The 72,089-nt window shown below is 33.7% G+C and overlaps 4 protein-coding genes across 13 annotated transcripts; 1 reads left to right on the top strand and 3 right to left on the bottom strand.

The window, feature by feature from the left end:
* The first annotated feature begins 6,521 nt into the window (after window positions 1-6,521).
* On the top strand, window positions 6,522-12,941 carry LOC112697431 (cyclic nucleotide-gated ion channel 1). Of its 10 annotated transcripts, none has more exons than XM_072197555.1 (9): window positions 6,580-6,923; window positions 7,175-7,241; window positions 7,365-7,513; window positions 7,803-8,370; window positions 8,545-8,757; window positions 10,127-10,422; window positions 10,845-10,956; window positions 11,477-11,713; window positions 12,085-12,941. In XM_072197555.1, exons 3-9 carry the CDS (start codon window positions 7,485-7,487, stop codon window positions 12,781-12,783), a joined length of 2,154 nt encoding a protein of 717 aa, XP_072053656.1. In that variant the 5' UTR covers window positions 6,580-6,923; window positions 7,175-7,241; window positions 7,365-7,484; the 3' UTR covers window positions 12,784-12,941. The 10 variants fall into 10 exon arrangements, with proteins under 10 accessions (XP_072053655.1, XP_025606391.1, XP_072053660.1 ...); XM_072197557.1 differs by having other exon boundaries at window positions 6,674-6,923; window positions 7,427-7,513; XM_072197554.1 differs by lacking the exon at window positions 7,175-7,241 and having other exon boundaries at window positions 6,522-6,923; window positions 7,427-7,513.
* A 14,983-nt stretch (window positions 12,942-27,924) lies between these two features.
* LOC112697429 (bidirectional sugar transporter SWEET1) lies at window positions 27,925-31,296 on the bottom strand. The gene is made up of 6 exons (XM_025750605.3): window positions 30,979-31,296; window positions 30,847-30,883; window positions 30,659-30,754; window positions 29,586-29,865; window positions 28,364-28,483; window positions 27,925-28,275 (listed from the first exon to the last, which is right to left on the bottom strand). Exons 1-6 carry the CDS (start codon window positions 31,013-31,015, stop codon window positions 28,111-28,113), a joined length of 735 nt encoding a protein of 244 aa, XP_025606390.1. The 5' UTR covers window positions 31,016-31,296; the 3' UTR covers window positions 27,925-28,110.
* Window positions 31,297-33,025: 1,729 nt separating this feature from the next.
* LOC112698294 (protein RADIALIS-like 2) lies at window positions 33,026-34,614 on the bottom strand. The gene is made up of 2 exons (XM_025751602.2): window positions 34,307-34,614; window positions 33,026-33,254 (listed from the first exon to the last, which is right to left on the bottom strand). Exon 1 carries the CDS (start codon window positions 34,562-34,564, stop codon window positions 34,319-34,321), a length of 246 nt encoding a protein of 81 aa, XP_025607387.1. The 5' UTR covers window positions 34,565-34,614; the 3' UTR covers window positions 33,026-33,254; window positions 34,307-34,318.
* Window positions 34,615-48,464: 13,850 nt separating this feature from the next.
* On the bottom strand, window positions 48,465-49,287 carry LOC112698293 (protein RADIALIS-like 3). The gene is made up of 2 exons (XM_025751601.2): window positions 48,957-49,287; window positions 48,465-48,727 (listed from the first exon to the last, which is right to left on the bottom strand). Exon 1 carries the CDS (start codon window positions 49,210-49,212, stop codon window positions 48,967-48,969), a length of 246 nt encoding a protein of 81 aa, XP_025607386.1. The 5' UTR covers window positions 49,213-49,287; the 3' UTR covers window positions 48,465-48,727; window positions 48,957-48,966.
* Between the last annotated feature and the right edge of the window lie 22,802 nt (window positions 49,288-72,089).

Below are 72,089 nucleotides of genomic sequence, written 5' to 3'. Positions count from 1 at the left end.
CGCCATGGAAAGCTCTAAATCACGCGCATGCATCAGGTATGCGCACACGTCGCTCCTCGTTGTCATCTCCTTTAATTCTTGTGCTGCAGAAATTCCATCAAATCCAGCTGAATGCTACCTAAAATAAACAGATTTGCACAAGACTCAAAGTAGCATCCATAGTGGCTAAAAGATAATTAATTCTTGATTAAACTTAACAAATTAAATGTAAATTCACTAGAAAAAGATAAGAAAGATGCTCACACATCAGTGATCAATTCCTTCTCAATCATGTGAGTAGATCTATGGCGGATTGTGAATAGTTGAATTCTAATCTCTTAGTGATTCAATTTCTCTTATTAAAAACAATTGCCAATCTCTTGATCTAATTGCTCATGAGAAGAGATAAAGATCAATTGCTAATCCAAATGCCACACAATTCCTAGGATTTCAATTCAAGGTGGTTACATCTCACGTACCAAACCAAGAATATATCAATCAAGAGAATCATGAGAGGATAAACTCCAAACTGAATTTTATGACTTCTTTCTGAAGTTCATCACACAATTCAAGTAGATTCAATCCTTCTCTCGAGAGTAATTGAATCTATGAAGCCTAAGAGTTTCCCCTTAGATAAACAAATTTGAATTGAGAAGAAAAGAAGATATATTAATTCATTCAAACAAACAGAGCTCCTCCCTTAGTGAAAATGAGGTTTAGTGACTCATAGCTCCAAGTACAAAACTAAAATTCAAAACTGAAAATTAAACTAAGTACCAAAAATGAAAAGAAAAGGAAAGATACAAGCTAGATGAAAGTAAAAGTAATGTAAAGTATATTCCCCCCAAAAGGTGGAGTAAAAGTCCCCTCAAATACAAAACTCTTTCCTATGTATACTAGTCCTTTGGCTCTTTGAAAGGTCTTCATTCATGCTTTCCGGATTAGGAAGTGGGCTTTGTTGGACTTGAGACTTAAATTTGGACGTCTTCACTTGTGCGTGCACATGTCTGCTTGTGCATACGCATGCCAGCAATAATTCCCTTTGTGCGTGTGCGTCCATCACCCTTCGCGTGCGCATAGTAGCAAAAATCCTCCTTGTGCGTATGCACACTAGGTCGTGCGTACGCACACTAGGTCGTGCGTACGTAAATTAACAAAATTTTTCGAGCTACTTATCTGGCATGCTATTGGCAAGCATGCCTTCATACTTCCAAGTTGGCAATGTGTTTGTATTATCCCAGGGCTGATTTTGTAAAGGTGTTGCTAACTTGGTTTTCCAAGTTAGCAACATGTTCCTCTACTCCCAGGAGCCAAAATTTGCAAAGGCTTTGCTAACTTGGATTTCCAAGTTAGCAACGTGTTCATATGTTTCATGGGGCCAAAATTTTAAAGGCATTGCTAACTTGGAAAACCAAGTTAGCAACGTGTTCAATGCCCAAATTTGAAAGATACATTGGCAACTTGCAAGCATGAGTTAGTGACTCCTTCATTGTATTTCCATGAGTTAGAATCATTGGCGTTGTTAACTTGAATCTTAAGTTGCTAACGCCTTCATAAACTTTGCTCTCCAACTTCCATATTGAAGTAAGGAAGACGTTGCTAACTTGGAAAATCAAGTTGCCAACGCCTTCACATTTTTTTATCACCATCCTCCTATGTTGCATTAAGGAAGGCGTTGCTAACTTGAGAAATCAAGTTGCCAACGCCTTCACACTTTGATCACCATCCTCCCATGTTTGAAAATAGAAGGCGTTGCTAACTTAGAAAACTAAGTTAGCAACGTGTTCATAGTTGAAATAGAGGAAGTAGTGATGCTACATTAGGAAGGCGTTGCTAACTTGGAAAACCAAGTTAGCAACGTGTTTATAGTTGGAGTAGTGAAGGCGTTGCTAACTTGAGTTTTCAAGTTGGCAACATCTTCAATCTTTATGCAAGGAAGGCGTTGGCAACGCCCAAACTTGAGTTGGCAACGCCTTCAATGGTCTTCTCTTTGCTCCAGGGCTCTTTGCTCCACCTATCATTAACCAAAGAACTTGCATCAAAGTTTTGCCATTCTATGCAATCAATTTTAAGAGATTCATTCATACCAATTCATTTATAAGTTCTTTGAATTACTTGCATGAATTTGGCTAAAGTTTACCTAGTTCTTGGTACTTTAATGTATGGGGATAAAACTGATCAAAGTGCTTGTTTATTTCAAAGAAAATGAATAAAATTAAGCTAAAACTAACTAAACTAACTAGCTAGTTTAAGAAGTGGTAGAATTGTTACCATGTCTAAAGAAGTTTCAAACGAAAATGCAAAAATAAGTAATGATGTCCTAATAACTGATACACAAATTTCTGTAAATTTGATTCCACATGCAGAGTATAATTCTGGGGAGAATATAATGTTGCAGTTATTGGTGCAAGTGCTGGTGGTAGTGGGCAAAATCCACGCCCTAGGATCACCCCAGCATAGAATCAACCGCAAGTACCCGCAAGTTGGCCTCCATTTGTTCTTCTTCCTAGTTGTACGTTTGCTGTGAGTAGTTACACATTTTCAGTCAGATTTGAAAATGCGCCAGGTATGATTTCTAACCAACATTCTTTTTCATATCTTGATGTTAGTCGAGATTACCAAGTGGGCTCTTCGTCGAATAATTTAGGATTGATGGCTGAGTTTCGACAATATATTGATAAAAGCCATCATGATTTAGTCAACCTGTTAACTCACCAGGTGACTAATATTCTGAATCCTATCCTGGCTGACAATGAGTCAAAATATGATCGACTCGTTATACAAGTCGAAAGAATTGTCCGAATTGTCGATTATGATGAGGGCAGCCTATTCCCCAAGATTTGGTAGTAAACCGGGAAAACGAGGAGAATGTAGTTAATAATCCCGAAAGGGAAGAAAATATCTCTTATCTCGTTCGACGAGATCAAAATGTTGATGAAGTTTTGAATAGACTTCACACACAGTGTGGATATCGTTACCAGGTGTAAGGATTATCGAGGATGCCCTCAATAGAATGGGTATCAATATGGGTCTCATGTATCGATCATATTTTATTTTTTCTTTCCCTGCTGTAGTACAAATGACAGAAGTGCCAATGGGTGTAATAAATCTCAAAATAATTACAAAAGTTATAGGAGAGGCTGGAGAGTCAACTGTCAAGCATATAGCTCGCTATATGGTCGAATTAGAAAATTTGGCAAATAATGAAAATCTGAGAATGAAATTTTTTCCTGCTTCATTAACAAAAAATGCTTTCAATTTATTTTCAAATTTAAGACCCAATTCAGTTTTGACATGGGCACAATTGAAAAATGCTTTTCATGCTCAATTCTATAGGACAAAGTTGAATGTCTCGTTGACAGATTTGCTTGCAATAAAACGGGACGATAGAAAATCGATAAATAACTATATAATTCGATTAAAAAATAGTCATAAAAAGGTCTTGGCTTTTATATGCGTCAAAAATTACTTTATGTGCATATTCCTGATTTAGCCCATTTGACTGAGAGAGTTCGACAAATTAAAAAAATAAAAGAAGAAAAGAAGAAAGAAAGAGAAATGGTTGAGTATGAGTTTGTCAAAAACAATATTTAATTATGATAAGTATTTTTGCTTGTACATATTGGAACCCGTTGGAAGGAGTTACGTACTCTATTAAATTATGTTCAAGTATGTCTATAAAAGATGTTTTCAAAAAGTGGTTCTTGGCAGTTGTTAGATATAACTGTGAAAAAGATAAAAAAAATCTTTATCCAATTTTGAAATTATGTAAAATCATTATCAATTTTAAAAAAGAAAAAGCTTCTCTGTTTAATTTTGAAATTGTGAAGGTGGAAATTAAAAAAAAATCATGGATCATATCATGATATTTTTGAATCATCAAATATGACAAATTCTTTGACCACAATGATCCGAGAAGGAAAAAGGAAATTACCATGATTTAGATAATATGTTGTCATAAAAAATTCAATGAAGTATCGAAAATGAGTACGACTGAAAATATTCAACAAAATGTCGAAAATCCAATAGTTCGACAAACAGCCACTTTGCCTCAAGATGTCGAAAATAAATACTTGGGGCATTTCTTATATAGAAGAAAATTTTTCTTCGATAAATTAAAAAAAATATTATCCTTGACTCTTCAAGAATGGCATGATGCTTTCCTAATATTTTGTCATGCACTACGTGAAAATATTTGTGAAAATTTGTACAATATATGAGATTGATAAAGCCATTGAAGATCAATTTCGAAAAAGAAGAGCTATTGGGGTTGGATGGATCAAGAATTGGCAAGAGTTTAGTGATTGAGAAAATGAGAGAATATCAAACAGCAACAGATTTGATGCAGTTATTTTGGTCGAGGCCGTAATAGAAATACCATTTTTCGAGATCGAATTGGTGGTAACCATGGACAATTGCGTCGAGTTAATGCGGGTGTTCCTTTTACTTCCCAACGAGGGGAAAAATCTTCTCCTTTGAATCGAATTGTCTTTCTAGGGACAAAGCAGTTGAAACTCCATTCCTAAAAATGAATTCAACTATGTTGATGATAAATATTTTGAGGAAGAAGATGAAAAAATGGTTGGTATCCTCATAAAAAAATATTGAATAACTCTTTCTTCTAGTCAGAAAAATAAATACTTAGGGGGCATTTGTTATATCGAAAAATAATATTTCCGATAAAGATGTTATTAAATTCTTTGATAAGTGAATGTTCGACAAGTTTAGCCCTCGATCATTGCTAAGTGCCTAAATAATATTTCGATCAACCTCCACATATATGTTACAATTAACTTTGGATTGAAGCCAATTAGGTACTCCGTTAGGTACTCTCTATTAGTCGATTAATTCAAGTGTGGAAATCGAAAAGACAGACTCGACGGAGGTCAACTATGTCGAAGAAGAGGTCAGCAAGTCTTAAGATATCGAGGTTAAGGCTCGATAAGTACTTTTCGAAGAACATAGATAAGTCTTATCGAAAAAGAGTTATAAGTGAATATAATTGATGGCAGTTGTTCATATTATACAAAGAGTGGGAACAGATTGATGCACGTGGGAAATAGTGTCGAAGATGGTGGTCAGAAAACTGAATCAAAGGCAAAGTTTCAATCTCTAAAATGCGCGAACAGTTATTTAGCAAAGCTAACTGCTAGAACGACGTATCAGCAAATAATTGGACGGATTAACCTATAAATTAACAAGACTAGATGAAGAAAGGTTGAAATCTTTTCAGAGAAAACACTCACTCAATCACATTCCCAGCGATGTCGGTCAAGAGTTTTTTACTTTTCATTTAAATTCCCTACAACTTTCTTTCTATGCAATTTATATTCTTTGCAATGTCCTTTCCTTTTCTTTAAATTAAGCAACTTTTACCCTTTTTCGTCTTTACATTTTAATTTTTCTAAACACTTTTTCTTTCTATAATTTAATTTCCTTTTTATTCAAGTTATTTAAGTTTTATTGTTCATTTTAAATTTCTGCAAAGTTTAGTTCATTCTTCTTCGTTATTGTCAATGGCATTGATTTTGATGCAAATAAAATTGGTACCCACAAAGAGGAGTATGTTTCGTTCCCAAACTATTAGATATCGAACCACTATCGATTTGCTAAAAATCGACAAAATAATTATAAAAATATTTTTTTTAAAGTGTGACTAAATAAACAAAATACACTTTTAACAGAAAAATCTTTATAAAAAGATATTTTTAGTATCTACATTTGAGTAGGTGCCTAAGTAAAAACCTGTATCCTACTCTTTCTTTTTTTCAAAATTTTAGAAGATTAAACAAGTGAAAGCACCCTTTGATTTTTGTATTTTAGAAGCTAAAAATTAAAAAGGTGAAATCGCATCTTTCATTGTCTCTTTTCTAAATATAATTTTTATATTTTTTAAAAAATTATAAAAATAATAATATTTTTAAATTCACACTTGTTGAATCTATATTAAAATTTACAGTAAATTTTTTTTCAATTCTTGACTATTTACTCAAATTTTTTTTTTATAATTCGAAAATTTATAATGAGTCCCAATAATTCAAGTAACTAATCTAAATAGTTTCTATAAACGATAATAGTCGATGTGTTAAGACTTAAGAGTCGCTTAATTCAATAATAGAGACTACTTAAACAAATTATTTAAATGATTGAGAATTAATTAGAGATTTTAAAATGTGAAAAAGAACCCATTGTTTTTCGAACAGTTAGGATCGAAAAAGGTCATTTATTCTAAAAATTTTAAACCACAAACTTCCAATCTTTTGTCAATATACAACAAAAATGCAATAGAAGACTAGAAGTAGACTCCACTATTATCATTATCAAACTATTTAATTTAGGTGGATACTACAATGAAGATGGCAAAAATATCTTCTCATGAAGATGTTTTGGTTAAAAGTGTGGTTTATTTATTTAGCCACACTTTAAACAAAAACAACACTTTTATAAATATCAAAATCTAACCATACAATCCATCATCCAAAGGTCAAAAAGAAATATACTCATATGAAGACAATTATGCCATCTTCATTGTAGTATCCACCTTTAATTTAATGTGCGGGGCCGTTGCCCACATATATGCTCTCTCTGACGTTCACACCCATTCATACGCATTACAGTATTACACACCATCCTACTCACTACTCACTAGTCACTACTCACTACATATACACTCTCCTTTCTCTTTTTTTCACCCACCCCACCCGTCCCTTCTCTGATTCCCTCTCACAAACTTGAGAATCAGAAAATCCATCTCGTGACTATGTAAGAGAAAAAAAACCCCCAAAAAACCGAAACCACTGACTGTCTCTCATTTCCTTATTACTTTCCTGGAACCTTCCCCTCTTGCATTCTCTCCCTCTCCCCTTCATGCAAATACCACCACAACTTCCACCAATTTCCCTTTCCCTTTTTCTATTTTACTAATAACTCAGATATTTGGTTCGGTAAGTTATCTTTAGTTTCTTCTTCTTCTTCTTCTTCTCTTCGTAACTAGTTTCAGAGTTCAGTCTTAATAACTGCTTTGTCCGTTTCCTTCATTTATTTCCCCTTCTTTCAGTTTGCTACTGCGCCGGGTACTTTAAACATGTCATTTTCTTCATGTTCTTCCTCTTTTGGTTATTTTTATCGATCAATTAATTTCTACAATGCTTATGTTAATGTTAAAGTTGTAATTTTTTTTTTCATTTTTTTGAAGATCCGGTACCAGCATTGACGAGAAAACACTCATTATTTGGAATTTCATATGCATTCACTCGTACACTGTATTCGCCTACTAGAAAATGTGTTCTCCATAAGATCACATTTGCTTGATGCCATTGATCATTTTACGAGTTTTAATAAGTTGGATCAATTTGATTAATTTTTAATTATATATTTGCTCATAGGTTTTCTTGTGCCTTATTTTGGTGGAATGATCTAATTGTGGTGGTTTCTGTGGTGCTTGAAGGAACTATTCAGTGAAATTTTCATCTTGATCTGCATTGTCTCTGAATTAGGCTGCAGAGATGAGAACTCAGCCAGACAAGTTTGTTAGGTTAGTTTGATGAAAACGTGTATTTTTTATGTTATGATGAGGATGATTCTGTATATGCTAATCTTAGAAGTATTATAGTTGCTATTGTAAGCATTCTTTACACTCATACTGTCTTAGTCACTGTTTCAGTCACCACTCACCATTCCTCATAAAAGTAATGTAAATTTTCCAATGTTTTCTTTTCAATTCCGAAATTTTAGTGTAGTATCAGAATTTCTCTATGACATTTTCATTGTCCCTTTGTTGTACATATTCTTATGAGGAATATTGTCATTTTTATGATGTCCAGGTTTCAGGACTGGAATTCAGACAAGGGTTCTGAGAGCAATTATCCTGTGATCAACATTGCACCTTCGCAGAGATTCAAAACTACATTAAATTCTATATCTGCAAAGTTTCAAAGGGGATTGGAATATGGTTTTCAAAGGATAAAGAGATTCAGTTCATCATTCAAGTCCTTTCTGTTCAGCCGTGCTTTTTCTAGTAACTTTAGTTCTAGAAAGAAAATCCTTGATCCACAGGGTCCGTTCCTTCAAAAATGGAACAAGATATTTGTATTGCTATGTGTTATTGCAGTATCACTGGATCCTTTGTTCTTTTATGTCCCTGTGATCGATGATGAGAAGAAATGTCTTTCACTGGACAACAAGATGGAGATTACAGCAACTGTTTTAAGAACTTTCTCCGATATCTTTTATATAGTCCACATGATTTTCCAGTTTCGTACTGGATTCATTGCTCCATCTTCTCGAGTGTTTGGAAGAGGTGTTTTGGTTGAGGATTCTTGGGCAATAGCAAAGCGATATCTAACATCTTATTTCTTAGTTGACATTCTTTCTGTTCTTCCCCTTCCACAGGTATGGAGGGTTCTCTTTAATTTATTGTACTTTGGATGCATTCCTTGATTTTCATCATCTGTATGCTGCTTTAGATCTCAGGGGATCTATGGGAATAGAATCAAAGTTTCATTGTGCTTACCATTGTCATCATGTATTTAAAGGTTATTGACTCAACTTGCTCAATATTTCTAGGTGGTGATTCTAATAGTCATTCCAGGGATGAGTGGCTACAAATCGCTGAATACAAAGAACTTGCTGAAATTTATTGTTTTCTTCCAATATATACCTCGAGTTTTTCGAATAATTCCATTATATAAAGAAGTTACAAGAACCTCTGGCATTCTCACTGAAACAGCTTGGGCTGGTGCTGTATTTAATCTCTTTCTTTACATGCTTGCAAGTCATGTGAGTTAATGATGCAGTTTTCTTTTTTCCTTTCTCGTATAGAAAATTACACTTAGTAATTTTAATTCCTAATATACGCAGTTTCTTGTTATCAGCATTCCCTTTTATGGATTTGCTATTTTCTCTTTTTCTTTTCTGTTTCTTTCTTAACTGTGAATATGCCATTTTGCATATGTGGTGATAGTTTATTTGGCCTAGAACAGTGTTGTTTTATTTTTTCAATGAAGAACCATTTTGTTGGTCACATATATCTGCACTTGTGGTGATGATGTGGCCTATACAAGCATGGGTTAGATGTACAAGATACAGATATTAGACTATTGGGTATTGGCATGCGTTTTTCTTGAATTTGTAGTGTTGTAGGGTTGTGCAAATTTTTTTGAGGATTTAAAGTTAGGGCTTGTCTTAAATGTGGGCCAGCTATAAAGGTGTATGGGGTATAGTATGATTTTTGTGCAACTCTTGTGCTGATTGGATTATAGTTAAAACCTTTTCTTTCCAATATAATTCTTTTATAGTTATTATGTATGAAGCATGTCGATGTTGGTATATTAAATTAATATACAACATGTTTAGATGTATTGATCTGACAATTTCTTTGTTAAATAGTGAGGGCAACTTTCTTATTTGTTTACCCCACAAACTGTAGCCAAACCATGTTAGTTTTCTGGTATCAGGTCCTATGAGGTTGGTATCAAGAAAATTCACTTAGAGAAGGAGCTCTGCATTCTCTTGGAATCATTTCAATAGTTAGTGTCTGTTAGGAACCAATGTATTCCATTCAGCAAGAAAAGAGGCAAATAGTGAAATGGACTTAGATATTGGGGAGAAGGGATATTTTTAACCAACTCTATTGAGTTTCATGGGAGTGAGGTGGTTAATATTAGGACTATATATGGGCTGTGGGAGAATTCCTTAGAGTAGTATTCAGATTTCAGACCCTTCAAAATTAGAGTCAGACTAGGTTGGCATTGTTACTTTTTCTTTCATTCCTTCAATGCACTATATACACTAACTAGACAGAGGGCAAGACCACACTGGTTTCTTCTCCACGTTCTTCAGTTTATATTGTACTATCGCTCTTTATCTTTTGTCGGATACCAGTTCTTACAGTGTCATATGTGATACACATCTTCAAAATTCTTCTTCGTAGTTTTGATATTGTGCCCTATTTGTTCATGCTTTTAAGGTCACTATGTATATTGTAGTTTAAAACTCTCAGGTCTGTGCCATTTAAGTTTGTTTCCTGATAATGCATTTTTAAATCTGACAGATTATTGTCTCATTTTTTAATAAAATATATAATGTTCATGAAATCTCAGAATAATATTGCCTGCATATCTAGCTAATCCTGTTCTTATCCTTTCAGGTTGTTGGTGCCTTTTGGTACTTGTTTTCTATAGAACGGGAAACCACATGCTGGCAAAAAGCCTGCAACCGAAGTAATGCAACATGTAATAAGGAGGACATGTATTGCAACAATCATCAAGGAGGGTTAAGCACAATTTCAACGTTTCTCAATGCTTCTTGCCCAATAAAGGAGACAAACACGACACTTTTTGATTTTGGGATATTCCTTGATGCCCTTCAATCTGGTGTTGTGGAGTCAAGAGACTTTCCACAAAAGTTTTTTTATTGTTTTTGGTGGGGCCTAAAAAGTTTGAGGTGCGATTCATTGATTCTTATTTCACTCTATATGGTAACTGTTCTGTGAAGTGTGATGTGAGATAAGATTTCCATACTGGTTGCGTCTTTAGGGATATAATTCTTCAGTTTAAATTTGCAATTCATGTACTTTGCAGATAAATGAGCATAACAAGCTATTTGACATTTCTGATTCTACCAACCCCCCGCGGGGGTTAAAAATGAATGGATGGAACTTTGAGAAAGATTATATCATCGAAAGCATTTTGTATCTTTTTAATGGCTTGATGAACGTAGAGGGTGTAGGGGGAGTGCTTGATATGACTATCTGATCACTTTTTCAAATTTTGGTGTGATGCACATCTTTCCAATGTTGTTGTTATCTGATCTTCTGTCATTTTTCCTCCATCCTTTTTTGGGGGAGATTGGTGCTTAAATTGCAGTTCTCTTGGTCAAAACCTGACGACAAGTACCTTTGTGTGGGAAATCTGCTTTGCAGTTTTCATTTCCATCGCTGGGTTGGTATTATTTTCATTCCTTATCGGGAATATGCAGGTTTGTAACAAATGTCTCTTGAGTTGTTTCTAATCATGCAAAGGTGGCACACACACTGTTTATTGATCTTGGATTTGGTAATAAATTGATATCCATAGGGCATAGGCACATGTAGCTACTGAAATCTGTTCCAAGTGTTTTTGGTAGTTACACTTTATTTATTTGTGTTTATGGCCAAGTAGTTTTCTTATAACTAGTAGAATTAAGATCTCCTGGTATTGGGAATTATTTGCAAAATAAGACATGCATTAACTTCCTTCCTAAATAATATCCATTTCTCCATTTATTACCCTATAATTTTGATTCCCTGGCCTTTTTATAGACATTTCTGCTGAGATGCTAAAAAACGAAACCAATAAAAATGTCTATTTATTTACTGAACTAACACATCATATCCATATACATGCAATAAAAATTTGACATTTAAGACATCTGTGTATTTGCAGTTTATTGTAAAAGTAAACAATTGGTGCTTGTGTATCTTGACTAATATTATGCAATTATACTTATTTTCTAACAGACATATTTGCAATCAACAACAACAAGATTAGAGGAGATGAGGGTGAAAAGGAGAGATGCAGAACAGTGGATGTCTCATAGACTCCTCCCTGACAGCCTTAGGCAGCGAATCAGACGATATGAGCAGTACAAATGGCAAGAAACCAGAGGTGTTGATGAGGATAACTTGATTTGCAATCTTCCAAAGGATTTGAGAAGGGACATTAAGCGCCATCTTTGCTTGGCTTTGCTGATGAGAGTAAGTTTCTCCACCTACTTTGTCATGTAATCTCATATGCAACTACAAAGATCTCTTTAAGATTGGATGACTGCATTAATTGCATGAAAATATTCATTTTAAATGCTCTTATTTTATTCCTCATGGTGATTTAATGCACCGATATAATAAGTTTGGTGTGAATATTGCTCCAATTTTACTTTGTGCAAGTGTTTCTTCCTTTCTGGAAAAGATCTATTGGTCATGACTGATTTTGGAATATCCCAAAATCTGATGGATTTATTGACAACTTAAAGTAAAAGGATAAACATCGCCTTTGGAGTATTCAATTAACAGTGTTCTGATAATATTGCTAGTACTAACTAGATATTTTATCTTGTATGATCTTTAAGGTGCCAATGTTTGAGAAAATGGATGAACAACTTTTGGATGCCATGTGTGATCGTCTTAAGCCAGTGCTTTACACGGAAGAAAGCTATATTGTCCGGGAAGGAGACCCTGTCGATGAGATGCTTTTCATAATGCGAGGCAGGTTATTGACAATGACAACCAACGGAGGAAGAACAGGCTTCTTTAATTCCGAGTATCTTAAAGCTGGTGACTTTTGCGGAGAAGAGCTTCTCACATGGGCTTTAGATCCTCATTCTTCATCCAACCTCCCCATCTCAACCAGGACTGTCCAAACACTTTCAGAAGTGGAAGCTTTCGCTCTAAAAGCCGATGACTTGAAGTTTGTGGCTTCTCAATTTAGGCGTCTTCACAGCAAGCAGCTACGCCACACTTTCCGGTTCTACTCGCAACAGTGGCGCACATGGGCCGCATGTTTCATTCAAGCGGCCTGGCGTCGCTATGCTAAAAAGAAGCTTGAAGAGTCTCTCGTTGAAGAAGAGAATAGGCTGAAAGATGCATTGGCAAAGGTAGGTGGTAGCTCACCAAGTCTAGGTGCCACCATATATGCTTCCAGGTTTGCTGCCAATGCACTTAGATTGTTGCGCCGTAACCGCACAAGGAAGACAAGGATGCCGGAGAGAATACCCCCCATGCTGCTTCAGAAGCCTGCGGAACCTGATTTTACTGATGAAGAGCAGTAAGCTTCTATATCTCTCGGTGATTTTTTCGTAAAGAAAATAACCAACGAGGCTGAATAGGAAACAAAAAATGAAAATGTAAGATAAATGTTTTTCAAGTTGTATATATAAATATTGGATTGGATTGTCAATAGAATTTTCATTTCCGTTGTAGCAGTTAATACATCTTTTTTATTTATTAAATATGTAGAATAATATTAAATGAGATTAGTTTAGATGATAAATTACTTAAATTCAAACTAAGAAGTCATGAACCTAAAATGAATTTATGTTTCTGATTGATAAGTGCGAGTTCATAGTTTAAAATAAACTAAACAAATAACAGTCGTAAATTATAGTATAACCCGTCCGAAAAATGCTTGCTTATTATATGGTTTTATGAATTCACGTTCTTTATTACTAGTTGGAATTAAATTAAAGCTAAATCATTAACTAGGTTAATCTAATTAGGAGGGTCATTGCACTTGAGCCATTAAGCCATTAAATCAACGTACCAAAAGCTAAATGGAGAAGAAGGCATTGCTAGCAAACTACACAGCGTGATCTGGCACTGGAAGGGACCAGAACGCATTCGGATCTTTCTCTGGTTAGTGTCTCACAATGCTATCCTCACCAACGTAGAAAGAAGGAAAAGACATCTCACCCTTCAGGTAACTTGTCCAAGATGCTCTTGTACCGATGAGACTACTCTACACGTCCTCCGAGACTGCCCATTTGCTGTGGGCATCTGGCTCCCATTCATCTGTGTAGCTGGCATAAACAACTTTCTTCTTAACCTGCATGATTGGCTTCTCCAGAACCTTACGTCGAATGATGAGTGGTGCTGCCTCTTTGGTGTTACCATCTCCTCCATTTGGTTCTTCAGAAACAAATTCATCTTCGAGGGCGACATGACATCTCTCTGTGTAAGAAGGGATCAAGTTAAAGCTCGGTTTGATGAGATTATCAAAGCCTCGAGGTCTGACCTTCTCAACTGTGCACCTCGGAACACTGAAAAACGTCTCATTATTTGGCAACCTCCGTTGAAAAATGTTACCAAACTCAATGTGGATGGATCTTACCTTTCTCAGCGTAGTAGTGCGGCTTGTGGAGGTATTTTCAGGAATCATCTTGGTCACTTTATTAAAGGTTTTACCTGTAATCTGGGAAGTTGTTCTATTATGCACGCTGAGCTATGGGGCATTGTTCGCGGTCTACAAATTGCTGTGGCCAACAATATCAGTTCCCTAGTTGTTGAGTCTGATTCTATTGCTGCTGTTAACTTCATTAAGAAAGGACATAATTCATCCCACCCGTGTGCCTCGCTTCTTGATGACATTATTGTCCTTGCCAGCCGCGTGCCACATATCTTTTGGTCTCACTGTCTCCGAGAAGCAAATTTTGTTGCCGACAACCTTGCCAAGAAGGGCCATGATCTTCCCTTTGGGCTTCATTTCTTTGAAATTGCTCCCCCAGATACAGCTATGATGATTATGCGTGACTTGTCTGGTTCTCCCATTTTAAGGGATTCTAGTTAGTTTCCTTTTTGGGGTGTTTGACCCCTTGTCATCTAAAAAAAAAAACTGCGATGGTAATTAAGATCATAATTACACTAGATATTAAAAAAGTAGAGATGAATAGTTATTAGAGAATTTAAGAACTTATTTGAATGCCATTAAGTTATTAAAAAAAATTATATTTTTTAGCGTATTTGGTAAAATTTTAATAATAAAAATAAAATTATTAAAAAATAAAAAATATTTTTATGAAAGTTATAATTTATATTTTTTTAATTTTTTATTTTAAAAAAATATTTTTAAGATAATAAATAAATAAAAAATATTTTTATATTATTATACCTAAACATAATTATTAGATAAAAAATATTTTTATTTGAAACATTTAAATATAAAATTATTTTTACTTTTCTAAAAAAAATTACTCAAAAAAAGAGGTTTTCGCATAAATTCACATAAAACAAATCGTAAGACATTAAGTGAATTTAAATTCTAGCACCTACTCTTGATTCATTGTTTCTTATACAATTTTCTACCTTTGTTATTTTTTACTTTTCAATTATTCATTTTATTGAATAAGTTCACTTGATAGTCATGGATTAATCAATATATTGTAAAAATAATATTTTAATAATAAACTTAAAAATTAGCAAAATGATTTAAACAATTTTAAAAATTTATGAATAAAATAATTCAATAAAATTGAGACTTATAATAAGTCAATAGATGTTTAGAATTTAGAAAGACCCGTAATCATTTTCATTAAACTCTGAGTTCTTACAAAGACGGAAGTCTCTATATATAGAAACTTACAAATAAGTCAAAAATTTATACAAATAATAAAAACAGGACATTTGGTAGATAAGAAAAAATCTTATCTCCTGTCACATCATTACAAAAGGACAAACAACTTTAAACAAACTATTATGATCTAGATACAGAGAGGATAAAGATAACAACTCCATTATTTACATAATTACTAGACACTTATAATTATTTGTTGACTACGGACCAGAATTTTAGTGATGAGCTCATGCTCCGAAATATCATCTGTGTTCCATATGTGGAGCAAATATGATCGTATCTTCTTGATGAAAATAGTAATCACCAAGTCGTTCATAAGCAGTAGTTAATTAGTTCTTCAGTAGTTAAAAGTGGATAGACTCTTGCATTTGCTTCTTTCTCATAATTGTAAGTACTTTGAGAAAGTGGTGGATTATCCAATGGGTTTGAATCTTGAGCGAGTGATGGGGTTAGAAAAGAGATGGATCCAGTAAAAAAATCAGTCTGAAATTGCCTTAACTCTTCTTGCATTGTTCTGGTCGTTCTCCAGGAACTAGAACTATCTTCTTCTTGGTAGAGAGAAAGTTCTTCAATAATTCCTGAGAGCGTATAAATATCAGGGTTATTGCAAAAAGTAAGATGTTTGGCAAGATTGTTGAGACATCTTTTTTCATCTGTGGGCCACATCTTTGAGTACCCTACTATATTGATATTGCATCTTGTATAGAGAATTTTTTGTTTGTAATGGAACTATTTCTTTAGGACAAAAGAGCAATAGAATTTCTGCTTCTTTTTATGAGGGATATTCCATATTCCCTGAGTCTCCAGTGCATTGTAAAGTTTTCCTCTCCATATTGGGATAGGGGCAAACATAGTCAGAACTTGTTCAATGAGTGATCCTGATAATTTTCTATCACAAAGCAGGTGATACATGACAACATCGAAAACAATTATGGCATAGTCATATTGAACAGAGAGTGCCCATATGAACTGTTGAGAATAAACACACAAATTAGAAGCTAGTTGGTTAGAGTAGTTAGATTAGTTGTATCAGTTAGCCACAAAAGGTGGAAAGTTTGTTAATTCTGTTTTCTCCACCTTAGCGGCCTAACTAAACTCCTCTGCTTTAGTGAGTATATATATATATATATATATATATATATATATACTCCATTGTAAGCGTGTGAATTCAATATCAATAAACAAAACTAGTTTTCTTCTTTACAGTGTGTGGTTAACAGCAAACTATTTTCTATTGATCTGAGCTCTTCCAGCTAGAGGTTCTGCTACTGTGAAACTCTAGTGTGTTCATACATTTCTCTTAACATGGTATCAAGAGCAAGGTTGTGAAAATCCATGGCATTTCTTCTTCCGAATTCAACTTTCACTATCAAGAATATCTTGGTTCCAATTCAAGACAAACTTAAAGAAAATAATTTCTCCACATGGCAGCAAGCTGTTCTTCTCACCCTTGAAACTCTCGAACTTGAAGATCACCTGGATCCCTAAAAAATTTCTCCTGAATTTGATTCAAAAGAACCTGTTCAAGAAAAGGCAGCAGCCGATTCAACAAAACAAGTCACCCTTACAAAACCATCAGCTTCTCCTTCAAGCAAGAAAGAATCAAGCAAGTTCAAAGAATGGAGGCAGAATGACAAAGCCCCCATGAACTGAATTTTGACCTCTATGTCAGTCACATTCAAGCATAAGGTGGTAAACTACAAACAATTTTATCAGGTATAGAATGTAATTCATTCATATTTCACTACATTCTCAAGAACCCTAATTCAAAGCCTTAAGACACAATTTCGATTTGTCAAGAAAACCTCAAGTGTTACTGAATATTTGGCTCTCATTCAAAAACTCGTGGATTCTCTTCTAGTCATTGGATATCCTCTCACCGAGGATGATCACATTCAAGCTATCCTAGATGGTCTCACAGAGGAATACCATGGATATGTCACTTCGGTAATGTCATGAATGTCAAACTTTACGGTTCAAGAAATTGAGTCCTTTTTACTTGGCTATGAAGATTTACTTGATAGATAAGAAACCTTATCAAGAAATTGTTTTGGCTAATCTAGCACAAACTCCTTCCACTCCCTGGTTTAATTTCAATAGAGGGACTGGTGGAAGAAGAGGGTGTGGAGGCAGGCTTGGCCGTGGTGGAAGATTTGGTGCTTAGCGACCACAGTGCCAGTTATGTGGCAAAACTGGCCATATGGTGCAGAACTGCTTCTTTAGATATGATTCTCAATACCAGAATTCAAACAACTCTTCACTCGCTACTCTTCATTACCATAATTCGACTACCTCAGCGTAGTTTGTTACACCGCCTCCACGACAAGTTCCTTACAGCAATTCGTTCCCACCACCACCCTCCTCATCCTTCCACCAAGGGCTTATTTTTCTACGAATTTGGCTCTCCCAGACACTGCATGGTACCCTGATTCAGGGGCTAGCCACCACCTAACTGCTGATCATGCTAACCTTCTCAATGCATCAGAAACTACGAATTGTCCAGAACAAGTCTTCGTTGGTAATGGCCATGGGATTCCTATTTTACACCATGGCTCATCTCTTCTATATGATAAATGTCGCAATATATATTTTAAATTGAATACTCTTTTACATGTTCCTAGTATCTCTCAAAGTTTATTAAGTGTTTCTCAATTAGCAAAGGATAATCATGTCTTTTTTGAATTTTGGCCTGATTTTTGTGTGATCCGTGATCAAGTACTCGGGAACATCTCCTTCAAGGAATGGCTACAGGAGGAATCTATTGTTTTTATCAATTAGTTATTCCAAAAAATAGAATACTTAAATCCACTGTTGAGAATTCTAAAGCCTCAGCCCATTCAGAAGTTTCACAAAATTATGTGCTTTCTTTCAATATTGTTGCTGCATGTAAAAATCAGAGTTGTAATGATTTTAATAAAGACATCATGATGAATAAAAATGATTCTAATATTTCTCTTAATTTTCCTCAATTTTCTGGCTTTACTTCTGATTCCCTGTCTGCTAAGCATGCTTCCTCTTCTACTGTTTTCAATCCTATTATTTCTAATGCTGCATTATGTACTTATTTGCCTAAATCTGCATCATCGACTATGAATTGTGCACTTAAAACTCACAATCATAGTAATGACAGTCTCATTCATACAAAAGAGACCTCTAGATATCTGCAAATTACTAACAATCCTATTGTATTTACCATTCAAATTAGGCCTATTTTATTTACTAAACTTTGGCAAAAGAGACTTGGACATAGTAATATAGGCACTGTTCAAAAAGTCATGTCCCAATGCAATCTTCCTTTCTCCAAATCTGATTCACCATACCAAGTCTGTGAATTTTGCACTATAGCCAAAATGCATCAGTTACCCTTTAAAGATTCTGATTCTATTTATACTAGTCCTTTAGAGCTAGTTTACCTTGATATTTGGGGGCCAGCTCCCTTTATCTCAAAGTCTAATTTTAGATATTATATATGTTTTGTCGATGCATGTACAAAATTCTCATCTATTTCTCTTTTTGTTAACAAATCACAGGCCCTTTTTGCTCTTCAAAATTACAAAACACTCATAGAAAATCAAACCAACATGAAACTAAAAAGCATTTAAAATGATCATGGCATGGAGTTTTTCTTAAAATCCTTTACATCATTCCTTCAAGAGTATAGTATTTCACACCGTCTATCATGCCCCTACACTCACCAACAACAAGGGAGTGTCAAGAGGAAGTATAGACATATAACTGAGACTAGTTTATCTCTTTTGGCTACTGCATCCATGCCCCTAGAATATTGGGATGCTACCTTCACTACTGCATGTTTTCTTATCAATAGGTTACCTATATCAAAGTTGAATTTTTATAGTCCTTATGAAGCACTCTTTCATAAACCACCAGATTATATATCCTTAAGAATTTTTTGATGTGCTTGCTATGACCATACAATAATAGGAAGTTCAATTTTAAATTTGAAATGTGTGTGTTTTTAGGCTATGATTCACATTATAAAGGCTACAAATGTCTCAGTCAGGATGGCAAGACTTTTATTTCTCGAAATGTACTCTTTGATGAACTTATTTTTCCTTTTCAGCAATGGAAAACTTCACCTCCCTCTAAACTGTCCTCACCCTATTTTCCTCATAACACCAGCTGGAGTCATTCCTTTGATCAGTCACTCTGACCTATCTGATTCTTCGTCTACCTCTCTTAGCCAACCTCCTTCTTCACCTGCTATACACTTATCTCACACTGTCAGCCCTCCAACCCTTTCCACTCATCTCTTATTTTTCTCTCCCTCAACTACTGTTAAATCTACATCAGCACTTGAGACTTGTTCAGGTTCCTCCATCTCTAGCCCACCTACTGCAACCAATACTCTCCCTATCTTTGGGATAGAGATTCATTTCCCTCCTACTACACATCCACCCCTTTCTACCAACACTCATCCCATGACCACTAGATAGGGGTGGAAACAGGCCAGGCTAGGTCAGGCTTTGCTCTTAACAGGCCTGGCCTGTCATACAGTTGATTGGCCTAAATCTGGCCTGCAGTCTGTTATAGGCTCTTTATAAAGTACTAGGTCTGGCCTGTTATTCAACCTGGCCTGGCCTGATATTTTTTTTTTACAAAAATAAAATATTATTTAAAAAAATTATTTTTTAATAAAAATAGTTATATGTAATATGTCATATATTTAATATTTATAAAAAATTTTAAATTTTTAACATATTTAAAATATACAAAAATATTTATAATAAAATATAATAAATTTAAAATATCTCATAATTTTATTATTAATAAATAATTATTTATATATTTAATTATATTTTAACAGGTCCAGGCAGGCCTGACAGGCCTATAAGGCTAATTAGTAAGCCTGGGCCTGGCCTATTGATGTATTAAAGTTTTTAAAAGAGCCTGAACCTGTACCTATTTTATAACAGGCCAAGCCAGACCAGGCCAAACACAGGTCAGGCTGCAGGCCCCTGACAGGCCGCCTGGCCTTTTTCCACCCTTACCACTAGACTAAAATTAGGTGCTATACAGCCTAAAAATCTAGTAGCCATTGCTGAAACTCCTGATTCTATTCACTCAAGTTTCAAAAAATACTAAACAGGCTCTCACTTGTCCTCATTGGAAGCAGGCTATGGACAATAAATTTGTAGTCCTGGCCAAATGTGGGACATGGTCCTTGGTTGATCCTCCACCCAATACAACCAGTGTTGGGTGCAAGTGGGTATATACTATCAAAAAGAATGCAGAGGGTAAGATTCTGAAGTATAAAGCAAGATTAGTTGCCAAAGGTTTTCATCAAGTGGAGCGAATTGACTTTGAAGAAATTCTTAGCCCTGTAGTAAGGCCAGTGTTAGTGCGAATCATCATCACTATTGCCCTCACCAATAATTGGTGCTTCAGACAGTTTGACTTTGATAATGCGTTCTTAAATAGAGTATTATCTGAAAATGTATATATGCAACAGCCAGCTGGGTATAATGAGAGGCAGCCGCTCAAAGTTTGCAAATTGCACAAGGCCATCCATGGTCTTAAGCAAGCCCCAAGGGCTTGGTATCATACTCTTGCTTCTACCTTACGAACCCTTGGATTTCAGAATACAACTTCTAATGTGGCATTGTTTATAAGAAACACAAATTCTGATGTCACTTACATGTTGATATATGTCGATGATATAATTGTTACAAGGTCCAATTCTACTGTAATTGATACTTTAATTAAACAGTTAAACTGTATTTTTCCTTTAAAAGATCTTGGTTTGTTTCACTTTTTTTAGGCCTTGAAGCTCATTATTTGCCTGAGCAGAAATTGTTACTTACTCAAACAAAGTATGCAAAGGATCTGCTACATCATGCAGGAATGCATAATTCCAATCCTATGCCTACACCTATGATGATATCTTCAAAGCTGAGTAAGAATAACTCAGACCTTTATGAAGATCCTAAGGGTTATAGGTCCATCGTCAGAGCTCTGCAGTACCTCACAATTACAAGACCAGATCTAGCTTTTGTCATGAACAAAGTCTCGCAGTTTATGCACTCACCAACCGTTCAACATTAGAAAGCAGTCAAGAGGATCCTTCGATACCTTTAAGGTACACTTCAAGAGGGCTTAATTTTTTCTAAATGCATTGATTATCGTATTCTCTCCTTTACAGATTCAGACTGGGCCTCATACTTGGATGATCAAAGGTCAACTTCTGGTTACTATATCTATCTCGGCACAAATTTAATAGCTTGGAAGAGTGGCAAGCAGTCAAAGGTTAGCAGGTCTACCATAGAGGCAGAATATAGGGCGATATCCTCAGCTCAAACAGAGATCATGAGCATCCAGCAGCTATTGAAAGAGTTGGGAGTCCACCAACAAATACGTCCAACAATTTACTGTAATAATCATAGCACCTGTATGCTTGCTAGCAATCCTGTTCTGCACAGCAGGTGCAAGCATTTGGAGATGGATCTCCATTTTATCAGGGACTTGGTTAATTCTAAAAAACTTTATGTGGTTCATATTCCGGCTTTTGATCAAGTGGCAGACTTATTAACCAAACCACTCTCAATTACCCTCTTCACCAGGTTTAAAAGCAAACTTCGGATAGGGACTCATCCCTCCCTAAGTTTGGGGGGGGGGAGTGTTGAGAGTAAGCACACAAATTAAAAGCTAGTTGGTTAGAGTAGTTAGATTAGCTGTATTAGTTAGTTAGCCACAAAAGGTGGAAAGTTTGTTAATTATGTTTTCTCCACCTTAGTAGCCTAACTAAACTCCTCTGCTTTAGTGAGTATATATATATATACATCTACTCCATTGTAAGCGTGTGAATTCAATATCAATAAATAGAACTAGTTTTCTTCTTTACAGTGTGTGGTTAACAACAAACTACTCCCTATTGATCTGAGCTCTTCCAGTTAGAGGTTTTGCTGTTGTGAAGCTCTAGTGTGTTCATACATTTCTCTTAACATGAACCATAATATTTCTTTTGGAATTGGTCCCTTGATGATGGGGATGATGCAGTAGGTTAACAACAAACTACTCCCTATTGATCTGAGCTCTTCCAGTTAGAGGTTTTGCTGTTGTGAAGCTCTAGTGTGTTCATACATTTCTCTTAACATGAACCATAATATTTCTTCTGGAATTGGTCCCTTGATGATGGAGATGATGCAGTAGGAAAAATCGACATCAAAATATCGAAAGTTGGCTGTTATCTGTGTAACAAGGAGGAGTCTGTGTAACCAGTAAAACAAACATTGTCAGGCTAGGATTTTTACTTCAATGGGATTTGTTGGCTTGGCTAAGAAAGAAAAGGTCTCTGCTGGTCTTTTATAAAAAGGATGGTCTTGTGAACTGTTTGGAAGAGGAAATGTTAGTCGATTGATGGTGTTCATTGTTAAAAGGTGGATGATTTTTTGTGGAGGTTCTTTATTAGGACGAGAGAGATAATCAGCTATTATGTTGTGGTTTCCCTTGGTATGCTTAACTGTGAATTTATAAATTACACTTTACCCTTTAACAATCCTTTATCTCTCTCGTCCTAATAAAGAACCTCCACAAAAAATCCTCCACTTTTTAACAATGAACATTATCAATCCACCAACATTTTCTCTTTGAGATTGTCCTCAAGACCATCATTTTTATAAAAAACCAGCAAAGCCCTTTCCTTTCTCAGCCAAGCCAGCAAATTTTACTGAAGTAAAAATTCTGGCCCGACAATGTCTGTTTTACTGGTTACACAGACTCCTCCTTATTACGTAGATAACAACCAACCCTCGATATTTTAATACCAATTTTTTCTACTGCATTATCCCCATCATCAAGGGACCAATTCCAGAAAAAATATTATGGTTCATATGGGCACTCTCTGCTCAATATGATTGTGCCATAGTTGTTCCCGCTCTTGCCATGTATCACTTGCTTTGTGATAGGTAATTATCGGGGTTACTCCTTGAACAACTTCTGACTATGTTTGTCCCTATTTCAACATGGCGAGAAATACTTTACAATGCACTAGAGACTCAGAGAATATGGAATATCCCTCATAAAAAGAAGCAGAAATTCTGTTGCTCTTTTATCCTAAGGAGACAATTCCATTACAAGAAAAAAAAATTCTCTATACAAGATACAACATCAGCATAGTAGGGTACTCAAAAATGTGGCCCACATATGAAAAAAGCAGTCTCAACAATCTTTTCAAATATCTTACTTTTTTGCAATAACCCTGATATCTATACGCTCTCAGAAATTATTGAAGGACTTTCTTTCTGCCAGGAAGAAGATGGTTCTAGTTCCTCGAGAACAACCAGAACAATACAAGAAGAGTTAAGACAATTTCAGACTAATTTTCTTACTGGATCCATCTCCTTTTCAACCCCATCACTCGCTCAAGATTCAAACCCATGAGATAATTCACCACTTTCTTAGAGTACTTACAATTATGAGGAAGAAGCAGATGCAAGAGTTTATCCACTTTTATCTAACTCAACACATGTGAATGCAGAAATTGGTGATGACACTGAAGAACCAACTGATTAAGATATCAGAGAAGAGGTGATAACACATGTCTCCTTTACAAAACATCCTTGTTTAGGGTTCTTTGTCCAAACAACCAAAAAAAAAACTTTCATTCCATTTCTTTTCTTTTTATTCTTTCTTTTTCACGGTTAAAAATTTTTATTATGGAAGAGAAATATGTGCAATTCAATTTTATTGATAGTGTATGTGTTTTTATTTGAGTATGAGAATCAGTAATCGGTAGGTTCGATTACTTTGTAAGTTGATTTTTTAAAATTTTTTAATATCAAATCGAAGGGTTCGATTTGTTTGTTGTGATTTATTTTTTTAAAAAAAAATTATAAATCGGAGGATCCGATTTTTGTTCTTAACAAATTGGATGGTCCGATTTTTATTTCCAAAAAAATCGGAGAGTCCAATTTTCACATTTTAAATAAAAAAAATTTTATATTTGAGAATAACACTCTTATTATCCATGATCCTAAAAAACACAATTTTCACCCCAATATAAAAAATAGGACAAAATACATATATAAACCAACTGGTGGCAAATATTACGCAAATCTACCAAAAATAAAAATGTTACAAGGATATATCAGAAGGACATTTTCATATAAATCGATAGAGTCTCATACGAATTACACAATCCAAGAGTAATTCGAATCAGTCAAATTCGAATTACAAGTGATCCACATAAATCGAATTTGACCAATTCGAATTATGCATGCATAGAGTTCTCGTCTGATTCGATTTATATATGCAAGAAAGTCCCTAGTAAAGTAGTAATTCGAAACAACTTGTTTTGATTTACACTTATAGCTGTCGTTATATATTTCGAATTTGGTTGATTCGAATTACCAAGAACATATAATTCAAACTAGGTAAATTCAAATTACTTAGGCTCTAACATATATAAATATGATGTGAACGTGAATTCCTCCCATGAGAGTGAAACACAACGGCTATTGAGAAGATTTTTTTAGTGTTGGTTCATTATAGAGAGTTGATTAAGAAAAAAATACGCTCTAGTGTTAAGTTTACTGACAAGGATCTCCTCAGTGTTTTTCTGAAACCTACAACGAGTTTCGCTGAGTTCCTGAATTTTATAATCCAAAAACTAGGATTGCAAGGCGTGAAACGGATTGAGAAGTTATTCTATCGCATTCCGATTTCAGTTCCGACCATTTGCAAGTACGGAACGATCCTCTCATTTAGGCGCATACTCTGCTGCCGTCGTATACTCGTGATACATCGGTGAGGCTGCATAAAGAACGTATCGGATTATCTCTCATCTCGGAACATATTTATATAACATTATCAACTAATGCATATCTTAATCCAAAGAATACAACTTATACGCAACCAAATAATGTTACCCGTTCAAATACATCATATAAGCATCAAGCTGTGTGTAATAAAAAATAGTATAACATAAATTAACAAAAAAATTTACTTTAACGAAAAAATTTACTTTAACGACTAAGTTTAATGTTAACACAAAAAATTGACTCTAAATAAGTTGCCCCTACTATCTTTACTACTCATACTCTTCTACTTATTTGTTATTACTCTCCAAATTAAAAATTGCTCCGTCGAATCTCTAGAAACTAATAAATCACTAATACAACAACTCTATCTAACTTAACAATTCTAAATAATGACTAGCATTATAATAAACAAAAAAAGTAACACATGAAATATTTTCGAAAAAAATTTGAGTACTAACCTCTTCATTGATGACACTTACTATATGAGCCACTCCATCCAAACGATAAAGTCGGTCCAAATTATTCTCCATCTGCGAAATATTCGAATGTTGAACACTTCCTTGCAGTTTTAGAATGGTATTTTCTCTGGAATTTGGTGGGGCAGGAGTTTGAAATCGTAGTTTGAATGAGCTAGACTCGAACTATATTTATAGGGCATGCATTGGTAATTCGAATGAGACCAATTCGAATTACCTTGGACTGCTCCTTGGTGGTAATTCGAATCTGCCCACTTCAAATTAGTAAACTATGGGTAAATCGAAACATCTTGTTTCGAATTATCATGTGCTCAAAATTGGGTGTAATTTGAATTGGTGTAATTTGAATTAGTTAGGTATTCACGTGCATGCATAATTCGATTCAACCTCATTCGATTTAATGCTACATTTCGTCAATGCATTATTCGAATTGTACCCATTCGATTTATAGTTTCTCTAGTAATTCGAATTGCACTGCTTCGAATTAGTATTAGGTTTTATAATTCGAATGGATCTCATTTGATTTAGATGAAAACGTCTACTTAAAAAAATTCATGTAACGTTTTTCATTTCGAGTGAATTGCATAATTTTGACTTCAATTTGGTTTAAATCTACATTTTGCCCTAAAAAATAATATGTGCTTTTTCACTTATTTCCTTTCTATTTATCTCCTTCCATCCAAACGAATAGTACAATGTTCTTTTGTCTGATTTTCTTTAAAGTTGATAGGTGACCTGCAAACTTGAAAATAAAGATGCGTCAAACTGTCACTTAGGTTATATTTATTTATATATGTGAAATACTGGAACAAAGATATAGAGACATAAAATTATATTTAGTAGATGAGATAAAAATAAAAGTATTATATCCAAAGATTAGGATTGAAAGTGAGCCGAGTTGAGTCGAGCTAGACTAAAACTTAAGCTTGGCTCACAAAAAATTGAATTTGCCTCACCGCTTGATTCATCAACAATCGAATCTATTTTTTAAATTCAAATTCGACTAATCAAAAGTTCACAAACTGACTCAAATAACAAGAACATAATATATAATTCTATATCAATAAATTATAACTTCTATATTTTAAAATATTAAAAAAATTAATTTTATATATTATCTATCTGTCATAATTATAAATTTTTTATTTATGTCCTACATTAAAATTATATATAAAAAATAAATATAAAATTTTAAATAACTAAAAACATTAATATATATATATATATATATATATATATATATGCAAAATTAAATATTACTATTATATATATATATATATGTAATCGTCGAGTCCGCTCATGAGCTAATAAACTGAGCTTATCCAGTTCAAATTTAACTCATTTAATTTATGAGTTTAATTCTAGATTCAAGGAGTTCACGAATTCAAGTTATCGAACTATTAACGAATCGAGTTCGAGTTAGTTCATGCGTTAACTTGACTCACTTCCAACCCTACAAAAAATATTAAATTAATGTATTTTATATACTTCTTAACAAAAAAATACAAAAATATTAATAAAAAATACAACTTATTTTTTATTAATTTTTTTTACAATTAAATTAATATATTTTATATCTCTATCTTTCGTATTTTATTTTATCCGGTAAGAAACGCAGCCTTAACAAAGTTACTTAGATGGCCAACTTCATAATACTTCCAAGGTTCTCTGAGTGATTCAAAAGCACTTGGCAGATATTCTATGCGATATTGATTTCTTTTAACTCATTCCTCCCGTCCCATCATTTCCTAATAATAACGTAACAACATACAGCTTGAGTATTCTGTATTCATTGTGAATTTGTGATGAACTAATCGTTAACTGATAAGGCATTTTGTCGCATTACGGGGCCCTTTCATGCCAACCTCATATATGCCAATCCCAATCCAACAGCCCATGCAATAATGATTTTGTGATTAAAGATAAAATTAAATTAAATATTAGTGATACTTTTAAAATTTTTAACATATACAAGACAAAATATATTTTACTCATAATTATACAAATAATGAATTTTCATGACTTTTTCTAAATATTTTCCATTACAAGAATTACATTCACAATTTTATTTTGTACATTACTTTTCTATTTTTCTTTTTGCACTCTCGTCAACTATTCATTCATTTTTAGATAATGAAAACAATTATCTATTAAAAAATATTAATTATTCCAATATAATAGATTTGATTATTTTCAATTTGGTAATAACCAGTTATATATACACACCCACCCATCCATACACACATATAAATAATAAGTAATTATTAATATGGTGACTAATTCTTTGTTTAGAGAATACTTTTTATGATGATAATTAATAAAATTACGTTTATAGTCATTTAAATGTAGAGGATTATAATTGAACCATTAGTGAAGACTCTAATAATCATGATCAGTTAAGGAAAAACAGTTAAGTAGTTAGTAAATCAAGTAGATTTGTGAGGCTTTTCTTGCATAAAAAGTTATAGTCTCTGCATGGCTTCATGCATCATTTTCTATTTCTCTCATATGTTACAATCATTTCTGAATTCATTCATGAGCAATTATTTAAAACCAAAGAAGTATAATGAAAAGCAAGAAAAATAGAGAAAATCACTAAAAGGGAGTCGTTTCAGATTGAAATTCATAATATCATCATAAACAACAAGAGCAACTAACAACTAAAATGCCGAACCACAAACACTAAGCAATAACTTAAGATACTACTATAATAAGATAGCAAGCAACGCGAACAAACAGAACAGCAGACACGTGTCCTCATGAGCTTGCATTGCATTATTATTGTTCCAATGATGTGGCTTTTGCAACGCCCATCTCCATAGTGTCTGCTGCTTCTTCTGTTGCTGCCTTTGTTTCCTCTTTGCTAACACCTTTGTTGCCTCGGTACATGAAATACAATATTAGTTGCGCTGTCCCCAATGCTGATCCTATTCCATTTGGTACCTATATATGTTTCATCCAACCATACAGTTATTCATCATAATTGTTGAATTTTTCAAATTCTCAAGTTAGTGAAGATGTATGTGCTTACTGCAAGGTAGGGGTCATGGCCTATAAGGCCATAAATGAACCAGGAAGTACCACAGATGAACACAAAGAGGGAAAGGTAGAACGGCATGAACTCCACGCTCTTAGTTTTGATCACCAGTTTCTGCATTCATTTAATTTACATAAATAAATAAATAAATCATATTATCAGGTCCACAAAACATAACATACGGTCCATAATTATTATCACAAAGGAAAAACAAATACAAGACGACAAGGTTTCTTTAATTTGACACTGCTAGAACCGTTTCATGAAAGCATTAGATAAGAACATACAGAAGTAGAAAAATACATTTATGAGTGTTAAATATTACTATTATTTAGAAAGTAAAATTATATCCTGTATGAAGCAGTAGTAAAAACTTTATAAGTTGCTAAATAAGTAAATTAAATACTATTTCTTTTCAAAATAAGTGTTCTTTATTCCTCTTTTAAATTTGTTAAGAAATTAATATATTTAGACCAAATAATCCTAATGTAAATTAAGTAAAAAATTAAAAAAGTAAAAAAAATATTTTACAAAGAGTATATTTACTATTAAAATGTACGATTGAATTAAAAATTATTTTATTCTTTGGTAGAATAATGTTCCAGCACTTAATGCACTAAAAAAGTTTTCTGTGTCATTCAAAAAGAAAAATCAAAATTATTAGTTATATATTTGAAAGGAGATAAACATATCATATGATATGCACAACTTCATTCATAATAATGGCATTGGATCTTTCTTGATGAAGGGACGCATTACCAGAAGAGGAAAAGGGAAAAGGATGGTGAGCAAAAAGGACAAGCTACCCAACCGAGTCTATCCCAATTCACATGATAGGGATATTTGTGGGGGCACCAAACAATCATCATTTTACTAGTAACATGCAAATTGCTAAGATCTAGTACGTTACTTTCTTGATCATGATAACTAATATTCCTTTTTAATTTTCCTCCTCAAAATACAGGCTCTAGTGATTTAGTTATTAGTGGCCGACAATTTCAGAGTAATACATTTTTTTACAGTATCTTTCGATCCAGCAATAATAATTAATTCGTTGCAAATTTTATTACTAACTAATAAATTACTGTATAAGATAAGATTCAAATTCTTTAACAATTTAATTTTTAGTTAGAATGACAAATAAACTAATCACTGCGACCACTTCAATTTGGTTTGTTGTATGAATAATAAAGAGAAGATGGAAAAAAGAGCTTACCATAATAGAGAGGGGAGAGCCATACATAATAATGGAGAAGACGGCGGCAACCATACCGCAGAAGACCATTCTGATATTGCCATGAAGGGCAATAAGGGAAATAACAACAACGATGGCGAAAACTGCTATTACAAATGAGAAGAGCCCAAGGGTTTTGTTCCTCTCCTTCGGCGGTGCATACGTTATGAAGATTATTACATATACGATTTCTATCAATGCTCCTGTGCCGTTTATTATCACTACAAGTATGTTGTTTGGAGACACAAATGGCAATCCATACCTGTTTATGCATTTATTTTTTCTCATGATCAGAACCATCAATTTAATTGGATATTTTAGATCATTATTTATATGTTATAATTAAAAATATTTTTTAAATTTAATTTTAATATACTAAAATATTTTATATTATTATCTAATTAAACTTATGTATTTAAATTTTTTTTACTATTAATACAAATTTGATTGTGCTTAAAAATCTTTTACACTAATTGACAGTACAAAAAGATTAAAAATAATATAAAGTGAATTAGATAAAACGACAAGTGGTTTATATATACTTTAACTAAAAAGTTTTGTGTTCAAATAATTAAAATAACGTTTTTCTATAAATTATGTATAATAAAAGATATATTTCAAATAAAATTTGGATAACATAATATACTGAAAAAGATGTATCCATGTAAAGAATATAGGAAATATATTTCTATGCCAACATTTGGATATTGAAAGGGAAGACTCATTACTTATTATTATTATTATTATTTGAATTTTGAACAATATAGAAGAGAGACAAAGTAACTAGAGAGAGAAATTAGATAAATAAATTTATCCGATCTGTAAATAACGTCGCAAAGTTTTAGTTTCTTGATCAATGTACGTAGTGATAGTAAAGTATGCACAAAAATAAATCTACATGAATTGAAGGTTTTCAAACTCAAAACAACAAACCACCGCCAATAGAAAAAGAAAACGAAAACGGAAGAACAAAAAAAATTCTGTGCACAAAAGAGTTTCATATTAAGAAGAGGAGAATAGAGGAGTGTAAGAAATAACTAAATTAATTTAATTACCAAGTGGAAAGAAGACAGTTGAGCAGTGTCATAGGGTAAGGAACTCCAGAGAATTGTTCTGTGGATTTGTTTTTAATAATCCTCTTGAATGTAATACTGCAAATTAAACACAAATTAAAATAAGAAATGAAAGAATAAAAAGGCTTTAATCCAATACGAAACGAAGAAGGAGGAATATAATTAATTACGTTGGAGCCAAGAATAGGAAGAGTCCAGAAGCATTTCCTGTAACGACGAACGAGATTCACGAGATCAGATAGAGAAGGCACAAATTGAAGAAAGAAAAGAAGATCGAGTGAGGGAGGTTGTGAGTCACGCACCTATTACACCGAAGAAGAAATGCGCAGCATTCACCATGATGAAGAAGTTGTTTGTTGAATCCCTTGAATTGAATTGAATTGAAGTTGAAGTGTGTTTTTGAAGGAAGGAATGAAGTAACAAAAAAAGTGCCGAATGAAAGTTGGTTACCACTACGGTACTACTTAAAGTAACTGACTGGCTACAATGCAGATCGAGGAGTGCAATAGTAGTGGTGCCAAATGATTGTTTACATAAATAGTAATCGGATAATTAATTCTATTTTTTTCAGAGGATTTCATGCTCTTAACAATTCAAATCTTTTAAACGTGATTCTTTGTTTCGTCATACTGGTCAAAAGATTTATTTATTTAAAAGAAAAAAATTATTTAAAAAATAAAAAAAAATAAATGAGAAAGTAAATTTTATTATTGTCTTAATTTAAAGATTAACATATATTAAAATTAAATTATGTATAAAATTAAAATATTTATTATTAATGTTATTAAACGTTAATGGAAGTGTACGTGTGTCTTTATGGGTCAATGAGTGTAAAGACCAATTCAATGATGACGCTAATGTTATGTACATTATTCACGGGGTGAAGCGATTGCAAAGGATAAGGGTCGTGTATGTTCAAAGAAAACATTAGAGAAACAAAAGGGGGTGTGTCTTGGCTCAAGAAGCCTAAATTCATTATTGACACTTTCAATCAAATACACGTTTGTCATATTGTTTTCTTTCTTATTATTTAAACTTCAATATCTACTACTATTTTCTTTTTTATATTATTAATTATATGTAATTCATTAAAAATATATTTTGTTTTTTCTAAAAGTTGAATAATCTGAGACTTTTTACGGATGCCTAAATCCGAGAAATATCCAAACTCTAGAGAGTATAATGATTTTTGAAAGGAAAACTGCCGAACCAGTTTTCGAAACAGAACAGTCCACTTCCAAAAGAACAAAACTGATTCCACAACGGTGGGACCAAAACCATAAGAAACCTCTTTGTTTCTTTCTTGTTTACACAAAAAAATTGGTCAGATTAGAGATTTACAGAGTTAATTATGCGCACTTAGATTGTTTTACCTCTTTAGCCTTATTCTCAGAAGTAAGCAATCCAGAAAAAATGTGGAACCTATACCTCTTGAAAGCTTCTTGCGTAATAATGGTGTTGATATAAATTTTATATGATTTGAAGTTTGAACCTCATTTGTGCCGTTATATATTGACTACCATAAGGATAAAATCTTCAAGTAAACTTACTTTAACCAAAATTTCACTCTCTCTATCTTAATTGTCTTTGAATTTCTTTAGTTAGATCTTTTCCATTTGTGGTTGTTACGTGTAGTTTTTATTAGACCAAACATTTTATTTTAATTTAAAATAAAACTATTTATCTTAAAAAAATTCTGCTAACTATTAAATAAATTAAATTAAAATATATAAAATTAAATTGAATATTCTAACACTTAAAAATATAAACTAATAGTTACTAAATAATACTTCCACATTTCATCATATTATGAAATATAGATCTTTAGTCAAAACTAACTATGTTGATTTGTCTCGTAAATCGTTGAAGTATTTATTTTGTCCTCTGAAATACGTATGGCGTATACTTCTGGAAGTTTCATGATGATTGTTGTATGAGCCAAGTAGTGAAAAATATTATTTTAATTTGGTGAGAGTACAATTTGACACTCAAAAATATTTTATCTAATTTCTTTAATACATGATAAATTCATTAGCCGTCAAGACAATTAAATGAATGTGTGAATCTTTTTATTATATAACATATATATAGAGTGATTAAGTTTTAGTTATTAAAAACTTAAAATATAAGAATCTTACACTATTATCTGTCTTATCATATACATTAATTATGAATCCTAAAGTTCTTCAATAATAAGTAGTAGTATTTAAAATCCAAAATATACCACTCAATCACTTCATAAACTTACAGAAATATTAATTTTAAACATTTAATTCAACATAAACAAAGTCAACCATTAATAGTCCACAACAAAATATTCTAACAAAAGTTAGAACGTTAATTTATTAATGATGGGGACTAAATTCTTTGGTTCACCTTAGCAGCTTGATTGGAATAAATAAATTACAACATGGAATCATAGTACATGATTCTTATGATGATTAATATATTTATATAGTACAGTGCTATAGCACTGACAAATAATTTACACAAAGTGTTACTGCTACTACGATCCTATAGACGAAAAAATGCTGCTTTAATTTATAGTGAAAATCACAAATTCTTAATTTGCCAATGCCTGCAAGTGAAAGAAAGAGATAGTAATATAAGTTCAGGGAAAAGCAAATAAAAAAATCTACAGAATACATTGTATGTTTGCACAAACAAAATATATTTGAATCTAAAGATAAAGGTGAAATGAGTTCATATACAAGTGTACAAGTGCATAGAAATCACAATTTGATTAGTAATTTTAGATTAGATGTCTAGAAATTTTTACACCAATTTTAGTGTATATATACTACTTTTTTTTATAACTTTTTAGCATAAGTTAATATTTGGATTAAATATCAATTTAATAATCAAAGATTTAGTCGCGGACAAAAAGTCTCTAAAAACTGTTATCAACAAAATAATTCCTGAATAATTTAAAAATATGTCCAAAAAATTAATAAGTATTATATTTTTTATAACAAAAAATTTTTATATTTAGCAAATGACTTATTTACTAGATTAAGATTTTTGTAACAATATTTGAATAAATATTAGAAGATGCACAAAAAAATTAATACAAATTTTTGAATATTATTTTGATAGTTTACCCTTAATATTTTATTCAGCAGGTAAAAAAGTTTGCTATTCGAACTAACCGCCTTAACCGTATTTTCATATATTACTACCATTATATTTGGTGCCGCTCTTGCACAGACCAATTTTTTTTTACTTAAAATCTTTTTGAGTATCAATGCAATAAAACATGTATTTAAAAACAAAAAATAAATCAAAATATCACTGATAATATTTAATATGTAATTATTGTACCATTATTTTGTTATTTGTATATGGTTCTTTTAAGTGTGATACAGGTATAATTAAAATTTTAACTAAATTATATGTATACAAAAAATTAGTTATTAATTTAATTAATTTGTATATAATATATGTTAAAATATAAAATATATATTAAAAGTAAATAAAATAATATATATTTATATACAAATATATGATAATTGATTTAGTGAATGATTTTTTATGTGCAAAAAATATTTTTTGTTAAACATTTATACTAATTTGTTTTATCAAAATCATAAAATTTACTGAAAAAAAAAATGATAGATAGGATAAAAAAACCTGTTCTTTCTCTTAGTTTGAACCTCCACTTTTCTTGTATTTTGGAAATGGCACTTGCCCTGATTCAATAGACTTAACATCTCGGAGGAGAAGTTCGTAATGGCGCTTAACTTCGTCGGGAGTTTTTCCGCCGACGGCGCGAGCAACATTGTACCAACGGTCAGGAGTGTCCTTATCATAAACCGCCAATGCCCTCTCAAAGGCCTTATTGTCCTTAGCACTCCATGACCCTGAAGATGACATTGAACTCGATGCCATTATATTCCTTTAATTTGTGTTGTGTATGAATTAATAAGAAGGTTTTAAGAAAAAGCTAATGTTTGCACAGAGGAATAGCAATGTGTGCTCATCCTATTTATAATAAGAAGAAATGTAGTAGTGTGCAAGCTAGTTGCCAAATGAAGTAGAATTTCAATGATTTGTCGGCTCAGGAACCACAGATTATAGTATAAAGAGCAGGACCAAGAATTTGAGAAGCAATATGGGAGAATCCGTATCTAACTACAGTTAAACAAACATATTGATGAATAGAAATAAGCTCCATCATCAACAATTGAGCAGTATACAGGTATTAAGTTACAATTGCAAGCAATTACATTACTGCAATGCGAAAATTTAACGGTCATAATGCTTTTTTTCTATTTCATGCATGCCTGAAGCACTCACTTCAATCAACAGCCACTCAAATAAGTATTATTCCGAACGTAAATTTAGATTACATTTCGTAACTGTGGAACCTAAACTTTTTAGGATTGGAACGTAAATTCAGGTTGGTATATTTAAGAAATAGGGTCGTAGATTCCGACATTCAAGTAAGTAAATATAGTCTAAGATGTATAAAAATTGGGAATAGATAATATATACTTTGAGAATGTGTTAAATTTTTATTTACTGTATGTGTTTGTGTTTGGAGGTTAAATCTTAAAAATATATAGATAGATCTATACGGAATAAATGTAAGATTTTACATGAATATGATACAAATGACGTCTTTTATGAATTAGTATATTTTTAAGAGAAACATTTTAAAGTCAGTCACAAATTTAAATCCAATATAGAGTCACAAATTTAGACCCAATATAGATTCAATACGAGAGTTGGATCGTAACAAATATAATGAATAAAAATTATTTATGTAATCACATAGTGTAATATATATAAGTGCATTATAGTTGTGATGATTATAGTGTCTATGAAATTAATATTATTTAAAAATATTTTTTTATTATTTGATAATATTTTTAATTTAAAAAAAAATAAAAAGTGTGATAAAAAAAGAAAAGTTGTCAAATAATAAAAATTGTGACCTTAATGTTAACTCTATTTTTAAAGTATTATTAAAATTTTATAATCACTATAATCGTTATAAGGAAAAGTATAAGGAACCAAAAGCTTGCCAAAAACTAAATAAAACTATATTAATTTATATCAATAATTAATTAATTTTAAATTTTTTAAATTCAAAATTTAAAAAATTTTAAATTGATTAAGTAAACTTAATTAAAACCTATAAAAAATTTTCTCTTTTTTCTCACATTAATCTATCCACTTCTAACAATCACAAATTCAAAAAATATATAAAAGAACATCCATTTAATATGAAAAAGAAATATTCTAATACTTAGTAGAAGAAACATCCATATATATTAACTCGTAAAAATTTTAAATTCATCCAAAGATATTTAACTGGGTTTTGGCTGATATGCTTTTGATTCCCTAACTTTACTCTTGTAAAATTCATCATGTCTAATGATACAATAAACATTTAATTATTAATGTTCATTTCGAAACAAACTATTCTCGCTTCTCTCTTTTCTCTCCCAAAAACTTTTCTCGGGTTCAATAACCAAGCTACCGGCACGACGGAGGACTGTCGCGCCGTCCCAATCTTGACAGTGGTAGTCTTCATCTTTTTGTTACTCTCTTTTCTTTTTCTCTCCTTTTTTTTTCTTCATCTCCTTTTTTTTCATGATTTTGTCCATGCCTCTTTTTTTTCTCTTTTTTTTCTTTATTCTTTTCTATTTTCTTTTTCTCTCTATCATTCTCCTTCTATTTCTGTCATTTCAGTCTCCATTTAACATTTGGAGATTTAGATTTTAATAATCCTCTAGTGATTAATTTTCTCTTATTTTATAGTATAATTATTTTTTATAAGTATTTTAATTTTGGTTATACAAACCTTTTAGATTAAGAAAAAAGATATCAAAAGAAAAAATTTTTGTTCAAGGAAATTTTTACAAACAAGAAAAGTGTTTAGATTTATTTTTTGAAAGAGAAGAAAAAGTATATCATTATATTTGTAGCACATTTGTATAAATTTAAAAAGAAAAAAGATTTAATTTAAATTCATAATAATCGAATATTATGCATCATCTTAATTCATAGTTTTACATAGAAAATATTCATTTTTCTTTAATTGTTGAACTAATATTTTTTCCCGTGGAAAAAAAATTTCCAGATATCAAGTGGTTGAGCAAATGGTGATGAGTTAGGATGGAACAAAACTATAAGCATTATTAATCAAAGAGCGATTTAGGGCTGTGGTTCAGATCCTAGCAACGTATGTGATATATATGAAGCAACTAGGTAGGTTTGGCAAAAGGCCTAACTTTATTTTTATTCTATTTTTTAATTTGCGTGGTTTCATTCATGTGGGTCCAAGGCTCGAAGCAGATCTCAATTCTCAAAGAAAGCACTCAGGCATGGAAGGCATCACATATATACACAACTATATGCAATAATGAATGAATGTATGTAAATATGTCGTTCAAAACATTCCCGCGCGTTTTCATCATTATATTGCGCGTTCAAAACATGCAGATCTTATTCCCCCTTTTATCGTTATATTGTCCCAGCACTATATATAGCAGGGGCAGAGAGTTATGTTGAATTTTAGAGAGAGATTAAAAATTAATTTTATAATAAAAATAAAATAAATTTTTAAGGAGAAATTAAACTAAAATTTATATATAATTTATAAAAAAAATTTAAAATTTGGGAGACCGTTGCCCTCCTTTTGTTGCATGAGATTCCACCCCTGCTATATAGCTAGCTTCCTACTCACTACAGAGTCACACAGATTCAGTGTTTCTTTTTTACTCCTTCCTCCGTTTTCAAATCATGATTAATCACATGAAAATTTCTTTACCTAAAAATAACAATTAAAAATTATTAAATAAGTTTACAATTCTCATCTCATATATATTTTGTAGTTTTCATATATAGAACGTGAGGTACCTCGCTAAAACATACTGGGAGCTTCTTAAAACAAAGAATTCTACCCATTTTGAGTTTTATTTTAGTTTTAGATGCACATATACATAGTTATATATCTCCACTGTATATATATATTTATATTATATTTTATCCTTCTTAAAAGTTGACTTGAAGAGACAAATTCTGTAAATAGTATTTAGGGTATTTTGGGTTTTCTCATATATATATATATATATATATATATATATATATATATATATATATATATATATGTATGTATGTATGTAAATATGCTTTGTCCAGTGTTAACTTCGCGAACCGGATCAGAAGTTTTGTTACCTGTACCTTGGAACTCTTTTTGTATATATTCATGTTTAGTTTACTCTTACCCTATCCGGTTTTCGTTTATTGCTTACGTGAGTGATGCGCTTTTCTATTTAATGCTTTTGTTTAACTTTCCTTCAGAAGGCTCCTGAATATATAAACCCTTTTCAACTATATATATTTGCCACCTCTGTTTTATTTACATCCCAAGTGTAAAGTTTTGTATAGTAGGGATTACATTAGATGACTTATAACTATATTATATAGACACAACAAAAAATCACCTGTTGCATATAAATATATATTAAAATATAGCATTATTATATATTTTTAATATACTTAAACTTTGAGCCAAGTCTAAAAAAAGTGATCCCTAAAATTGTATTTGAGGTTCAAAGTTATTCTTAAAGTTAATATTTATTCAATTATGTTCTCGAACTTGCACTTCAGGACTCATAGTAATCTCTCAGACAGTTTTCGTTAGCTAGATCCCATCAAAAAGGACACGTGGCATCAGTCCTGATACATTGGCAAGCCCGACGACTATCTGATGTGAAAGAGAAAAGTTTTTTGTGGTAATTTGGCCCCTAAATCAATTTAAAAAATCCTAATTCCTAAATTTGATTCAATAACTACAGTCCTTCTCTTTTCTTCTCTTTGCTTCTCATCGGCTGTTCGGCAAACCTTGTCCTCTCTATCTTCACAGAAACTTTACAAGTTTAAAGTATTGTACACCATAAAATTTTTCTAATCTCTCTCTGTCTCTTCTTATAACAGACTAGAACATTCTCAAGCAAGTAACCTACAATCTAGATTTGTCCTAATACTTATACTGACAGCTTAATAAATGAATATCATGAAAAAGAAAAAGAAAATAAACAAGAACAAAGAAACTGAAAGCAGAGAATTAACAAAAACAAAGAAATCATACCCAAGCTTTAGGCATCTGTATGAGTGCATCATCAGAGGAGAATCCAGCTATCCGTCAAGCTACACCTGCTCCAATTTTAACACGATTTTCCCACTCTAACACTGGCCTACCTTTTCCTGCAAATTTCAATTTTAGTTTATCATAATCGAAGAACATAACCACCATTGTGAAGCACTCTTTCTTTTTCCTCTTCATCATGCACCAAATTGCAACTCCAATTATCCCAAACAACCAGCCACTACACTGATAGCCACTATTGCAATAGTACCAATTCCATTATACCACCTCCTCTAACTATAAAATTTGAATTGTCTGTCTGCGATTCATTTTGAGGTGAAATGAGAATGGATGTCGAAGGTGGTGCCAACCGATCTTTGGGGGTGGTGGGGAGAAGATGATGACCTATGTGTAAAATTTGAAGCAGCTAGTTGAGCACTAGGTGTTGTGAGAGGAGGAGACGCAGGTCTTAGGAAAAACATGAAAGTCGAAGGAGAAGGTGAATTTTGGGAAGGAGGGATTGATGTCGACGGTGGCTATGATCTTGGTGGCGACACTAATGCAGGACTTGGGGGTGAGAAATTCGTCGGAGGCGGCATGGATGGTTGAGGTGGAGACTAAGTTTTTGGTGATGGCGCACATCGTGGTAGGGAAGGGGAGAAGAGAAAAGATAAAGGTTACTGAATTTCACCAAATTTAGGGATTAAAGTTTTTCAAAATGATTCAAAGACCAAATCGCCACAAAAAAACATTTATGTTCTACATCAGATAGCTCAAGCATGTCAGCGATGCCACGTGTGCTTTCTGATGGAACTTAGCTGACAGAAAATGCCTGATCGAGGGATTATTATGAATCTCAGAATACAAATTTGAAGACATAATTGGGTAATTATTAACTTCAGATACCACTTTGAGGTTTAATTTACCAAACTTTATAAACAGTATAATAATCAAAGTTAATTAATTCATGTTAGAGATATAATCATTTATGTTGTTTCTTTTTATCAGCTTAAGTTTTATTTTAGGATGAGTAATTTTATAATATGCTGTAACTATTCATGTTGCCTTCTCTTATCAGTTTAAACTTTTAGAACGAGTGATTTCATGACAATTCATATTTATAATAAGATTTTATAAATAATATAATCAGATTAGTTTTTAGATTTATAATAAATATATGAATAAAAATATAAAAAATACTATGATAAATGATTTTTGATATTTATAAAGAGTTGATTAAGCTATGAAGATGTTTGATTATTCTTTTTATATAATATTTGATTATTTTACTGTAAAAAATTTGATTATTTTGTTGATTGATCACTGCTGAAAAAATGTGGAAAACATGTATAATATATGAAAATATATTATGGTAATTTTTACTATTCATAGATAATTTTTTTAAAAAAAATTGACGTATGTGAATACATGACCATATTATATGAATATAAAAATCAATCACAAATAAGGCATTATCATACAATAGTTAAGGATACATATGTGTAAATTAAAAACATTTTATTATTCTGTTATGACAGGATTGATTATTTTATTATGAAATGACTGATTATCTTAATAGTTCATTATTTTTTTAAACGAATAAAATAACATATATTAATATATCCAAATATGTATTAACTGATTTAGTGATTATTTTCTAGTATTTAATATACGGTCTTTTTCTTTCTTTTTTTTATAAATGAAAAAGCTACTTATATTTTAAAACAAAGTTAATTAGTAAATGCCAAGGAATAATTATAGGGTACACCGGCTATTTAGCAGTCGAAAATTCTCGTTATCATCTTTTTTACTAAAAATAGAAAAACTTAAATTCGTAACCTCATAAATAAATATGAAAAGATGGTGTTATTTGAGTTATAATTTATTGGCCGGCTCATTATCACTGCTCTTATAATTACTATTTACTAACCTTCTTATAAAACGTGTGCTAGGATTGACTTTTATTTTTATTTTTTAATTTGTTTCGGTAGAGCATCTCTTTTAAACAATTTATATAACAAAAAGCTAGGTTAAATTGTTCCAGTAGTCTGTATATTTTCCTCAATTTTTTATGATAGATTTTTATATTATAAAAAATGTAATTAATTTTCTATATCATAAATGGTTATTTAATCAAGTTCTTATACTTTAAATATTTTTTAACTAGACCCCCTTTTCATTAAAATTAAATAGTTTGTAATCAAACCATTATACTGGCCAAATGGCAAATCCATGTACGTACATATATTTTACAAAATAATTTTGAACAATATGTGGACTTCATTCCAAAATTTTAATTTACAATGATCTAATTGAAAAATACTTTTTAAATTTACAAAAAACGTAATTGAAAAATATAAACTTTTGAAATTTCAGATAAGAATAGAAATGATTAATTAATTATTAGGAATAACTTGTATAAATAATATAAGAGGCCTACTTGAAGAGTTTGTATCACAAAATCCAGAAGCTGCTGTTCGTATGTGTGCCACACGTTCAACGAGTAACATAACAACCTATAAGTATCAAGCATATATAGTGTAGGGAAATGCTTAATATCCATTTTTCCTTTTGGAATAAGGATATATAAAGCTTATAAAAGCATCATATTTTAGAGACCGGTACCATGGCTATGTTACTATGTGGTAGCAACTTGATTATATATCTCAACTTCTATGGAACTAATTTTTCCAATATCCACCAAGTAGGCCAATAATGTGGATATAGCAAAGTAGTATATTCCAAAGTATAGGCCAAAATGCTCCATATTTTTTCTATTATGTTGACCATATATGTACATCAGTACATCATTCATACTTTCTTGAAAATCTTTACACTTTAACGACAGAGATTGTTATTCTTTTTAATTATTAGAAAGGCAAAAGTCTCACTTTTCTGAGATGCTTTTAAGGTTTTATAGCTAGTTTTCTAACTTTCTTATTGTAAATACACGTAAAAACTATCTTGGTTAATAACAGGAAAAATGGTCTTTTCTTGTGTAGCTTATATATATTATTGGTTATTTATTTTGTAATTATTAAGCCTCTTTACGGTAAAGAAAAATGGATTATTTGCCTTTCTTTTTTCGAAAAAGTCTAAGGGCATCAACTGTTTGTTTTGTGGCCATCACTTAACCATCAAAAGAAAAGTGAGTAATCTCTCACCATTGGATGTAATCTCACATCATTAAAAATACTATTGATAACTAATTAATGATTACAAAATACAAAAGTTGCTAGCTGGCCCCCTAGCACTTCTCTTCTTTTTCATCGGTAAACATAACATAAATTTATCTCTTTCGTTATTGACAAAAAAATCCGTCACAAAATTTGTTGATAATCTCGACAACTAAAATCTGTCTCTAAATTTGTTGGTAATTAATATACTAATTTTTAGTTGTGATGAATGTAAATGAAAGCACTTAACTATAAATTATCATTATTTTTTGTTTTAAAAGGTATTTTACCCGAACTGACAAAAAGGTTGAACCTGACGTGAGGGTGGTCCAAAGCTGATGAGCTGCTCTTGAAATGCTCCTAGGACTAGGGGTGATCATGGATTGAACTTGATCTGTAGGTCTGTAGTGATTTATCCAGATTTGATTTGAAAATTGTGGATAAGATTCGATCCGTATAGTCATCGAATTGGATCGGATAGCGGATTTGAAATAGATACCTACAAATTCGATCAATAAATCCGCATATCTGTAACAAATAAACAAATAATAAAAATATAACTTAGCAAACAAACCCCAGATTCTTTCTTCATTTCGACGTCAAACTGCCTCAATCAGAATCTCATCTCATTCCCTCTCCAACTCACCGTCATTGAACATCACCATCATCCTTGTCCATGCTCTGCACCACCACGCCGTAGGCTAGATTGCTCGCCGCTGACGTCCCTCGGTCGCGCTCCTCGCTTCCTATTGCTCGCCAATCTCCTCCTTACCTCTATCCGCCACTTCTGTTCCAATGTTCTTCGAGATTCATTATATTGTCACTATTTTGGATTCTGGATTCTGCTTCTGCTTCGGCTGCTTCTTCTGTTCCAATTTTCTTTTGCTCTTATTTTTCTAGATTCTACTTCTGCTTCGATTGCTTCTTTTGGCTTCTGCTTCTACAACTGATTCTTCTTTTGGTTTCTGCTTCTGCTACTTCTTCTTCATTTGGCTTTTACTTTTGTTTTTTCTTTCGTTTAAGTTCTAGAATTGATTAAATTTTTTTTTCTTTAAAATTTACAAACTGTTAGATTAGATTAAATTTCTTTGGTACTATTAGAAAATTTTACTTCTTTAACCTTCTATACTATAGTTTGAATTATGGCTCTACTTGTTGGTTTGGAAAAAGAGAATTTATTTGATTATTTTTTTAATTTTTGGTATCGTTCTGATTGAATTTTTTATGTTTTTCTTAATTTTTAGAATTTTTTTCTTACTTTTTGGTTGGTTGTATTTGAACTTGTTTTGTTTATTTTTAATTTTTGAAATTTTAAGAATATTTTATATTTTTTAATCAGATATATCCGAAATCTTATATGCAAATTTATAGATCAAATCGGATATGATTTGAGCATAAAAAGTGCGAATATTATTTTCGATCCGATGAGTTTAGTACAGATCATATCAAAATTTGAGACATATCCGATCTGATTCGTATGCAAAGTGTCTTACCTAGGACAACGGTTGAGAGTAATTTACAAGGCAGTCTGATACTCTGATGTCAAATTCAACGGGCAAAATCTGTTGAAGATTGGAGAGAAATAGCAAAAGTTTGTTGATGACTTTAGTGAGTTAGTGTAACTAATGCTGTGTTTATTTATAGACATGGGACATTGTTAATTACTTTAGTGTGAGTTAGCATAACTAATGGTGCGTAATTTTACAGACACGGGACACTAAAATAGAGATATAGAGTTATAAAATCGTGTTTGACAGATAAAATATAGACAATGATATTATATCCAAATTAGTATATTTTGTGCCTATCATGACAGGAAAGACCTAGAAACAGTAACAAGGAATACAATTTATTTTTTATTTTTCATAATTATATTTTTTATTATTATATATATTTTTCTTTCTAAATTTTTTGAATGAAAAAATAGAATAAATTAAATTTTCATAATTTATTTTAATTTATTATCAAATAAAATATAAAAGTTAGTGTTTTATGGTTAATCAAAACATCATATTGTCTTGATGGTAATATGCCAAAGAGACATGGTGATAGATGGATGTTTTTAACGGTAGGATTTGGGAGTCTTACTCTTTAGGTGAATATGAGTCTAGGTGGGAAGGTGAGTAAAAGTGGGAGATAATGTGCGTGTATTTACTATCATTTTTTTCTTGTTGTTGTGATCTTGAACTTTTACTCCCCTTACAGGTCGAGTGTGTGAAAGTTTAAGATTCTAAAAACTAAACCGATCATCAAATTGTTTTAATTATTAGTTTATTGGTTTATAAATTTAATTAGTTCGATTGTGATTGAATCGAAAAAACTGTTTTATAAAAAATAATAAATAAAATATAAATAAACACACAAAAATATAATTATAGACTAATAATCTTTAAAATATTATCCAAATTAAAAGTATGACACCAATCACAATATTATAATCTCATCCAAATACAAACACAAAAGTCAAATAACAAAAAAAAAAAATCAATCCCAAACATTTCAATTATTCACCATCTTCATATTACATGTCAAATTGCTGCATAGAGAATACTAACATTTTGATGTATTTAATTTGATCACTGCCAGTCTTCTGTTGTGTCATGAGTGTTGTTCATTCAGCAATAAAGAGTATGTAAAGATAGGATTTGATGAATTAGAGAGATGGTGTATTGAGGCCACTGATGAGCACCAATCAACCATTTGAGACCATTCCATCTATTCCATATTTATATCATAACCTGAATCTGTCATGCACAGTATGTTGGCTCAGCCTGGGAGGAACTGAAACATATTGAGCAAGTTGTAGGATTTCTAGTAAAAGTCAATTTTACAGAATTTTGAATTCATATTCAAACAAACAAACGAAAAGAAAGTCAATATTGCTCATCTTCTATTCAATTCTTAATCTCAAGTATTGCATCAGAAACCCAAAAAAATATTTAATGAAGTAACAAAGGAGCTTTGCCCAGTGAGTGTTCTCTTTTCAATTTATAGCTACCCGTAAATTGATATACCTCAATTCCATTCTCTTTCTAATAACAAGAACAATTAATTAAGATCAACGTCATGAACAATTTATATACTTAATAATTTATAAAATTAACAAATTATCAAAAGGTCAAGAACAACATAACAACTTAACAATCTAAAATTTAAAAGTTAAGAACAGCACTAAAACATTAATTTATCAAATTAACAAGTTAATAAAGACCAATTAGAATTAAAAATCAAAATAACAAGAACAACTAAAGCTTTAAAATACAGCAAACCAACAAGAAAATAAGAACTTGAACAACATACTAATCATTAAAAACAACAATTAAATAAAATAATAACTGAATAATTAATACAAGAAAGAACAAGTAAAGGAAAATAAATTACCTTAGGTTGGAGCATGTTCTGAAATTCGAATAGAACAGGGAAAGGGAGCTGGAGCTTTGAAATGCAACGGAGATGGTTGAACAGAAATAGAATGGTGGTTGATCGATGGCTCTAACACGCGAGGAGAGGTCGAAACAGAGGGCTAAGCAGCTCGAACAGAAAGACAGGGGCTAGAGCGCGGGGGAACAGAGCTTGAAGAGCGGTAGAACCTCGGCGAGAAAGCGGTGGAAGCTCGGCCTTCACACTTCACAGAGCTTCACAACCTTCACACTTCACAGTTCATATCACTATATCAGATTATCAGTATATCAGATTTCAGTTCGTAGGGCTTCATAGATTCAAACAATTATTAAATCATACTCATTAAGGAGACAGAGACATGCAACAGTTATTCAATCAAACAATCATTGTAACGAGGGACAGAGACAAGGAGCAGAGTGACCAAGACGCCTTCAATTCACAGTTCAAAAAATTACTTGGAAGCTCGAAGACGCTTTCAACAGAGCATGCAAGAGGGAGACAGACTGATAGAGACACTGAGTGACCAAGACAAGGAGCAGTGGTGGAGCGCCTTTGAATCGAGTGACCAACAGAGATAGGGACGACGGCAACGTGGCTGCGCGACGGAGGCTTCAACGTTTCCCAGGGTGGCTGTGTGATGGAAGGGGAGGAAACTTACAATGGCTGCTGCGCGATGGAGGAAAAGGGAGCGAGCCCTGTTGCGACGACAGCGGCACAAGGCGGTGGCTGAAGTGCTGAATAGAGGTGAGGGACGGAGGTGAGGGACGATGAGATTGGGAGGATGGAGTTAGGGGTTAGGGCAAACTGGAGGCTGAATTTGAGATTTTGGGCATATGGAGTTACCGAGAGAGTTTGAAATGACAGTGTTTGATCGCGCATTCAAAAAACCGGCCGGTCACGGTTCGATTCGACTGATCGGTTCCCGGCCAGTTCAACGGCTCAACTCCAATTTTTGGAATTTGTGATTTTGTTGTTTGTTCGAACCGTCTTTTTTCACGGTTCAACAAGTTCGACCGACCGGTCCGAACCGATTTTCAGAACCTTGTGTGAAACAATGATAAAAAAAAAAGTCAACAGATAAATGAGCATAGTGAAATTAACTTATTTGAAAATTACCTGAGTAGAGTGGGTATTTATATATAGAATTATAGATGCACTATGGTAGATGGCCGTTTAAGAGTGTGAGGTTCTGTACGTTGCAGGTCGTTTAGTAGGAGGGTTGTTACTCTTGTGGGAGGTTAAATTCCGCTCAACTTGCGGGATTATATTTTCGAGAGTTGAGAGTTTTTTTACGTGTTCTTCAAGTCAGGTCGAGTGGCAGGGCATAGCTGACCCAACTTGGTGGTTGGGGTTGTTTTGTTTTGCTTCGATACTCGAAAAATTATAATTTTTAGTGGCTATTTATTTTAATTTTACTGACAATAACAATAATCATTACTAATGTATTTATCGACAATTACACATTAGCCATTTTATGCTTTATCGCTAAAAAATTTTAGCGACAATTATGTAACCAGTAAAGACTTTTTTAGTGATGACAAAAAAATATATAATTATCATTATAATATATTATAATAATAATAATAACTAATATATAATAATTATAAAAATATAAGTTAAATAATATATAGTGACTATTATGTTATTGTTATTAAAAATTTATCACTAAAAATAATTTTTGTTGTAGTGGGTGTACTTGACCTATTTGGTTTTTAGGTTCATGCATGAACATTTTCTAATTTGATGTTGCTATGCAGAGAGAGCATTAGAGGATTTTCTTTTTTTGAATGTTTTCCTATGTGTAAGAGAAAAGAGTATCTTTTTGGGTTATAAGAGAGAGTATTATTGATATCTTGATGTGTACAATAAAAAAACTATAGTTCTTCTTAAAAAAAGGTAATTCAGTTTCCGTTTTAATATTGTGTGAAATTAATAATAGAACTCAATAATGACCTATAATTCATGCAATCAACCTCAATAAGTTTTTTTCCTTTAGTCGTTGTTGTGGAAATTTTTAATTTCTTATTTCGGTATTTTAGATGGGTCGTAAGTTGGTAATGAGATGAACAGTCTATCAGTAAATAGTAACAGATTTTCAAAATCCTTTGTTAACAAGTTACAAACACCATTTTAAATTAAAGGCACACAATATCTGTAGATAGCATGGGGTGAAAATTTCGCCAGTAAATTTGTTGGAAACTCTAGTGTTTCTAGGAATATTTATCTTGGATTTGGTGTCCCTTTTGTGTCACAATACACATTAGGCTCAAGTATGAACAAAATCTCTTGTAATTCTCTCTCTCTCTCTCTCTCTCTCTCTCTCTCTCTCTCTCTCTCTCTCTCTATATATATATATATATATATATATATATATATATATATATATAAATGTTATTTACACACTAAAATTAATTACTATATATTTATATATAAATAATTAAATATATATATTTTAACTTAGTTTTAATGTGTATTTTGTATTTTAATATATTTTTAATATATATTCTATTTTAATGATTGATTTTAGTGTATTTAATATAGTTATTTTATATTATCATATAATATTAAAGAAATATTTTATTTTAATTTGTTTAATTATCCTTGATCCTGATGTGTATGATTTATTTATCCTGAATCGTTTTGAAATTTGTAAAGGTTTACTTTGTATAAACTATAAAGTACTGATACTAACACAATTACGAAATATAACATAGGACATTTAAGCGTACTAACTAAATTTTTTGTGAGATATTGAGACGTATCAAACATATAAAATATTATTTAGATAAATTATAATATTATCTTAATATTTTATTAATATTTAAATATATATATTTTTAAATATTTTAACGTCTTTTTAAATTATATAAAATATTTAAGATTTTTTTAATTAACTAATAAATAATAATATATACTATATATCTATAAATTTATTTTATTTTAAAAATATAAACTAAAAATAAGATTAATATAATAATATATAATAATATTTAAATGTATCTAAATATATTAAGAGAAATACTTTTTTATTCTTATCAAGAGTTACTATAACATAAAAATTATGTGTGTCGGACAAATATCGAATAAGTTATTATCTAGTTCAAAAGACATATTTGATGTCATAAAAATTATATCTTTATTAATGATTTGAATCAGGATATTTAATTATCCTTGTTTGATTGAAAATAAATTAAAGTAGAACAGGGAATCAATGTACTTGATTCTTATGACCTATAGTCCATTGCTATAGTACTTGGAATAAAATTACACCTATATATGGTCCTATAAATGTTGCTATTTGCAAAGAAAAAACGCATAAATTCTTTCTTGTCACTTCCAATTGGTCAATTGTGCTTCAGGTTTCCCAGCCTACAACTGAAAGAACGAGACAAAGAAGGAAAAAGTTGCCAATGCAAGAGTTATTATTTACAAAATAATATTTAAAAGACAATTAAAAATCAATTCAAATAATTTAAAATTATTTTATTTAATATTTATTAATTATCATTAAAATAATTGTGCATATAATTAGCTATATCTTGATTATAAAACTGTTGGCTAAATAACATGATTCAAGAATTTACTAAAATGTGCTTATTTTAACCTCTTTTGAGCTAATTAGAGCCTCCATTTTTCTTATACTTTGGGAATGGCACTTGTCCAGATTCTATGTAGCCAACATCTCTGAGGAGAAGTTCGTAGTGGCGCTTAACTTCGTCGGGAGTTTTTCCGCCGACGGCGCGAGCAACGTTGTACCAACGGTCAGGCGTGTCCTTATCATAGACCGCCAATGCCCTTTCAAAGGCCTTATTGTCTTTAGCAGTCCATGACCCTGAAGATGACATTGAACTCGATGCCATTATATTTATATAAGAAGGTTTTTGAATGAGAGTGAGCGGGGCTCTATTCTATCGAATAAGACTCAGAAGGAATTGAAGAGCTGATGTTTGAAGAGAGGATGGTAACGTGTGTTCCTATTTATAAGGAGAGAAATGGAGTGTTCAAAGCTAGTTAGTTGGTAAATAAAATGTTTGGCCAAACGAAGTAGAATTTCAATTATTTGTTTTCTTAGGAGGAACCACAGAATATAGAGCAGGACCAAGAATTTGGAAAGCAATATGGGAGAATCCGCATCTAACTACAGTTAAACAAACATATTGAATAGATAGGACTTACCAAAATTAAATAAATCCCTTATTATATTATTGTCTACTATCCACCCTTCTACTTCTCTAAATATATATATTACCTTCTTTTTTTATAGAAATTTTCATGCATAAAAAATTAAAAATAAAAGCCTTTCTTAGTTTTTAAAATGGAATATTTAGAAATAGATTATTCAGAACACGCTAGGTGAAATGTCGCATTTTTTACTAAAGGAAAAATATAGGTAACTAATAACATTCTTAAATAATGTTTGAACAATGTGAATTAATAGGATTAAAAGAGTAAATTTAATGAGTAGCATTAAATTAGGGTATAATGTACTTGTATTTGATTGATGATTGTTAATGTTGTTCAAGATAATCATTGTTCCCCTAACATTTCCTTTTACTAAAACATGACGATCATCTTGTCGCATTTTTTATTGGAGAATGTCTGCGAAATACGTGCTACGTGTTTGCATTCTTTCTTCTTATTCACAACTACATACTTCTCCTTTTTCATGTGCTTGTCTGCTCCACATGCACAACAAGAATCTGGCTTAAAAGAAGCAAAGTTTTCAAACATTAAATTGAAACTTTTTAAAAAATATTAACAGCTTCAAAAAAATAAATAAGGGAAAGATTGAAAAAAGCTTTTACAGAAATGACTAGTGAGTACATAAAGATAGAATATAAGAAGGGTTAGAACATCAGAATAGCAAGTTTGTGTTAGGTAGAAGAAACAGGCAGAGTGTATTTTAATGTATTTTTACTGTATACCTATACTTTTTCATATATTAATTATTAAATTGAAGAAAAAAAGTTTAGAAAAAATACACTTTATATTTCTGAACACTTCAAAACGGTTTAATTTTATCCTCTTCATTTTTCCTCTTCCTCTTTTAAAATTTTAGTTCTCTCTCTCACTACCACGAGTGACCACGACCGACAGCAATGGAAAATTTATGAAATGAAAATAACACATTTCTTTCTTGAGAATCAACATTAACGACAAAGAAATAGATTTAACGAAAAATCGCATCTGTAAATAGTAATATATACTACTATACATCTGTATAAATATAAAACTATATATGCCTATCTGTGTTCAACTGCTGACAATGCAATTGAGGAGTTTATCTTACAGCTATGTTGAATCCACAAGAAGTTCGAAACATATACATAAAGCTGATTCACCAAAATAAAAGAAAAAAAATTGTTAACAACGATAAAAAATTTTTGAAAAGTATTACTGTGAATAACTATCTAATATCTTTTATTTGTTGTTATTATTTATTATTTGATTACTTCACATATTTCACATATTAGGAAACTTAGGTAGTGTTTGTTTTGAGGTACTGAGACAAAGATTGAAAGACTGAGACTCAGTATCGTATTTGTTAGTTTAGAGACTGGTACTAAAATTTCTGTCTCTATCTCAAAAATTTTAGTACCTTCAAAAAATAGGGACACAAGGGACTGAAATTTTTAGAGATGGAGACTGAAACTTTAATAATATTTTATACCTAAAATATTTTCATTTCAATTAATTAATTTCAATTTTATCCTTTGTACAAATTAAATTAGAGTTTCATTCTTGTTTCAATTCCTGTCTCCCATTTTGCACCAAATAGAATACTGAGATTTATTTCAATCCCTGTCTCTTAGTCTCAGTCTTTCTGTCTCTGTCTCTCCACCAAACGCTACATTACATACTAAAACCATTTTGCCACCGACAACAATAAAGAAATATCGTGACCCACATATTATCTTATCTTATCTTATCTTATCTTTATGTTATCTTCTTATCTTATTATCTTATCTTTACTTTTATCTTTCGTAGATAATGCTCTATATATATATATTTAGTTTTACCTTCATAATTTAATCCATCAACAATCAATAAAAATTTCTTCATCTTTTCTTTATTTTTTTTCTTTTCCTATTCTTTCACAATTTTATTACATACAAAATTTTAATAATAATTTTTAAATTATATTCAAAATAATTCTGATAAATATTAAAAACGTATAAACTTATTTCAACTCCACACATTCTTTCAACAATATATTCTTTTATTTCTATTGCTATATCGCGTTTATTACGATGTTGTTGAGGAAATATCATTTAAATTTATTTAGACCACAAATATATTTAATATAAAATTAATTTATTTTCACACAATAATTTTAATTAAAGAAAAAATATAGGTAGACAATAAAAATATTAAACAATGTGAATAATGGATATATCGAATATTCATTTCACTAGGTGTGCGGATGGTTATTCTAATATTAAAATTTAGGTGGTTGATTTAAAAGTATAATATATTTTAATTTGATTAGTAATTATTCATGTTGTTCAAGAAAATTATTAATTACCTAACATAACCCTTAATACATAAATAAAGTGGAATATGGTTACGACCGAGCAAAGTATCAATAAACAACAATTTTGAGTTGTGGTTCAGATACTAGCAACGTATATGAAAATTCCCTCCACAACTAGGTTTGCTAAAGCCTATATAACTTTATTTTTATGCCCTTCTTTGCATGGTCTCTTAGCGGGTCCAAGCTAGTGAATCTGCTGTGGTAGGAGACAACTATTAGCTTTCATGGAAGCATAACAAAATAATATGTAAGTTGATTTTAAGAATATTCTGATTGTAAAAGATCAAATCCGGTTTTGTTTCCATCTCATTATTTGCTGCTAATGATACTCTAATTTTCTTTTTTGCACTTTGTCCATATCAACATTCCAACACTCTAGTGGCTAATTAAGCTCGTGAATTATTATAAACAGGGTACATGCTACAAACAAAACATGATAACTAAAAAGGTAGGGTATACATTTTATCCTGATGTTTGTAATTTTTTTTAACAATATTTTTTAACATTCAATTTTATTCAAATTTATTTCTAACATTTTTAATTCATTTAATTTTATTTTTAATATTTTTTATTTGTGTCAAAATTTTAAATTTGTCCCTAACATTTTATATAGAATTAACGTCTAAAGATAATTTTGACACAAATAAAAAACGTTAAGAATAAAATTAAAAACAACTAAACGTTAGGAATATTTTTAAAAAAAATTATAAATAATATAAGATGAAAACTCAGGTACAGTCGACTTAAAGTAAAGTTAATAGTTAAAAGTCGTTAGATGAAAATTTAGTCAAATCAATCAAATTATCTAATGACTCTCAATTATCAATTTCACGTGAAGTCAGCTGCACTTGAATTTCCACCAAAAAATATACTTTATTCTAAATAAATTTAGATTAGTTAAGATAATAAGTATTTTGTTTTTTTTTTTTTTTGATAATTTTAGAGATAGAAAATGATAATAAGTAGTTGAATTATATATTGTTAAGATGCTTTATCTCTGGTGGCGCTGTCACCATAAATAGTTAATAATTAGCGTTGAGTTAGCAATATAAGTAGTATCCACATATATAGTTGAATTAGCATTATCCCTTAGGAATCTACTTTTTATTTTCAATAAATTAAATATATATATTTAATGTGACTATAAATAATTAGAATATTAATCTTTTAATATTTTTTTAATATAAGTATTTTATGAAGATGCTTTGTTTAAAAGTGTAACTTTTTTATTTAGCTATATTTTAAATAAAGACAACACTTTTATAAATATCAAAATCTAACCATACAATCCATCATTCAATGGTCAAAAGAGAATGTTTTCGCATGAAGACAATTATAAATCTTCATTGTAATATCCACCTTATAAGAGTTTCAGTAAGAGAAATGAAATTAGAAAAGAAAATACTTTTGAAATTGTATTAGAAAGTGTGTTTACAAAAAAAATTTTCTCTGCTATATATAGCAGCAGGAGTCACACCACATACTTATTATATCAAGTGTAGCTAATAGCTACCCTTTCTCAGTTACAACATTAATACCCCTCCCCCTAACACCCCTCCCCCTCCTCTCAAACTTTGGGAGAGTGAACTACTGTCCCTAAGTTTGTCTTTAAAAAATTTAAACAACCTAGAAGATAATGGTTGTTAACACATTTAGAATTTGGTCAAGTGCAGGAATGTTAACTACAAACAGTTCTTTCATATTCACCATTTCTCTTAATGAATGCAAGTCTAATTCCAAATGCTTGCAAAGACTATGAAAAACTGGATTGGCTGTAAACATACACGCACTCTGGTTGTCACAGTAAATTGTAGGAGTAATCTTTTGAGACACACCTAGTTCACTAAAAAGATGCTATAGTGACACAAGTTCAGACTGCACGGAAGCCAACGCACGATACTCAGCCTCTGTGCTACTATGGCTGACTTTAGATTATTTATGGCACTTCCAGGAAATTAGATTTGTCCCTAGATATACACAGTAGTCAGTGACAGACCACCGGTCATCGAGATCACTTGCCCAATCTGCATCAGCAAAACCCAGGAGTCTAAAATCAGTACCCTTTGAAAAGATAATCCCATCACTTACCGTCCCTTTCAAATACCGCAAGATCTTCTTCACTGCTTTCCAGTGATTAAGAGTGGGGTTGTGCATAAATTGTGAAACTCTATTCACCGAAAATACAAAATCAGGCCTTGTCATAGTCAAATATTGGAGAGCCCCTACTATAGAACGATAAAGCTTCGGATCAGAGCAAGGTTTATAATCATTTGTATAGAGTTTCAAATTCCCAACCATGGGAGTAGGCAAGGCATTTGTCGTTTCCGTGTTGGCCTTTTTCAAAATTTTCATTGCATATTTCCTTTGAGATAGGTGTACACTTCCTCCTTGCAAATAAGAAAATTCTATACCAAGAAAAAATTTAAATTACCAAGATCTGCTTAATTAATAGATCAATTTCATTAGCATCATTTTCAATGACAACAATGTCAACGACATATACTAACATGTATACGACTGATTTGGTATTTTTTCTTACAAACAGGGAAATATCGGATCGAGTATTTTCAAACCTAAATTATGTCAATGTTTCTTTCAAAGTTAAGTACTCTTCAGGTCAGACTATCCGACCTCTTCTCAAAGAGCTCGGCCAATGCCCGAGCTCTTCTCAAAGAGCTTGGCCAAATCGCCAACGGAGCCCAAAGCAGGCCCAAAACGAAGGAATACAACCTAATCTAAAGGCAGCTAAAGCCCAGAAAGATAAAGGCGGTTCCGCTAAAGATAAGATGACTTCACTCAAAGATAAGATAAGATAAGATAACTATCTTATCTCCAGAGAGGTCACTCCTCACCATTATAAATACACTGGAGCACTCAGGTATAACTCATACTCTGATTCTACTCAATACCTGCTTAATACCCTTGCTAACTTAAGTATCGGAGTCCCTTGCAGGTACCCCCCACCCTTCGGTGACAAAGGATCAGCAGCACTCTCAGTTCCACAAGTCGGACACACCAGCTCCAGCCGCTATACACCTGCTGGACACGTCGGCTCCGACCAACACAGAAGATCTTGACCGAGATCGACCTACAGTTTCAGGTAACCCTCGGAACATTAGTGCCGTTGCCGGGGAACATGGAAGTCATCCCATCACCATGGCGGACAACCATGACAACGACCACGATTCAGATCTAGAGGATAGAACGCCGCACAAAAATGCGAACACTACACCAAAGGATACTCCTCAACTTAACAACGAAAAGGATTCTCCAAATGCGGGAGCCATGGAGGCGCTTCGAGACCGTTTAAAACAACTGGAAGAAGAAGCCCTACATCAACGAAAGGCTGAGAAAGACCTACAAAGGGAGATAAAGCGACGCCGTGAATTGGAGGACAAACTCCTAAAACTCGAAGCCGATCTTAAGGTCAAAGCTAATCGATCCTCTCATGAGGATAGCTCCTGCAAGGACCAAGATACATTCACCAAAGAGATCATGAAAGCTAAAGGTCCCAAAGGACTTCAAAGCTCCAGACATGACTCCGTACGATGGCACATCAGATCCAAGCCATCATCTTAGCAATTTCAGAAGCAGGATGTATCTCACGGAGGCCTCAGATGCAATCCGTTATTCTCCATCCAGAGGGACAAAGCCAAACACGCACCGAGCCTATTAGGAATCAAGCAAGGAGATCGAGAGAAGCCTTCACAACTACATGGAAAGATTCAATAAACATGTCTGGGCATACAAAGTCTGCCAACAGAAGCAGCTATCAGGGGCCTCATTAATGGTCTACGAGAAGGACCTTTTAGCCACTCAATATCCAAGAAGCACCCAAACATCTCTAAACGAGGTACAAGAACGAGCAGAGAAGTACATCAACATGGAGAAAAACTCTCGACTAGGAGAGATCTCAAAAATCGAACATTCCTACTCCTCTCGGGATAAGGATAAAGAGTCCAAAAAAAAGAAGATCAACATGGAGAGAAGCCAAGAAAATACCACAATTACACCCCTTCGGGTGTCTCTTGTGGATGTTTACCGAGAAATATGCAATACTGAGAAGATCCCACCACCTCGCCCAATCCAAAACCAAAGAGGTCGGACGCGTTGAGGATCCACCTCACACCGAAGAGGTCGGACGAGTTGAAGGTCCACCTCACACTGAAGAGGTCGGACGCGTTGAAAGTCCACCTCACACCGAAGAGGTCGGACGCATTGAAGGTCCACCTCACACCAAAGAGGTCGGACAAGTTGAAGGTCCACCTCACACCAAAGAGGTCGGACAAGTCGAACGTCTCACACCAAAGAGGTCGAACGAGTTGAACGTCCACCTCACACCCCTGAGAGACATGTTCATGGAGGATTCGCAGGAGGAAGGATCTCTAAATCATCTCAAAGGACACCTCAAAGAGGTATATTAAGGAAGGGAGAGAGGTTTGAATAGGACTACGGGGTGCAAACAAGCCTTCCGAGATTTTAAAAATTCTTGGGGCAACCACCCATTCTTACCCAAACAAGGGAAAGTGAAAAGCTCATATTATACCTCGTAGTGGGAAGTCTGGCAATAGCCTCATCACTAGTTAAAGAAGACAAAAGTGGGCAACAACCCGTCTACTTCATCATCAAGGCTTTACAAGGGGCCGAACTAAACTATCAAGAGTTAGAGCAGTTCGCCTACCCCCTCATACTCACCTCTCGATGACTCCACCTATACTTTCAAGCTCACGCTATCAGAGTTCGGACCAACCAGCCCATAGAAGGCATCCTACAGAAAACAGACTTAACAGGAAGAATTCTACAGTGGGCAGTCAAGTTATTCGAAATCGATCTTCGACATAAAGCTCAGATAGCCATCAAATCACAGTATCTGGCCGACTTTATTACAGAGTACACTGACACCCCGGAAAATCCTACAAAATGGAAACTCTACATGGACGACTCTTCAAACGAAATCGGGAGTGGTGCAGGCGTAATTATATAAAGCGATTAGGGAAGCCAAATCAAGCTAAATGATCAAGCTGAATACGAGGCACTACTCGCTGGTTTAAGGCTAGCTAAGAAGGTAGGAGCTCACCATGGCCGGTGATTCACATGTAATCACATCACAAATAGAAGGGAGCAACCAAGCTGAGAATCCCACCATGAAAAAATACCTCGGGTAATTCGGGGGACCCTGGACAAAACTAGAGAACAGCTCAGATAATTCGGGGGATCCTGGACAAAAACATAAAACAGCTCGGACATTTCGGGGAATATGAAGTCCGACACATACCTCGGGAGCAGAATGCCCGAGCTGATGCACTTTCAAAATCAGCCAGTACCAACAGATCGGACAATTCAGGGAATATGAAGTCCGACACATACCTCGAGAGCAAAATGCCCGAGCTGATGCACTTTCAAAATCAGCCAACACTAAACCAGGGGGCAATAATAGAAGCCTCATCCAGGCTACATTACAAGACCACAACAAGGAAGGAAAACAAACCCTCTCCTCAGAGTCTGACGACACAAACTTATAATTCTTCTCCTCATCCCTATCCCTACAAATTCTAGTACTCAGGGTCAGCCACAGTAACACGCATTCAAACTATGGAATCTAGTCAATCAGACATGCCGTCCGGGATCTTAGTAGACATCTCAGCAATATTTTTTCAAGAAGACATAGGTCAACCATGGGGTTATTACCAAACAACTCAGACAAATAAGGAAACAACTCGGACAATAACAGCAAACATCAGATGTCAGATACAACAGTAAAAGAGAAACTCCAGGACTCACACGAAAGTCCAGGGGCACCCTTTGGAGGCAACAACAGGGCAAGAACACAGAGAAGAGAAGCCGACAATCTATACCCAAACAATCCGAACACCTCTCAGACAAAAGGTCAAAACAAAAGCTAGAACTTTTATACAAAAGGAGTCAGGCAACGATGAAAAGAAACAGGAACAGCAACAAAACCCTAAAAGCCCACATTCTTCTCAAAGGCGAATGACAAAAGAAAAGTCATAACAAACGATCAAAGATGCAAGCTTTTTGCAGAATGAACCAAAGTTCTTCAGAGCAAAAACCCAACTACAAAGTCAAAGCTTTACATAAAAAACATAGCCCCACCAGAAGAGCTCCAACAAGTCCTATGGGCATATCGGACAACTCCACACTCCACCACAAAGGAATCACCTTTCCGATTAGCTTACAGAATGGAGGCAATGATCCCAGTGGAGGTCGAAGAAGGATCGCCCAGACTGATCCACAACAGTGAAGAGGCCAAACTCCCAACTTCAAAAGGAAGAACTCGACCTACTTCCAGAAATCTGAGAAAGAGCTCGGACCAAGGAAGAGGTGTTAAAACGTCAAATGGCCTCAAGATACAATCGGAAGGTAACCTAGCAACGACGATCTCATCCTAATCTGAAATGACATCAGAATAGGTCGGTCAGGAGAAGAGAAGCTAGCAGCCAACTGGAAAGGATCATACCAAGTTGTTCAGAAGAACTGGGGAAAGGTTACTACAAAGTGTCCAACCTCGAGGGGCAAGAACTACCAAGGTCATGGCATGTCTGCAAAGGGCGCCAGGACGAGATCCAAAAAGATTGCCCGACCTAGAAAGGTAAGTACTAACATGTACACACTCTTATCTTCATTTTATTAAAAAATTGCAGACTCCCTAAAAAGTTTCCTACCAAGACGCCCAACTACGGCAGGTCGGCAAGGTGAACACCAGATTCACCGCCCGATCACGACAAAGTCGGCAAGATGAAAACCAAATTCATCGTTCGATTACAAAGCGACAAGTTGGCAAGGTGAAAACCAGCTTCACCGCCCGACCACGATGAAAACCGAATTCATCGTTTGATTTTGGCAAAGGTTGACAAAGTGAAAACCAAAATTCACTGCTCTACAAACTCCCAAGACACATTAATCTGAAGCATTCATCGTTCGATTATAAAGCAACAGATCGACAGAAAGTGAAGAACAGATTCACTGTACGATCTCGATAGGAATGATCATCCGACAAAGGTGAAAACGCGATTCACCTAAAGGACGATCAAACCGGGACAGAAACCACCATCTACGAATCGGCAAAGATGAACACAAAATAATGCAAGAAGTTATCGAAAGTGATCCCAAAAAGAACCTGAAGAGGTCTTATGGATTGCTATATAATAACTTAAAAAGACTGGCCGACACTAAAAAGTCGGACCAAGTCAACCCAAGTTATCAGCAAATCCCTGGAAAGAGGTCTAGCCAACCCTATTAAAGAGGAATTGCTATAACTTAGAAGAGATCGACCTAACAAAGTCGGTCTCCAACAAGACAAGTTATAAAAGTAATCCCTGAAAGAGACCTAACAAAGGTCCAAGAAAGAGGATTACAAAAATAACTTAGAAGAGATCGACCTAACGAAGTCGGTCTCCTACAAAACAAGTTATAAAAGTAATCCCTGAAAGAGACCTGAACAAGGTCCAAGAAAGAAGATTACAGAAATAACTTAGGAGGACCCGACATGACAAAGTCGGCCCAAGCGACAAAAGTTATAAAAGTAATCCCTGAAAGAGAATTGAACAAGGTCCAAGAAAGAGGATTATAGACATAACTCAGAAGAGACCGACAAGAAGAAGTCGGACCAACGAAAGCAACAGCTTGGACCGATAAGAAGAAGTCGGACCAACGAAAGCTACAGCTTGGACTGACAAGAAGAAGTCGGACCAACGAAAGCTACAGCTTGGACCGACAACGAAAGCTACAGCTTGGACCGACAAGAAGAAGTCAGACCAACGAAAAACGTGCGCTAAAACGGACATAGCTCCGCCCAAAAAGCCACGGCTCCACGACAAGGCTATCAAAATTGTTCAGAATGACTAAAAAGTGTTCTACAAAAACACTAAAAGGTCGTCGGAGAAATTAGCCCCAATGACCACCTCGACCAAGCAGAAAGTGAACAAAATCAGAAGTGATCAAAAGAGGTCGGACAACAAAGTACCGGCACTCTACAAAGATCCACAAAAACGGACAAAGACATCTCGCAAACGGCCAGAGGAAGGCCAGGAATGTTTTGCTAAAAGGTACGAAGTCTTGAAAAAAGACACTACTTAAAAAGCGAAAAGCACAACCTCAAAGACAGAGCTAAAAAGTCATCCAAACAAACTATAAAAAGGTTCCCCATCAGAACACTACCTAAAAAGTTGTTGGATTATGACTAAAGCCTGAACAGCGAAGACAAACAAGTCGGAAGAAGGCTGAAAAGTCCCCTTAACAAAGTAAAAAGGGCAATACCAGACTCGCACAAGGAGAAACTACTCAAAGATCGACCAAAGTCAGGATGCTTGAGCACAACTTCCCCGAAGAGATCGAAACTCTGAAAGCACGGTCTCACGGAAAAGTCTGAACTCAAGCAGGGGCAAAGTCATACAGATCGACGTCAGCTAAAGAAGAGGCGCAAGTACGACTACAAAAAAGAACAAGCCAAAAGGTTGGGAAACAACTTAAGGCTCAAATGCGCTTAGCTAAAAAGGATACAACTCCACTCAAAGAAGGCACAATCTCAAACAGGGCTACGAACATCATCCAAGACTAAAAAAAGGTTCTATATAAAGAACACTAAAAAGTCATTGGACAAATCACTAAAAGTCCAGATATCAAGCCGCAAGGACAACTTCGCCAAAGCAGAGGGTTGTCAACACAAACTTAAAGCAAGGCATGATCCAGAAGGCAAGGGTAGAAAACCCACGCTACCACTCAAAAGAGGTTGGACTGTGAAGTACCAAACCTCTAGAAAATCTACAAAGATTGCAAAGCAATGAAGAAACAAGCTAGACAGATGCTTGAGCACGACTTCCAAAAGAGATCGAAGCTCTGAAAAGCACGATCTCATGGAAAGATCAAACTCAAGCAGGGGCACTGTTCATACCCTGGGTCAAGCTGTCCGACCTGGGATGTTTAGCGACAAGCCGACCGACCTCTTCAGGTCAGACTATCCGACATCTTCTCAAAAAGCTCGGCCAATGCCTGAGCTCTTCTCAAAGAGCTTGGCCAAATCACCAAAGGAGCCCAAAGCAAGACCAAAACGAAGGAACACAGCCAATCTAAAGGCAGCTAAAGCCCAGAAAGATAAAGACGGTTCCGCTAAAGATAAGATGACTTCACTCAAAGATAAGATAAGATAAGATAAGATAACTATCTTATCTTCAGAGAGGTCACTCCTCACCATTATAAATATACTGGAGCACCCAGGTATAACTCATACTCTGATTCTACTCAATACCTGCTTAATACCCTTGCTAACTTAAGCATCGGAGTCCCTTGCAGGTACCCTCCACCCTTCAGTGACAAAGGATCAGCAACACTCTCAGTTCCACAAGTCGGACACACCAGCTCTGGCCGCTATACACCTGCCGGACACGTCGGCTCTGACCAACACAGAAGATCTTGACCGAGATCGACCTACAGTTTCAGGTAACCCTCGGAACAAGTACCATGCCCGTGGTGCCTGTTTCAGGCCATACAGGGTCTATTCAGCTTGCATACTAGGTTAGTATTGTTGTCCTCATAGCCTTGTGGTGAGTCATAAAAACATGTTCCATTAAAATTCCATTTAAGAAAGCATTATTAAAATCAAACTGACGTAGAACCCATCCTTGTGTGATGGCTAGAGTAAGCACAACACGAACAGAAGAAGGTCTTATCACAGGACTATATATCTGATCATAGTCTATGCCTTCGGTTTGATGAAAACCTTTGGCAACAAAATGAGCTTTATAACGAATAACCTCACCATTAGTGTTTCATTTAATGGCAAAAATTCACTTGCTCCCTACTATAGTTGCATTCGGTATGGGAGTCACAAGACAACAAGTATTGCATTGCCTTGGTGCCTTAAGCTCAGCATCCATAGCCTCTTTCCAGTGAGGGGTTTGGATAGCTTGAGCAGTAGTTTTAGGTACTTATTGTTTAAGATCAATATCAATATGTGTAATATAGGCCTTTGGCTTGTGTATACCCACCTTTGATCTTGTTACCGTATTGTGTGTATTGGTGGTTGGATGAGGAACCTGACTTGGAGGGGGATTAATTCCCTGACCAGTGGCCTCACTATGCATAGAGACATTAATCTCTAAAACTAGATTAGGGGTAATACTAGTGTCCTGCAAGGTGTAGGTGATTGCAATTTTGTATTTGTTCCACCAGTTTGAGTTTGATTTGAGAACGAGTTATTTGTCATGGTAGTATTTGGTGACCTTAATGTGGAGGGTAAGCTGTAATAAGCATCAGTAATATAGCTAGGAACAGATTCAGTGTTATTCATGTGAGCAGAAAAATTTTGAAACAAATCATGATAAGGAAAACTCAACTCATCAAAGATTACATGGTGAGACATATAAACTTTTCCAGACTTACTCATACATTTATATCCATGAAATTTAGTGTCATAGCCTAAAATTAAACATTTCTCATAGCGATATTCAAGTTTATGCTTATTGTATGGTCGAAGAAATGGAAAACAAGTGCACCCAAACACCTTTAACACACTATAATCTGGTTTCTAATTATGCAATTTTTCAAACGGTGACATAAAATCAAGAACAACAGTAGGTAGTCTATTCATTATATGAATAGCAGTAGCAAAAGCATCTTCTCAAAATTACATGGGAAGAGATGCGGTTGCCAATAATGAAAGACCAATCTCAACTACACTTCTATGCCTTCTCTCTACACTACCCTGCTGTTGATGTGTATATGGACATGAGAGTCTATGTCTAATACCATTATCAGTTAAAAAGGTAGTGAAGGCAGCAGATACAAATTCTCTTCCATTATCTATTTGCAAAGATTTTAATTTATGTACAGTCATCGTCTCCATTTGATTTTTAAAGTTTTGAAAGGCATTAAGAGCTTGGGACTTATTAGTCAACAAATAAATATATGTATATTTAGTACACGCATCTACAAAACTAATGTAATATTTTATACCATTTCTAGATACAATAGAGGATGGTCCCCATATGTCAATAAAGATTAACTCTAGAAGATAATTATATGTAGTATTAGAATCACTATAAGGTAAAGCATGAATCTTAGAAATAGAGCAGATTTTACAAATTTTAGAATGAGATGGTTTTGTAGGTAAAGGAATATCACATTGTTTAAGAACACGAAAGAGATTATTCATTGAAGTGTGGCCCAATCATTTGTGCCAAATTTCTACATCATGAACACTTGTACAAGTTGTTGTTAAAGTAGCATTATGATTCCTAAAACTATGCTTAGAATTGTTTAAATTACAATGAAAATTTATAGAAGAAGGAAAATTTGTAGCAGCAGTATGAGAGTTATTATGCAATTGGGTTTCAGACAGAGAAACTGATTTTGGCACATAAAGATCATCAAATGTATAGATGCCATTATCAATGATTCCCTAAAGAAGAGGGGCTCGAGTTACCTGATCACGAATGGTACAATGATAAGGCCAAAATTCAAAGAAAACACCATTTTCTTGAGCAAATTTTGAAACACCGAGTAAGTTTTGTGTGATTGTTGGAAGTTGGAACATATAATAAATTTTTCAATTTAAAACCAAGATTGTTATTTTTATTAACGAGAAAAGAGGAACCAGATTTATGAATAGAAATACCTGCACCATTACCTACAAAAGGTTGCTCATGATCAAGATTGCTTGCAGAATGAGGGAGCAAATTATTGGGATCGGCAGTGACATGATGAGATGCTCCTGAGTTAGCATACCAAGATGAGTCTCCAATGGAGGATGTTGTAGACATATATGCTTGTGGCCAATGGAATGAGGCAGATGGTGATGGAGGACATGTATTGGAAAAGGAGAATTGTGGTGGAGGAGTAGGACGTGCTGGGTCTGGTTGGAACTGCTGATCAAAGCAATGGTAATAACTTCATGCTGCATGACCTACCCCGCCACAAATTTGGCAGTCTGTTCTTGGAGGTTGCCATGAGCACCGACCACCCCTTTGGGATCTACCGCCACCACGACCTCGTCTTGCACCCATTCCTCTAGTTGATGACGGGAAGAAAGCTTGTGTGAAGTTTGACATGGAAATTAATGAGAATGGAGTCTTGAATCTATCAAGCATATCATCATATGCTTGAAGAAAGGATTCCGCCTCACTAACAGAGAATGCACAATCTTGACATGATAGAAGTTATGTAATCACTATAATCCTCAGGCAATCCATCAGTAATAGCTTGGATATGATCATCATCATCCAATTGATACCCAATAGCAGAAAGGGAGTCAACTAGCTTTTGAATTTTGGAGAGATAATCATGAATTGTACCTATTTTTTGACACATTTTAATTGGGATTTCAAACTTTGAATTCTTGTCTTGGATGTCGAGAAGAAATAGGTGATGATGGTAGTCCACGCATCACAGAAGCGAGCACAATGAACCATCTTGTTCTTGTATGATGTAGTCATTGAAGCCATGAGCCATGTGGTAAGAGAGATATCATCTTACTTCCAGATCTTGAATGCTTCAGTTTCTTGTAGCAGATCTGTTGAAGTATCTTTTGTAGAATCGGATTTGGTAGTTGCATCAACCTTTGATGCTGCTGCAGGCGGAGATTTTGTTACAGGTTCAAATCTATTAGGAGCATTAGCCCAATCAAGATGAGTCTCCATTGAAAGACTCTGAATTGTGAGCCATGCTTAATGGCGCTATGTGTTGAAATTGGTGTCATCAAGCTTTTCAGCTATGGAAATGAGAGATTGTTTTGTTGAGGATGAAGTAGAAATGAAAAAGGTCATGATCAAGAACTTGATCTTGAGGCTCTTGATACCATATAAGAGTTTCGGTAAGAGAAATGAAATTAGAAGAGAAAATGCTTTTGGAATTGTATTAAAAAGTATGTTTACAATAAGAGTTTTCTCTGCTATATATAGTAGCAGGGTCATACCACACACTTATTATATCAAGTGTAGCTAATAGCTACCCTTTCTTAGTTACAACACTAACACACCTAAAAGTTATTAGCACTTATAAAGCTATTAGATACTAATTATATAATTCAACTACTTATATTGTTTCAATAAAGATGCTTTGTTCAACTACTTTTATATTCAATAGCTATTAAATATAAGTGCTAATACTTACAATTGAACAATACTAAATAAATATCTAATGATCGATGGTGGTGCTGTGTTGGTGGTCGAAGAGAAGTTAGGGTTGAAAAAGGGAGAGTCATTCAGACTTCAAAGCTCTGAACTTGGTCGAGTGAGTGACGGGGCGCTTAGGGCTTTTGCTCGCTTCTTGATTTGATTTGTGGCCATTGAAAAGAGAATCGTAGTTACCAAAAACTCAGATAACTATTCAGAAGAAAAGGGAGATGAGAATGAGAGATTGAGAAAGAAGAAACAGAGAGAACAGAGAGAATTGAGTTTTGGAAATGTGCATTCTGTGTTTGCTGTTGCAGAACTTAGCTTTTCAGTAGGGGTGAGTGTGATTTTATATGTACAAGTGCAACCTGGCTCTAGAAGCATCTAACTGAACACTCAACTGATTCTAGAAGCTTGACTATAACTGAATTTTAACAAACTTACCCAAAAACAGCAAGTGTACAGCTAAGCATACTAACAGCTCAGCAAACTAACTTCCTTCAAACTAACTTGTGACTCACGAAACTCAGCACAACAGCTTCTATGGCTTGTGATTCAGCACCCTTATCATCATCTCTGCTTTCTTTTCTTTCTTGTTTTCCTGTCTCCTCTTGATGGTCTAATTCAACAACACCCAACCTGGTTCTAAGGTGCATGAAGCTCTCTGATGGAATGGCCTTTGTTAGAATGTCTGCTACTTGGACTGCTCCTGGAATGTGGCTTATCCTAACAGAGTTGTTGTTCACATGATCCCTCACAAAATGTAGATCTATCTTGAAATGTTTTGACTTGGAATGAAGAATTGGATTGGCTGCTAGTAGGACTGCACTTAAGTTATCACAGTACATCAGTGGTGCTTCATTTGGTGAGAATTGCAGCTCCATCATCAAACTCTTTATCCACAACAATTCTGATACCAAATCAGCCATACTCCTGTATTCTGCTTCAGACTAGACCTTGCAACTGCAGTTTGCTTCTTTGAAGCCCAAGAGACTAAGTTTGAGCCAAGGAATACATAATATTCACTTGTGAATTTTCTATCATTAGGGTCTCCAGCCCAATCTGAGTCACTATAGGCTGTTATTTGCAACGGGCAGTCCTTGTGTAGATGAAGGCCAAAGTTTCTTGTTCCACTGAGGTACCTTAGTATTCGTTTCACCATTTTCCAATGTGTGTCCAGAGGAGCTTGAACATATTGAGCCATTTTATTGACATAGTAGGAGATTTATGGTCTAGTTATTGTCAGGTATTGCAAACTTCCAATAACTGACCTGTAAAGTTGAGGATCACTAAAACTGGAGCCCTCAAAGGCTGACAACTTTACAGTGGAGGGTAAGGGTGTATGACAGCTTGTACATCCTGCCATGTCTGCCTTCTTCAATACTTCCCCAATGTACTTTTGTTGGGACAGAATCAAACCCCCAGTTTTTGTTTTGGCTACTTGCACACCCAAGAAATAGTGAAGATCCCCCAAATCCTTAAGTGAAAACCTGGCATTCAGTTTGTCAATGACTTCTCTGATATGCTGTTCAGATTCACCAGTGATGATGATGTCGTCTACATATACCAACACAAAGGTTTTTATACCATTTGCATCCCTCAGGAATACAGAAACATCCGATTTTGTTGCTTGAAAACCAATCTCTGCCAATCCACATGCCAGTTTATGATACCATTGCCTTGGCGCTTGCTTTAAGCCATAGAGGGCTTTGGTTAACTTACATACCAATGAGGAGGCACCAATTTCATACCCCTTTGGTTGCTTCATGTAAACTTTTTCCGCTAGATCTCCATGTAGAAACGCTTTGTTGACATCTAATTATTTGATCACCCAAGACTTGGCCAATGCTATTGATAGAAGTATTCTGATTGAGGTAGGCTTTACCACTGGACTATATGTCTCAGTGAAGTCACATCCAGCCTTCTGTGCATAGCCCTGCGCCACTAGTCTTGCCTTATATTTTTGTAGCGATCCATCTGAATTATATTTCACCCTGAAGATCCACCTACTTCCTATTGCTTATCTGTTTTGAAGGAAGGTTACCAGCTCCCAAGTTTTATTCTTCATTAGTGCTGCATACTCCAAGTCCATTGCTTCTTTCCATCTAGGTGTGTTGAGGGCTTGCTGTACACTTCTTGGCTCCATATAAGCTTGAAAGGCTCTTGGCTTGAACACACCAGCTTTGCTCCTAATGATCATAGGATGTGAGTTAGTTGGGTTTCTTGCTGCACAAGGGATTTCTGGTTCAGATAGTGGCAGAACTATTTCAATGTCATTGATAGGTACTGGGATGGGAGTTGCTGATGCTGCTATTCTTCTTGATTGAATTGATTCAGACCTAATTAAACTTGACACTTCTGCTTCTCTTTGCTGCAATTGATCTTCAATTCTGGAAGATAGTCCTAATGATTGATGGTGCTGTTGTTGCTGCAGGGCTTCATTTGGTCTTGGAATTCTTGGAATTGTAGGAACTGTTGGGATGGGGGCATCTGAATCATGAGCATTGTTGACTTTCTTTTCTTTTTGTTGGAATGAGAAGCTATCTTCAAAGAAAATTACATGAGGAGTTATGATAACTTTTCCTTGCTGAGTAAGGCATTTGTATCCTTTATGTGTGGTGCTGTAGCCAATAAAGGTACACGGAGATGATCTAAAGGCAAGCTTATGTTTGTTATAAACTCTTTGATGTGGGAAGCACAAGCATCCAAATACTCTAAGGCTGTCATAGGAGGGTTTCTTTCCCAGTAACTTCTCAGTTGGTGAGAGTCCATTTAGGACAGGTGTAGGAAGTATGTTTATCAGTTTTGCAGCTGTAGTGAATGCCTCCCCCCAGAATGTTGTTGGCATTGAGGCTGCTGCTAACAATGTCAAGCCCATTTCTACTACATGCCAATGCTTTCTCTCTACTAAACCATTCTGTTAGTGTACATGAGGGCAAGAAAACCTGTGTTGAACTCCTTTTTCCTGCAAGGCCTTTGTTAAGCTTTTATATTTTGCTACATTATCACTTTGAAGCACTTTTAGTTTTGAGTTTAATTGTAATTCAACCATCTGTTGAAAATGATTAAAAACTGACTTTAACTGAGCTCTAGACTTAATGAGATATATCCAGGTGAATCTTGAAAATGCATCAATGAAGTTCACAAAATACCAATTTCCATTATTGTCAGCAATGGGTGAGGGTCCCCATATATCTGTATACACAAGTTCTAAAGGGCTAGAATACATTGTTTGTGAGGTAGAAAAAGGGAGTTGGTGTGATTTCCCTATGCAACAAGCTGGGCACTTTATTTGATTACTAGCTGAAACAAAAATATTACAAGAATTTAGGACTTTGGTCATAACATTTTGATTTGGATGCCCTAACCTGGCATGCCAAATTTGAAGGCTAGTCTTGTTATTTAGAGAGGTGTGAAATGCAGCTGGTGCAGCTAGTGTGTGTATTGTGATGAAATTGAGGAATTTATAGAGGTCTTTATCAACCTTTTCTTGAAGCACAATTTTTTTGTTTCCTGTGATTTAATGCAGCATTTGTCAGTATAGAATTCAAAAAAGTCTCCATTATCACAGCAAAACTGATGTACACTCATCAAGTTTTTTATGATTTCAGGCACAAATAGCAATTTTCTTAACACAAATAATCTAGAGCTCAAGTCAGATTTAATGCATGCATTGCCAATAGAATTAATTTGCAAACCTGTACCATCTCCTATCATAACTTGCTCATTACCAATGTATTCTTCCTTTTCAACCAGATTTTGTTCATCATGTGTCATGTGGTGGGTAGCTCCTGAGTCAGGATACCAATTTGGGTCTTGAATGGTGGCTGGTGTAGCCAGTACATTGTTGAGGTTAGCTTTAGGTTGATTGATTTGATCACTGTAGTTTCCTTCATATTGCTCTTCCTCACTATATCTATACCAGCAGGTCTTAGATGTATGTCCTATCTTGTCACAAACTTGACATTGTGGTCTTTCATACTATCCATACTGCATTCTGCCTCTTCTATACTGTCCTCTTCCATAACCATAGTGATGTTGTTCTTGTGCTTCTTTATTTTCAGGATACTGGCCTAATACTCCTCTTTCTCCATTTTGAAGATCTTGCATCATTCTGCCTCCTCTGCTCATCTTTCCTGCTCTTCCTCGAAAACTTTCTGTAAAATTGCCTCTTGTTGCTGAATTTTGAGGCGGAAATTGACTTTGTTGATTTTGTGAATGCTGCGAGTGCTGAGCTATATTTGCTTGCACAAACATCTCAGATCTTCTGAATCTTGCCAACATACTTTCATGAGCAAGTAGTAGTGCTTCTCAAGGTTGTCAAACTCGCGAGTCTAGGTAAACTCGTGGAGCTGACCTAGACTCGACTCGTAAACTCGACTCGTAGACTCGTACGAGTTTACCTGTTATAAATTTTTTATAAAAAATATATATATATCATGTATAATATATATTTGTATATATATATATATATATATATATATATATATATATATATATATATATATATTTACTCAAATATAGGCACTTAAATTTAACAATTTTAACATAAAAAAACATAATAAATTAACATAATACTACAATTATAATTTATAACAAGTACTCTAGATCACACATTCAAATCCTTCAGAAATCACAAATATGCATCTAGTTCAACATAAAACACACAATCACACAATCAAAACTTCATATAACACAACTAAAAACAAAAGAAAATAACAACGCAACAATTAAATGTTCTAATAAAGTAAAAGACTAAAACTAAAATCCTCCAACATCTTCATCTTTCATGGCATCAACATCATCACCTTCACCATCTTCATCAGACATTTTGTATTTTTGTCCCTAAATCAACATTCAGATTCAGTTACGAAGTTATCAAAGTTGATAAAATGAATAAATGATAAATAACAAATTCAGATTTTAGGATTCAATTGCCAAGTTATCCACTAGTCCACTATCAAAATTGATAAATTTATAACCAATACAACTATTAAAAACAAACTAAACTACAAATTAAATATAATACAATTGATGTTAGCTGAAACTATCTCATTTCTTTTAAGTATTGTAATATAATACAATTCATGTTAGCTTCCTTCCAATCATTAACTATCTACCAACAATTGATGCTTATATGGATTAGCATCTGCATCTATGTGAGGCATGTGCACTGACAATCGGCAATACAAGCATAGCATAACATATCAATTTACAAGAAAAAAGAAAAGAGAAGCTTCAAAAATAAATAAATCCCATAACAGAAGGAACAAAGTCATATAAAAGTTGGTATATTTTTAAGGTAGAAACTTACAAACAGTCATTTTCATGTGAAATTAATAGTTGAGAATCAGTAAATAAAAATTTAGTTAAACTTGTCAAATTATCTAACAATTCTTAGTTATGAATTTTATATGAAAATAAATGCACGTGAGCCTTCATATTTTAGTATGCTTTTGTAAAACTGATTCTACGTAGAATCAGTTATATGAGTTACACAAATATGCTTTGATTGGGAATGAGTAATGACAAGTAAAAAGATTGAGCAACTGTACTTAAAGCAAACTGGCATCTAAACTCTAAACACGAATCTATGCATCCTCCAAATAAAGTTCTTCTTTCCACCTCATTTTCCATAAAAGCAAAGCAAATTCAGCAACTAGAAGCATGATGAGTGCAATGATAAGGAATATGAGACAAACATTATCTAAGAACTCAACCAATTGGATTTGGAAGGACCATTGTGCAAGCACAGTCAAATTTGCACACCCGAACAAGGTTAAGAGCTAATAAACAAGTTAAAATATTGAAAAGCTCAAAGCTTTCAAAATCATGAGCCAACTTTACAACATGGACATCGAAAAACAAGTAACAAATTACAAATTACAAGAAGCAGCTATTAAAACAAACTAAACTAACCCTAACATTTCAGAGTTTCAGTATTTCAGTTTCAGATATTCAAATTCTTCAACAAAAAATAACTAATTAAATAACTAATAGTCTAAGTATCTAACACTAATTAAACTATTAAAGCATCAGTTTAATTTTTGATACATTATTAACTTATTAAAGCATGTTTAATTTTTTTCATCAAATTTCAATAACCAATTTTATCATTCATCACACCAGATGACCAAAATTTAAACTAAAAAAAATTAAACTATTAATATCAGAAGTCAGAACCAAAATGGCAGAACCGATGGAAGCTCAGGCAGAACCGAAATTATTGATATTTAAATTTGGGAAAAAAATTACCTTAGAGAAGGAAGCTCAGGTAGAACCAAAGAAAAAGAGAGGCAGCTCAGGCAACCTTCAGCTTAGGCAGAACCACAGAAGTGCAGAACAGAGGGCGAGGAACACAAACCAAAGGTGAGGAACGAGAGGAAGAACAGAAGTGCCGTGAAGCATCGAGGAACCTTCAGCGTCGCCGTCAGCCTTCAGCTTCACCAACGAAGTGAGGACTGAGTAGTGGACATGAATGACGGTGGCAGCGCTGCACCACGAGGTAGAAGATGGTGCGGGATCCGTCCAGCCTCCGGCGTGGTGGCACAGACAACGATGGATGGCAGCACGATGGGCTTGGAGTCTTGGAGAAGAGAGTGTTTCTCTGTTCTGTGTGTTAGCGTGGTTTGGCCGTTTGGGATTAGGGTTTTCTTACATGAACGAAGCCCTTTCCTTTTTTTTTTACCCAAAACGACGTCGTTTTGGCGAAAATAGGCTCCCAAATCAAACTTGCTGACTCGCCCTCAAACTCGTGAGTTTGACCGATTCTGTTCGAGTCTACCCGAGTCTACCCAGAAACGAGTTTGTGTCCGAGTTAACTCGATTCTACTACCTAAACTCGTAAACTCGTACGAGTTTACGAGTTAACTCGTGAGTTTGACAACCATGGTGCTTCTAATTCACCTACAGTGATACTATTCGATCTTGCCAAGACAGAAGTCACAACATTTTCATACTCCTCAGTTAGGCCATGCAAAATTGCATTAACATGATCACTTTCTTTCATTGATTCTCCTACCGAAGCTAGAGCATCTATAGTACTTTTTATTGACAACACATATTCAGTTACTGA

Source organism: Arachis hypogaea, chromosome 6 (assembly GCF_003086295.3).
Source record: "Arachis hypogaea cultivar Tifrunner chromosome 6, arahy.Tifrunner.gnm2.J5K5, whole genome shotgun sequence".
Taxonomy (NCBI): Eukaryota; Viridiplantae; Streptophyta; class Magnoliopsida; order Fabales; family Fabaceae; genus Arachis; species Arachis hypogaea.
This window is presented reverse-complemented; position numbering and strand designations above follow the sequence as displayed.

Excerpts from the sequence above, each read along its gene's own strand:
- LOC112697431 (XM_072197554.1), top strand. The coding sequence starts at position 7,485 with ATGAGAACTCAGCCAGACAAGTTTGTTAG. Across the intron at positions 8,758-10,126 it reads TTTACATGCTTGCAAGTCAT|GTTGTTGGTGCCTTTTGGTA; the intron begins GTGAGTTAATGA and ends TTATCCTTTCAG. Across the intron at positions 10,423-10,844 it reads TGGGGCCTAAAAAGTTTGAG|TTCTCTTGGTCAAAACCTGA; the intron begins GTGCGATTCATT and ends CTTAAATTGCAG.
- LOC112698293 (XM_025751601.2), bottom strand. The coding sequence starts at position 49,212 with ATGGCATCGAGTTCAATGTCATCTTCAGGGTCATGGACTGCTAAAGAC.
- LOC112698294 (XM_025751602.2), bottom strand. The coding sequence starts at position 34,564 with ATGGCATCGAGTTCAATGTCATCTTCAGGGTCATGGAGTGCTAAGGAC.
- LOC112697429 (XM_025750605.3), bottom strand. The coding sequence starts at position 31,015 with ATGGTGAATGCTGCGCATTTCTTCTTCGGTGTAATAG. Across the intron at positions 30,884-30,978 it reads TTTCTTCTTCGGTGTAATAG|GAAATGCTTCTGGACTCTTC; the intron begins GTGCGTGACTCA and ends TCGTCGTTACAG. Across the intron at positions 28,484-29,585 it reads GCTCTCCCCTCTCTATTATG|AAACTGGTGATCAAAACTAA; the intron begins GTAAGCTCTTTT and ends AAATGAATGCAG.